The sequence below is a fragment of the Platalea leucorodia genome (assembly GCF_965183815.1).
Source record: "Platalea leucorodia genome assembly, contig: HAP1_HAP1_SCAFFOLD_293, whole genome shotgun sequence".
Lineage (NCBI taxonomy): Eukaryota > Metazoa > Chordata > Aves > Pelecaniformes > Threskiornithidae > Platalea > Platalea leucorodia.
In genome coordinates, this window is record NW_028121281.1 from 1 (window position 1) to 65,844 (window position 65,844).

Below are 65,844 nucleotides of genomic sequence, written 5' to 3' on the forward strand. Positions count from 1 at the left end.
CCCAGGGACCCCCCCCCGACACCCCTGGACCCCCCCAGCCCCGTTGGGACCCCCCCGACACCGCGGGGTGTCGTGTCCTGTCCCCCCCCCCCCGGGAGCCCCATTGCCCTCACTGGTGCCCCCTCCCTCGGGACCCCCGTGGGGGCGCCCCCCCCCCCCCCCCGGGAGCCCCATTGCCCTCACTGGTGCCCCCTCCCTCGGGACCCCCGTGGGCCCCCCCCCCCCCCCCCCCAGGCTCGGGCCGGCGGCAGCAGCAGCAGCAGCGGCGCCGGGAGCTGGAGGCCAAACGCCGGGGGGGGGGCCGCGGGGGGCCCCCCCCAGACCGGGACCCCCCAAACTGGGGGCGCGGAAACTCGACTGAGGGGGGGGAGGGGCGGGGGGGCGGGGCAATAAAAGCCTCGGAGGCGGCAGCGCCCGCGCGTGGTGGCGGCGGGCGGCGGGAGCGGTCACGTGGCGGGGCGGGCGCGTCACGTGGGAGGTCACGTGGCATCGCATGGCTGCCGGGAAGGGCGCGAGCGCCGCCCGGCGACGGAGGGAGGAGGTTGGGGGGGGGCGGGGGGGAACCGGAAACCCAAAGGGGGGGGAACCCAAGGGGGGGGGCGAGGAGCGGGGGGGGAACCCAAATGGGGGGGGACCCAGCGATCGTGGGGGGCACCCAAGGGGGGGGCGGGACCCAAGGAGGGGGGGGCACCTAAGGGGGGGAAGCCTGGGGGGGGGGGGAACACAAGGGGGGGGGGGAATCTAAGGGGGGACCCGAGGAGGGAGGGGGGAATCCAAGTGGGGGGGGACCCAAGGGCGGGGGGCACCCGGGGAGGGGGGACTCGGGCGAGGGGGGAGGCCGGGGGAGGAACACAAAGGGGGGGGGAACCTAAGGGAGGGGGCCGAGGAGGAAGGGGGAACCCAAGGGCAGGGGGGGCCGGACCCAAGTGGGGCCGGACCCAATGGGGGGGGGGGGTCCCAATGGGGGGGGGGGGGGTGTCCCAATGGGGGGGGACCCACGGGGGAGACCCAGCCCCCCCCCCCCCCCCCCCCCCCCCCCCAGGACCCGTCCGTGCGGCTGTCGAAGGCGCTGAGCTACGTCCTGCGCCACGGGGCCGCGGCCGTGGGGCTGCCCATGGGCCCGGGTGCGTGACCCCCCCCGGGACCCCCCCCAGACCCCCGGGGAGGGGCTCGGGGACCCCCCAAATTCCCCCCTTCCCCCCAGCTGCTCCCTGGGTCCCTCACGTGCCCCCCCCCCCCCCCCGACCCCCATGGCCTGGGACCCCCCCCAGCTGCCCCCTGCACCCCAAACCACCCCCGGGACCCCCCCCCCCCCCAATGCCCCTGGGACCCCCCAACTGCCCCCAGGACCCCCCCCCAACTGCCCCCTGGGACCCCCAACCACCCCCAGGACCCCCCCCCAATGCCCCTGGGACCCCCAGCCACCCCCGGGACCCCCCCCCCCCCCAATGCCCCTGGGACCCCCCCAATGCCCCTGGGACCCCCCAAATGCCTCCTGGGACCCCCAACCACCCCCGGGACCCCCCCCAATGCCCCTGGGACCCCCCAGCCACCCCGTGACCCCCCCCCCCAATGCCCCCGGGACCCCCCAACTGCCCCCTGGGCCCCCCCGCGGCCGGTGACGGGCTCGGGGGCGCAGACGGCTTTGCCGAGGGTGGGGGCCCTGCTGCGGCTGCCCGCGCTTCGCGGGGGGTCTCGGTGGAGGACGTGCGGCGGCTGGTGGCCGCGGACCCCAAGGGCCGCTTCGCCCTGCGCCCCCGACCCGCTGCGCATCCGCGCCAACCAGGGGCACTCCCTGCAGGTGGGGGGCCGGGGGGGGGCCCTGGGGGGGATTTGGGGGGCCCTGGGGGGGCTCTAGAGAGGGATCTGGGGGGATTTGGGGGGGCTCCAGAAGGGAGACTTGGAGGTTCCGGGGGATACGGGGGTCCCTGGGGGCTCCAGAGATGGATCCTGGGAGTCCCAAGGGGATTTGGGGTGCCTGGGGGGGCTCTAGAGAGGGATCTGGGGGTCCCAGGGGGAGCTGGGGGGGGGTCCCCCTGGAGGATTTGGGGGTCCCCAGAGTGCTCCTGAGAGGGGCTTGGGGGTCCCTGGGGTGCTCCAGGGGGGAATTTGGGGGGGTCCCAAAGGGGATTTGGGGTGCCTGGGGGGGGCTCGAGAGGGATCTTGGGGGTCCCGGGGGATCTGGGGGTCCCTAGGGGGCTCTAGAGGGGATCTGGGGCCCCTGGGGTCTCTAGAGAGGGGATCTTGGGGGGGGTCCCGGGGGGATTTGGAGTGCTCCGGGGGGATTCAGGGCCCCAGGGGGGCTCCGGAGAGGGAGCTGGGGGTCCCTGGGGGGCTCTAGAGATAGATCTTGGGGGTCCCACGGGGATCGCGAGGGATTTGGGGGGCTCCAGAGGGAGCTGGGGGTCGCGGGGGATTTGGGGTATCCACGGGGGGGCTCCAGAGGGGGATCTGGGCTGCCTGGGGGGGCTCCAGAGGGAGCTGGGGGTCGCAGGGGATCTGGGGGGGCTCCAGAGGGGGATCTGAGGGTCTCTAGAGATAGATCTTGGGGGTCCCACGGGGATTTGGGGGTCGCGGGGGATCTGGGGGGCTCCAGAGAGGGATCTGGGGGGATTTGGGGTGCCTGGGGGGCTCCAGAGGGGGATTTGGGGTGCCTGGGGGGCTCCAGAGGGGTAACTGGGGGGATTTGGGGTGCCTGGGGGGCTCCAGAGGGGGATCTGGGGTGCCTGGGGGGCTCCAGAGGGAGCTGGGGGTCGGGGGGTGTCTCCGGGCCCAGGTGCCGGCGCTGGAGCTGACGCCCCTGCGGACCCCCGCGGCGCTGCCCCCCACCCTGGCCCACGGCACCCGCCGCCGCCTCTGGGCCCCGATCCGCGCCGGGGGGCTGGCGCCCATGGGGCGCACCCACATCCACCTGGCGCCCGGCCTCCCCGGGGACCCCGCCGTGCGCAGCGGTGAGGACCCCGCCCCGCGCCCCGACCGGGGGTCCCGGCCTCCGGCCGCCCCTGACCCCCCCAAACCCGCAGGGATGAGGCCGGACTCGGAGATCGCCATCATCATCGACGGCCCCCGGGCGCTGGCGGGTGAGGGGGGACCCCGGGGGTCCCAGGGGTGCGGGACCCCGGCGTCGGGGTGACCCCCCCCCCCCGCAGAGGGGATCCCCTTTTTCCGCGCAGCCAACGGGGTGATCCTGACGCCGGGCGACGCCGCGGGGCGACTCCCCCCGAAATATTTCCTCCGCGTCCTCCAGCTGCGCCCGCACCGTGAGGACCCCGGAATTGGGGGGGCGGGGGCCGGGGTGGGGGGCACCCGGGCAGCCGAGACCCCACTGCCCCCCCCAAAAAAAGGGAGCCGGGCATCTGGGCCCCGTTGCCAAGGTAACAGCAAATTTATTGCCCCCCCCAGGGTGCCTGCTGCCACTGGAGGGGCCCTCGCACGAGGGTGAGGGGCCCTTGCACGAGGACGGGGGTGAGGGGCCCTCGCACGAGGACGGGGGTGAGGGGCCCTCGCACGAGAACGGAAGCCCCTCGCACGAGGGCCCTGGCGCCCGACGGAAGCCAATAAACCCTTCGCCGCCGTGACCGCTGTTCGCAAGCGTGGCACACGTGCCTTGCACGAGGGGAACGGTGCACAAGTGCTCGGGGCGGGGGGGGGGGAGAGCAGTGGGGGGGGGCCGAGGCGGGTGCTGACGTCACGGGGGGCCCCCCCGCCCCCGGAGCCCCCCCCCCGGCGGCCTCAGAGGGGCTCCTGCCCCCCCGTCAGCTTGTGGAAGAGGCGGAGGTCGAGGGGCTGCCCCGGCTGCCGCCCCCCCAGGCACAGGTACCCCCCCAGGAACTCGTGCAGCGCCTGGCACGGGGCCGACAGCACCCACAGCGCCAGCGTCACCTCCCCCTCCAGCTCCAGCGTCACCTGCGGGGACCCGGGGGGGACCCGGCGGCTCAGGGCGGGGGTCCGGGCCCCCCGCCGGGCCCCCAGCGCCTCCCAGTGCCCCCAGTACCTGCTGCGTGTCCCAGTTGATGTTCCACTGGCGCAGGGCGCTGTACCGCCAGGCGCGGGCGACGCTGCCGGTGCCGGGATCCAGCCGCAGCAGCCGGGAGGGGCCGACCCCCAGCACCTCGTCCCGGCGGCTGCCCTTGAACCTGCGCCGAGAACCGGCTCTCCCAGTGCCGCCCAGTAACACCCCCTCCCCTCCCAGTGCTGCCCACTAACACTCCCTCCCTTCCCTATGTTCCCCAGTCCCTCCCAGTGCTGCCCAGTAACATCCCCTCCCCTCCCAGTGCCTCCCAGTAACACTCCCTCCCCTCCCAGTGCCGCCCAGTAACACCCCAGTCTCTCCCAGTGCTGCCCAGTAACACCCCCTCCCTCCCTATGTTCCCCAGTGCTCCCCAACCCAGTCCCAGTGCCTCCCAGTAACCCCCCCATCCCCTCCCTGTGCTGCCCAGTGCCACCAGTCCCTCCCAGGTGCCTCCCAACCCAGTCCCCGTGCCTCCCAGTAACCCCCCATCCCCTCCCTGTGCTGCCCAGTGCCACCAGTCCCTCCCAGGTGCCTCCCAACCCAGTCCCCGTGCCTCCCAGTAACCCCCCATCCCCTCCCTGTGCTGCCCAGTGCCACCAGTCCCTCCCAGTCTCTCCCAGGTGCCTCCCAACCCAGTCCCAGTGCCTCCCAGTAACCCCCCCCCCCCCATCGCCTCCCAAAGCTGCCCAGTGCCACCAGTCCCTCCCAGTCTACGCCCAGCCCCTCCCAGTGACCCCCCAACCCTCCCTATGTTCCCCAGTCCCTCCCAGTGCTTCCCGACCCCTTCCCAGTGCCCCCAGTCCCTCCCAGCGCCCCCCGTACCGCACGAGGAAGTAGGCCAGGCCGAAGCCGGGCAGCGCCCGCCAGGCCTCCAGGAAGCGGAGCCGGGCCTGCGCCGGCGACAGCGCCCCCACGCGGTGGAGGACCTCCAGGATGCGGGGCACCAGCTGGGGCAGAGCGGGGGCAAAGCGTGGGGCGGGGGGCAAAGCGGGGGGCGGGGGCCCCCAGGATCCACAGGAGCAGCTGGGGGGAATGGGCTGGGAGGGGGCTATGGGGCAGGGGACCCCTGGGGCCGAAGGGGCTCCGTTACCTGCTTGGCCTTGACCTTGCGCTGGAAGCGGGGGGCCAGGAGCACGCGGGGGTCCGGGGGGGGGCGCTGGGGGGCCCCGGGGGCGCTGGCGGGCAGCGAGGGGCCCCCCCCGGGCTGCAGCCCCAGGACCCCCAGCACCCCCCGCGCCTCCGCCCCGAAGGAGGCGTCCGCCAGCGAGCGCCCGCGGGAGGCCAGGCGGCACCCGGCCACCCAGCGCGCGTACTGGGGGGCCTGGGGGGCACGGGGGGGGTCAGACCCCCGGGGACCCCCCAAACCCCCCGGGGATCCTCGAATCCCCCCGGGAACCCCTCAACCCACCCCCACCCCGGGACCCTCGAATCCCCCTGGGAGTCCTCAAAGCCCCAGGGACCCCCCCAAAACCCTTCTGGGACCCCCCCAAACCGCCCCGGGACCCTCAAATCCCCCTGGGAACCCCTCAACCCCCCCCCCCCCCCCGGGACCCTCGAATCCCCCTGGGACCCACCAAAACCCCTCTGGGACCCTCGAATCCCCCTGGGAACCCCCCAAAACCCCCCCTGGGACCCTCAAATCCCCCCTGGAACCCCTCAACCCCCCCCCGGGACCCTCGAATCCCCCTGGGACCCACCAAAACCCCCCCTGGGACCCTCGAATCCCCCTGGGAGTCCTCAAAGCCCCGGGGACCCCCCCAAAACCCTTCTGGGACCCCCCCAAACCGCCCCGGGACCCTCGAATCCCCCTGGGAGTCCTCAAAGCCCCGGGGACCCCCCAAAACCCTTCTGGGACCCCCCCAAGCCCCCCCTGAGACCCTCGAATCCCCCTGGGAACCCCCCAAAACCCCCCTGGGACCCTCAAATCCCCCCCGGAACCCCTCAACCCCCCCCCCCGGGACCCTCGAATCCCCCTGGGACCCACCAAAACCCCCCCTGGGACCCTCGAATCGCCCCGGGGACCCCCCAAAACCCCTCTGGGACCCTCAAATTACCCTGGGACCCCCCAAACCCCCTACCCCCCCCCGCCAGGACCCCCAAAACCCCTCCGGGGCCCTCAAATTACCCTGGGACCCCCCAAACCCCCTACCCCCCTGCCAGGACCCCCAAAACCCCTCTGGGACCCTCAAATTACCCTGGGACCCCTCAAACCCCCTGGGATCCCCCCCCAGGACCCCCCAAAACCCCTCTGGGACCCTCAAATTACCCTGGGACCCCCCAAACCCCCTACCCCCCCCCAGGACCCCAAAACCCCTCTGGGACCCTCAAATTACCCTGGGACCCCCCAAACCCCCTACCCCCCCGCCAGGACCCCCAAAACCCCTCTGGGGCCCTCAAATTACCCTGGGACCCCCCAAACCCCCTACCCCCCCGCCAGGACCCCCAAAACCCCTCTGGGACCCTCAAATTACCCTGGGACCCCTCAAACCCCCTGGGATCCCCCCCCAGGACCCCCCAAAACCCCTCTGGGACCCTCAAATTACCCTGGGACCCCCCAAACCCCCTACCCCCCCCCAGGACCCCAAAACCCCTCTGGGACCCTCAAATTACCCTGGGACCCCCCAAACCCCCTACCCCCCCGCCAGGACCCCCAAAACCCCTCTGGGACCCTCAAATTACCCTGGGACCCCCCAAACCCCCTACCCCCCCGCCAGGACCCCCAAAACCCCTCTGGGACCCTCAAATTACCCTGGGACCCCTCAAACCCCCTGGGATCCCCCCCCAGGACCCCCCAAAGTCCCAGGACACCCCTCCATCCCATTACCCCGTGGGTACTAGAGAGCCTGGGGGGTGAGGAGGGGGTGTCGGACCCCTTGGACCCCCCAGCCCCCCGTAGCCCCCCGCAGCCCCCCAGTTGCCCCGCTCACGTCGCGGCAGCGCAGCTGGATCTCGCTCATCCCCTCGGGTGCTGCCACCAGCAGTTTGATGCCAAACTTCTGCGCCCCCACGTCCACGTCGGGGGTCACCTCACAGCCTGGGGGCACCAGGAGGTCGGGGGGGACCCCAAAGGCACCCCCCCCCCGCCCCCCCCCCCCCCCCGATTTGGGGCCATGTGGAGATGGGTGGGGGCACCGAGGGGGGTCTTAGGGATGGGTTTTGGGGGTCTCAGGGGGATTTAGGAGTCCCAGGGGGGGTTCTTAGGTGTCCTGGGGGGTTTGGGGGGGTGTCCCAGGAGGGGTCTCGGGTCCCAGGAGGGGTTTGGGGGGGGTCTCAGGGGGATTTGGGGATCCTGGGGATCTTAGGTGTCCCAGGGGGGTTTGGGGGGGGTCCCAGGAGGGGTCTCAGGGGTCCAAGGAGGGGTTTGGGGGTCCCAGGGGGGTCTTAGGTGTTTCAGGAGAAGTTTGAGGAGGTCTCAGGGGGATTTGGGGATCCTGGGGGGTCTTAGGTGTCCTGGGGAGGTTTGGGGGAGTCCCAGGAGGGGTTTGGGGGAGTCTCAGGAGGGGTTTGGGGGTCCTGGGGGGGTCTTAGGTGTCCCAGGAGGGATTTGGGGGTCCCGGGGGGGGTCTTAGGTGTCTCAGGAGAAGTCTGGGGAGGTGTCAGGGGCATTTGGGGGTCCTGGGGGGTCTTAGGTGTCCCAGGAGACGGTTGGGGGGTCTCAGGGGGATTTGGGGATCCTGGGGGGTCTTAGGTTTGGGGCAAGTCTCAGGGGGATTTGGGGGTCCTGGGGGGACCTAGGTGTCCCGGGAGGGGATTTGGGTTCCCAGGGGGGTCTTAGGTGCCCCAGGAAGGGTTTGAGGGGGTCCTGGGGGGTCCTAGGTGTCCCGGGAGGGGTTTGGGGTTCCCAGGGGGGTCTTAGGTGCCCCAGGAAGGGTTTGAGGGGGTCCTGGGGGGTCCTAGGTGTCCCGGGAGGGGTTTGGGGTTCCCAGGGGGGTCTTAGGTGCCCTAGGAAGGGTTTGAGGGGGTCCTGGGGGGGTCTCAGGAGGGGTTTAGGGGGGGTTGGGGGGTCCCAGGGGGACCCAGAGGGTTTGGGGGTCTCACCCCGGAGGTTGACCTGCTGCAGGGGCTCCCCCGGGGTCGGGGGGCTGCGGCCGTACGACAGCGTCGTCTCCTTCAGCACGGCCCAGGTGGGGCGGAAGCCCCGCAGGGTCAGCTTGCGGGGCCTGGGGGGAGCCAGGCGTCGGGGGGGCCCCGGCGTGCGGCCCCCACCTCGCGGACCCCCGGGGACCCCGGCGTCGGGGGGGACCCCGGCGTGCGGCCCCCCCCGCCCCGCAGACCCCCGCGTTGGGGGGTACCTGTAGATCTCCAGCTCCTCTGCCAGCTCAGGGACGGTGGTGAGCTCCTCCTGGGACACCCGGCCCCAGTCACTCCCAGTACACTCCAGTATCTCCCAGTGGGGCCAGGGATTCCCCCCGTGCTCCCCAGTACCTCCCAACCCCCCCCCCCCCCCCCGTGGAGCCAAAGAGACCCCCACCCAGTTCTTCCCAGTGCTCTCCAGTCCCTCCCAGTCCCCCCATAGCTCCCAGTGCCTCTCAGTCCCCTGGTGTGGCCAGAGGAGCGCCCCCCCCCCAGTCCCTCCCAGTGCTCTCCAGTCCCTCCCAGTCACCCCAGTGTGGCCAGAGGACCCCCTTCCAGTCTCTCCCAGTCCCCCCTGGCGCGGCGAGTCCCCTCAGTCCTCCCCAGTTCCTCCCAGTGCTCTCCAGCCCTCCCAGTCCCCCCAGTCCCCCCCCAGAAAAGCCCCTCAGTGCCTCCCAGTCTCACCAGTGGGCTGGGGGTCTCGGCCTCCCCTCCCAGTTTCACCTCCAGGTTGCTGAGGGCGGCATCCAGGTCGTCCACCTCATCGCCCCCCCCGGCCTCGCCTGGCTCCCCGCTGCCCCCCACCTCGTCGATGTGGTACTGGGGGGCAATGGGGGGTCAGGGGGGCTGCGGGGGTCCAGATTGGGGTCCCCCAGGGCTGGGGGAGGGGGGGCAATTGGGGGTCCTGGAGAGGGATTTGGGGGTCCTGGGAGGAATTTAGGGACTGGGGCTGTCCTGGGGGCGTTTGGGGGTCCCAGGAGGCTTGGGGGGGACCTGTGGGTGTTTTGGGTGTCTGTGGGGGTCCAGGAAGGGTTGGTGGGGGGGTTCCAGGGGGTCTGAGGGGATGTTTGGAGGGGATGTGGGGGCCTGGGGGGGGGTCTACAGATGTTTTGGGGGGGTATGGAGAGGTCCAGGGGGGGCTCAAGGGTGTCTGCAGGGGTCTGGAAGGGGTACGTGGAGGTTTTGGGGGTCTGGGGGTTCCAGAGGGGATATGTAGGGGTTTGGGGGGATCCAGGGGTGTCTGTGGGGGATCCAAGGGGGTCTGTGGGGTTTTGGGGAGTCCGTGGGGATCCGGGGGGGGGTCTGGAGGGTCCCGGGGGGTGTTGGGGGGGCCCGTGGGTGTTTTGGGGTGCGGGGTGGGTACCTGCAGGGCAGCGAAGAGCATCATCTCCTCCTCGGTGCAGTCGATCTCCTCGGTCAGCAGAGCCCAGCGCGCCTGCTCGTACAGCAGGGCCAGGCGCAGCCTGTCCCGCTGGAGACGGGGGACAAGGGGGGATGTGGGGGGGACGTTGCGGGGGGTCGGGGGGTACCTGGGGGGTACTTAGGGACTTGGGGGGGTTGGGGTACCTGGGGGTCCCAGGGGGACACTTAGGGATGAGGGAGAGGGACCAGGGGGGACCTGGGGGCCCCGGGGGCCATCTGGGGGCCCCGGGGGGTATCTGGGGGCCCCGGGGGGCACTTGGGGTGTTTGGGGGGTGCTGCGGGGCAGTTCGGGGGGCCCGGGGGTACCTGGGGGTCGAGGTCGAGGAAGCAGTGGTACTTGAAGCGCAGCAGCAGCTCCTCGTCGTCGGCCACGTCCTGCTCCAGCAGCGAGCGCGAGGACTCCAGCCACCTGCAGCGGGTGCCTGATGCACTGCCCCACGGCTGCCCCCCATCTGCCCCACGGCCCCCCCCCATCTGCCCCACGCCCCCCCCCATCCGCCCCACGGCCCTGCCCTCCTCCTCCCCCCCCAACAGCCCCCCCTCTGCCCCACAGCCACCCCACGGCTGCCCCCCATCTGCCCCATGGCCCCCCCCCATCCGCCCCACGCCCCCCCCCATCCGCCCCACGGCCCTGCCCTCCTCCTCCCCCCCCCCAACAGCCCCCCCTCTGCCCCACAGCCACCCCATGGCTGCCCCCCCATCTGCCCCCCGGCCCCCCGTACCGTGCGTGCAGGCGGGTGCGGCGCAGCAGGGGGTTCCCGCGGGGGGGCCGGGGGGCGGCGATGGGGCCCAGCCCCCCCCGCGGGGCCACCAGCAGCCGGTAGCAGGCGGGGGGCAGGTGGGGGGGGGGCTCCGGCCACGGCCCCTCCTCTCCTGTTGGGGGGCACAAGCACGTGCACAGGATTTGCACGAGAGCCGGGGTGGGGCTTGCATGAGCATTGTGGGGATTTGCACGGGGGTTGTGCAAGGGCTCGCACAAGTGCCGGGGGGGCTTTGTGCAAGGGCATGCATGGGGCTTGCACGAGGGCCGCACTGGGGCCTCACACAAGGGAGCTCACAAGAGGACGGTGGGCTTGCACGCCTTGCACGGGGCTTGCAGGAGGCGGGCTCGCACAAGGGGAGGGGGGCCCAGCCGGCCCCTTGCACGCTCGCGCCCCTTCCCCTTGCACACTCACCGGGGGGCAGCCGGAGGTGGCTGAGATCAAAGTCTGGGGCCGGGGGGGCGGCGCTGCCCTTCCTCCTCTCCCCCCCCTCCTCCTCCTCCTCGGGCGGCCGCAGCAGCGACAGCTCCTCGGGGTGACGGATCCCTGCAACGCCCCCGTGTCACGCTGGGACCCCCACGGCCCCCAGCCCCCTCCGACGGCCTCAACCACCTCCAGACCCCCCCAGTGCTCCCCCAGCCCCTCCATGACCCTTTAGCCCCCTCCAATAGACCCCAAAGCCCCCCCCAGCCCCTCCAATGGACCCCAGACCCCTCCAATGGACCCCATTGCCCCCCAGACCCCCCCAGCCCCTCCAATGGACCCCATTGCCCCCCAGACCCCCCCAGCCCTTCCAATGGACCCCAATGCCCCCCAGACTCCCCCCCCCAGCCCCTCCAATGGACCCCACTGCCCCCCAGCCCCTCCCAATGGACCCCCAAAGCCCCCCCCAGCGCCTCCAATGCCCCCCAGACCCCTCCAATGACTCCCTCCAACCCCCCAATAGCCCTCAGACCCCTACAACAGACCCAAATCACCCCCCCAGCCCCTTCCAGTGCCCCCTCAGCCCCCTCCAATGGCCCCCCAGACCCCCCCCATCACCCCCAGCCCCCTCCAACGGACCCCTCCAACGGCCCCCCCAGCCCCCGGTCCCCACCGAGCAGGCGGCAGGCCTGGGCGACGCTGTGGGCCAGGGGCTGGGCGAAGGAGAGGCGCAGGCGCAGGCGGCGGCGGTTGGGCAGGCGCAGGCAGAGGGGTCGGTGTTGGGGGGTGAAGCGGAGCCGGGCGTCCCCCCCGACCCCCAGCGCGTCCAGGGTGCGCCCGGGGCGCAGGAGCCACTGCCGCCGCTGCGCCCACCACAGCGCGTGGTCCGACCAGTCCCGCCGCACCCCTGGGGGCAACCGGGGGGTTACGGGGGGATACGGGGTGCCACAGGTTGGCGAGGAGGCGCTGGAGCAGAGTTAGGGGTGCTGAAGAGGGTTATGGGGTGCTATAGGGTAGTTACAAGGCGCTAGAGTAGAGTCAGTGGGTGCTACAGGGGTTATGAGGCGCTAAGGGGGAGTTACAGGGTGCTAAGGGGGGATTTGGGGGAGTAAGGGGTGCTATAGGGGGCTACGGGGGTGCCAAGGGTGGATTAGGGGGTGATAAGGGAGGTTAAGGGGGGCTAAGGGGGGCTATAGGGTGCCAAGGGTGGATTAGGGGGTGATAAGGGAGGTTAAGGGGGGGCTATAGGGTGCTAAGGGTGGATTAGGGGGTGCTATACGGGGCTACGGGGGTGCCAAGGGTGGATTAGGGGGTGATAAGGGAGATTAAGGGGGGCTATAGGGTGCTAAGGGTGGATTAGGGGGTGCTATAGGGGGCTACGGGGGTGCCAAGGGTGGATTAGCGGGTGATAAGGGAGGTTAAGGGGGGCTAAGGGGGGCTGTAGGGTGCTAAGGGTGGATTAGGGGGTGCTATAGGGGGCTACGGGGGTGCCAAGGGTGGATTAGGGGGTGATAAGGGAGGTTAAGGGGGGCTATAGGGTGCTAAGGGTGGATTAGGGGGTGCTATAGGGGGCTACGGGGGTGCCAAGGGTGGATTAGGGGGTGATAAGGGAGGTTAAGGGGGGGCTATAGGGTGCCAAGGGTGGATTAGGGGGTGCTATAGGGGGCTACGGGGGTGCCAAGGGTGGATTAGGGGGTGATAAGGGAGGTTAAGGGGGTCTATAGGGTGCCAAGGGTGGATTAGGGGGTGCTATAGGGGGCTACGGGGGTGCCAAGGGTGGATTAGGGGGTGATAAAGGAGGTTAAGGGGGGCTATAGGGTGCCAAGGGTGGATTAGGGGGTGATAAGGGAGGTTAAGGGGGGCTATAGGGTGCTAAGGGTGGATTAGGGGGTGCTATAGGGTGCTATAGGGGTGCCAAGGGTGGATTAGGGGGTGATAAGGGAGGTTAAGGGGTGCTAAGGGGGGCTATAGGGTGCTAAGGGTGGATTAGGGGGTGCTATAGGGGGCTACGGGGGTGCCAAGGGTGGATTAGGGGGTGATAAGGGAGGTTAAGGGGGGCTAAGGGGGGCTGTAGGGTGCTAAGGGTGGATTAGGGGGTGCTATAGGGGGCTACGGGGGTGCCAAGGGTGGATTAGGGGGTGATAAAGGAGGTTAAGGGGGGCTAAGGGGTGCTATAGGGTGCTATAGGGGTGCCAAGGGTGGATTAGGGGGTGATAAGGGAGGTTAAGGGGTGCTAAGGGGGGCTATTGGGTGCTAAGGGGGGTTAGGGGGTGCTATAGGGGGTCCTGCTGTACCCCCAAACCAGAACGGGGGGGATCAGGGGGGACCCAGGCGTCCGAGCCCCGCAGCCGGGGCTATTTATATCCAGCGGTTCCCTTATCGCCCCGGCCAGGGGGTGACAGCGGGGTGACAGGGGCGGGGAGGGGTGGCACCGGGGGGTGACACGGAAGCAGGGGGACCCCCAGGACCAGCGATAAGCGCTGGGCCCCCCCGGGGCCGGATCCTGCCCCCGCCCGCCGCCACTCAGCACCGCGTGATGCCAGGACGCCTGGGTCCTTCCCTATGGGGCCGAGCGACGTGGGGCCCAGGTCCCTGGGTCCTTCCCCATGGGGCCCAGGGATGTGGGGCCCGGGTCCCTCCCTGTGGGGCTGAGGGATGTGGGGCCCGGGTCCCTGGGTCCCTCCCCGTGGGGCCGAGGGATGTGGGGCCCAGGCACCTGGGTCCCTCCCCATGGGGCCCAGGGATGTGGGGCCCAGGTCCCTCCCCGTAGGGCCGAGGGATGTGGGGCGCGCCGTGGGTCGCTCACCGACGGTCTCCACGATGAGGAGCATGAGGCCGCCGACATGCAGGTCCCCGGTGACGCGGAGAGCGAGGCTGCGGGGGGCCGCCGGGGGTCCGGGCGGCGCCGGGGGGCCGGCCTGCCCCACGGCGTCGCCCTCCTCCACCTCCACCTGCAGCTCGAAGGAGCCGTCGATGGCCTCCCCGCTTGCCGTCTTCAGCCCCGCCATCGCCCAACGCCCCAGTTCCCCGCCCGGACGCCCCGGTCCCTTCCCGCCCCGCCCCGCGGGGGGAAGGGGACCCCGCGCCACCCCGACCCCCCCACGGCCACCGCAAAGGAAGTCGAGGAGGGGAGGAGCCGCGGGGCCCGGACGCTGGGTGCCCTGCGCCATCGCGCCATGGCGCCCGCCGGCGCCTACGGGGCCCCGACGCCCAGGTCCCCGAGTGGGGAGACCCCCGCTCCCCTCCGGGCCGCGACCGGGTGCCCCCCAAGTAGCCCCCCACGACGCCGGGGGGGGGGGGGGCCCAGCGCCAGGGCTCCCCCTTTCCCACCCCCAGGGTGACCCAGGCGCCCGGGCCCCCGTTTCCCCCCCCCCGTAACCCCCACCCAGGGAGACCCAGGCATCCGGACCCCCCGTAACCCCCACAGAGGCCGGGCCTGGCAACTGCTCCGCTCTTTATTAGGGGTTGCGGCGCCCCACAACCGACACAAGACGGGGGGTGGGAGGGGCAGCACCCCCGGCCCCCCCGGGACCCCCCACAGCCGCGTCCCCGGGGGGTCGGGGGGTCCCCGGGGGGGACACGGGGGAGACGTCACCGGATGGCGATCAGCCCCACGTCCATCAGCTTCTGGATCTTCTGGGCGATGACGGGGTTCTTCAAGTGCCTGGTGGGGGACAGGGGGGTCAGCGGGGACGGGGACCCCCGCGGCTGCAGGGGGGGGGCGGCCCGAGGCAGCCCCTGCTACCCCCGACACAGCAGAGACACCCTGTCACACGTTGGTGTCACCCCGTGACACCTCTGATGTATGGGGGACAGGCTCCTCTGACACCCGATGAGGTGTTGGGGACACCCCGTGCCACGTCACGGACACCCGTGCCGGGGGATGTCACCTCCTGACTGCCCACGACAGTTCAGGGACACGCTCTGACATTTTTGGGAGACCCCGTGACATGTCGGGGACCCCCCGCCAGCTGCGGGAGGGCGCCGGGTGTCCCCGTGAAGACTCGGTGAGCGCTGTGGGGCAGCCGGTGCCACCCCGGGGAGGTGCTGGGGACCCCCCTGCCAGCTCCGGGTGTCCCCCTGAAGACTTGGCGAGTGCCACGGGGCGGCCAATAACACCCCGTAACACCTTGGGGACACTTCGTGACACCTCGGGGACAGTCGGTGGCACCTCAGGGACCCCTCACCAGCTCCAGGAGGGCTCCGGGTGTCCCCATAAAGGCTCTGAGCGCCGTGGGGTGGCCGATGACCCCCCTAACACCTCGGGGACACCTGGGGACCCCCAGTGACACCTCCGGGACAGCTGGTGACACCCTGAGGAGCCCCTGCTGGCTCCAGGAGGGGCCTGGGCGTCCCCTCGAAGACTCGGCGGGCGCCACAGAGCGGCGGATAACGCTCCGCGACGCCTCGGGGACCCCCAGGGACACCTCGGGGACACTCACTCGCTGAGGGCCTGGGGGTCCTTCTGCATCTGCTCGAGGATGAGGCGCATGGCGGGGTCGCTCATGATCTGCTGCACCTCGGGGTCAGCCATGGCGCGGCGCTTCACCTCCTCGGGGGTGTCCTGCCGGTTGTACTGCGCCAACAGGCAGCGCTGGTAGCCCTCCGCCGCCTCCTGGGGAGACAGGGCCGCAGGGGGTCAGCGGGGGCGGCGGGGGCCAGCGGGGGGGCGGGGGGGCTTCAGCCTCACCTTACAGGAGGCGTCGAGGTCAAGGGCGCGCTGGTAGACGTCCATGGCTTTGCTGTAATCCTTCATGGCCTCCAGCGCCGCCGCCTTCCGGGTGTAGCCCTTGACTGTGGGCAGAGGGACGGGCAGGGGAGGAGGAGAGGGGGTATGGAGGAGGAGGAAGGGGTACAGGCAGAGGAGGAGGAGGAAGGGGTACAGGCAGAGGAAGGGGGGGCCACCCCAAACCCAGCCCCGCGCACTCACTGAAGGAGGGCTCCAGGCGGATGCACTCCTCGCAGTCCTGGGGGGGAGAGCGGGGGGTCAGAGGCACCCCAGAACCCCCAAAGCAGCCCCCTGCACCCCCAAACCAGCCCCCCAGGACCCCCAGCCGACCCTGCACCCCCAAACCAGCCCCCCAGGACCCCCCCAAACCTTGAGGGCCAGAGGGAACTCGAGCAGCTTGGTGTAGCAGGCGGCGCGGTTGCTGTAGAGCCGAGCCTCGTTGGGGTTGCGGCGAATGGCCTCGCTGTAGTGCTTCATGGCCTGGGGGTAATCCCCTGGGGGGCCGCGACAGCGGGGGGTCACCGAGGATTTGGGGGGGCCCCTTCACCCCCCCCAAGACCCCCCCTTACCTCTCTGAAAACACTCGTTGCCTTTATTCTTCTCCTCCAGTGCCAGGTCGGGGTCGATGTACGCCAACCGCTCCTGCTCTTTTAAGATCTTCTCTGCCTGTAGCACCAAATTTGGGGTTCGGGGGGGTCCAGGGGGACTGCACCCCCTTTTTTGACCCCCCCCAAGCCCCCCCAAGTCACCTGCTGACACTTCTTGAGCACGTCAGGCGTGCGATGCTCAGCTAACGACTTATTGTAGAAGTTCACGGCGTCTTTGTACCGCTCCTCCCGCAGATACGAGTTCCCGATGCGAGCGTACGCCCTGTGGGGGTGAATTTTGGGGTATGGGGGGAGATTTGGGGGTGCTGGGGGGTGTACCCCCCTTTTTCAGCCCCCAAATCCCCCTGTACTCACTTAGCGATCTGCCTGTAGTCCTCCCGGTTCTCCCGCCCCACCTCAATGGCTTTTTCACACAGCTCTCTGCAGCGGTTGTAGTCGCCTGTCTCGAAGTAGACGGCTGTAGGGAAGGGGGAAACGGGGTTCAGGAGGATTTGGGGGGGCTCGGAGGATTTGGGGGGATCAGGGGATTTTGGGGGGCACTCGCCTGCCTGGTTGGTGACGTAGGTCATGTTGGTGGGGTCCAGCTCCTCGGCGCGGGTGTAGTGAGCCAGGGCAGTGGGGAACTCCTTCCGCTTGTAGGCAGCATTGCCCAGCTCCTTCTCCCGCTGCGCCTGGGGTTGGGGGGGGACGGGTCACCCCAAAATCCCCTCCGGCACTCCAAAACCTGCCCGGAACCCCCCCAGCACCCCAAAACCTGCCCTACGGAGTCACAGAAACACTTCCAGGGATGAGGCATCCGCAGCTTCTCCAGGCAGCCCCTTCCCGCACCTCACCACCCTCACAATGAAGGATTTCTTCCTTGTGTCCGATCTAAATCCGCCCTCTTCCCGTCTGCGGCCGTCCCCTGTCCCACTGCTCTGCTCCCTTGTAAAGTCCCCTCCCGCTTTCCCGCAGGCCCCCTCCGGACTGGAAGGCTGCCGTGAGGCCTCCCCGCCGTCTTCTCTTCCCCAGGCTGGACACCCCAGCGCTCAGCCTGCCCCCGCACAGAGGGGCTCCAGCCCCTCGGCGTCTTCGTGGCCTCTGGCCCCGCTCCGACAGGTCCGTGTCCCTACGCCGGGGGCCCCGGAGCTGGAGGCAGGGCTCCAGGTGGGGTCTCATGAGAAGGGAGCAGAGGGGGAGAATCCCCTCCCTCGCCCCGCTGGCCACGCCGCTTCTGACGCAGCCCAGGATTCGGGTGGCTTTCTGGGCTGGGAGCACGCATGCCCAGGTCACATCGAGCTTCTCATCAACCAAGGCCCCCAAGTCCTCCTCCTCCTCGGGGCTGCTCCAACCCGTTCTCGGCCCAGCCCGTGTTTGTGCGCGGGGTTGCCCCGGCCCGCGTGCAGCACCTCGCGCTCGGCCTTGTCGGGCTCCAGGAGGTTCGCAGGGGCTCACCCCTCCGGCCTGCCGAGGTCCCTCTGGGCGGCGGCCCTGCCCTCCCGCGCGTCGACCGCGCCACGCAGCTTGGCGTCGTCGGCAAACGTGCTCAATCCCGCCGTCTGCGTCGCCGACAGAGCTGTTAAACAGCGCCGGTCGCCGTACCAAGCCGAGGAACGCCGCTCCTCGCCGATCTCCACTTGGGCATCGAGCCACTGACCGCCAATCCCCGCCTGCGACCATCCAGCCGGTTCCTCGCCCACCGAGCAGCCCAGCTGTCGAATCCCTGTCTCCCCAGTTTAGAGACGAGGGTGTCGTGCGGGACAGTGTCCGATGCTTCGCGCAGCTCCGGGTAGAAGACATCAGTCGCTCTTTCCTTACCCACCAACGCTGTAGTCCCGTCGTAGGCGGCCACCAAATTTGTCAGGCCCAAGTTGCCCTTAGTGAAGCCACGCTGGCCGTCACCCATCGCCTCCTTGGTTTCCACGTGCCTCAGCACAGTTTCCAGGAGGATCTGCTCCGTGATCTTCCCGGCACAGAAGCGAGGCTGACTGGCCTGTACTTCCCCGGCTCCTCCTTTTTCCCCTTCTTAAAAATGGGGGTTACGTTTCCCCTTTTCCAGTCAGCGGGAGCTTCGCTGGTCCGCCACGACTTCTCAAATACGCCAGACAGTGGCTTAGCAGCTTTATCTGCCGCTTCCCTCGGGACCCACGGACGCGTGCACCTTCGGGGTCCTCCGATGGTCCTGAACCTGACCTCCTCCTGCAGCGGGCAGTTCTTTGCCCTCCCCGTCCCTGCCCTCACGCTCTGCGACCGGGACGCGGGGCCCCGAGCGCTCACCGGCGAAGAGCGAGGCAAACGCGTCCCCGAGTGCCCCGGCCCCCCGAGACCCCAGGCAGCCGGGCCACCACGCGCCCCCGTAACTCCTTCCCCTGGCAGGCAGCGCTGCCCAGCTCCTTCTCCCACTGCGCCCGGGGTTTGGGGGTCCGGTCACCCCAAAACGCCTCCCCAACCCCCCCTGGGTTCTGGGGGACCCCCCTCTCACCTCCTTCTTGTTTTCGGGGAGCTCCTCGGGCGGGGGGGGCTGGGCAGGGGGCTGGGGAGGGGGCGGGGGGGGTGGGGAAGGGGCCTCCTCCTCTTCTTCGGCCCCGCTCAGGTCCACCCCCAGCAGCACGCTCAGGGTCGTCATCACCCGGGGGTCCTGCAGCTTCCTGGGGGGACAGGCGGGGATTGGGGGGCTGCGCCCCAAAATCTGCACCCCAACCCCCCCCAGAGGGACTTGGTGTCCCCACACTCGCCCCAACATCCCCCAGCACCCCAAAACTGGCCCTAAGCCACCCCAGCACACAAAGAGTTGGGGTGAAGCCCCCCCAGCACCCCAAAAACTGCCCTGAACCCCCCCAGCCCTGCCTTATAGCCCTCCTAGCACCCCCAGATCCCCCACAGCACCTCAAAGCCCACCCCTAAACCCCCCAGCCCTGGCAATAATGCCCCCAGCACCCCAAAATGAGCCCTACCCCCCCCCACTCCTGTCCCAATGCCCCCCAGCACCCCAAAACCTGCCCCAAAGCCCCCACACTGACGTGCCCAGCTGGGCCGGGTGGCTGCGCAGCTGCTCCAGCAGCTGCCGGTACTCGGGGTCCCCCAGCAGCGCCCGGGTTCGGGGGTCTGCCTCCAGCCGCCCGTACAGGTCTGGCACGCTGAAGGGGTTCAGCAGCTTCCGCTCTGGGGGATAGGAGGCACGGGGGGGGCGTCAGGGACCCCCCCGAACCCCCTTGTACCCTCCTCAGGGACCCCAGACCCTCTCAGGAACCACCCCAGCCCCATTCTGGCACCCCAAAACCTCTCCGCACCCCCTCCCAGGGAGACCCCAAACCTCCTCGGAGCCCCCTAAAACCTCTCAGGGACCCGAAACCCCTTCCCTGGGACCCCAAAATCTGTCAGGCTCCCCCCCCGGTCCCCCCTGGGACCCCCAAGCACCCCCACCAGCTGGGCATCCACCCCACTCAGCCCTTCCAGCCCCCTCTTTCCCAGGCCCCCCCTCCCTGGCCCCGCAGCCCCCCAAATCCTGCCCCGTACCGGCCAGTCGTGCCTCCACCCCCCTCAGCCCCTCCTTCAGCTGCGCGTTGCCCGGTTCGTGCTTCAGCCCCTCCTCGTAAGCCGCCTTGGCCTCCTCGAAGCGATGCAGGAACTCCAGCGCCGCCGCCTTGCGCGAGTACCCCTGGGTTCGGGGGGACGCAAGGTGAGCCCCCCGCCGCCCACGCGGCACAGGGCGCCCGTGGGTGCTCCCCCACCCACCTTGGCCCAGTCGGGGCGCAGCTCCAGGGTGCGGCAGGCGTCGGCCAGGGCGCGGGCGTAGTCGCCCTGACGGGCGTAGGCAGCCGAGCGGTTGCTGAAGAGGACGTGGTTGTGGCCGTCCAGGGCGATGGCGGCCGTGTAATGGCGCAGGGCCCCCGCCACGTCCCCCGCCGCCAGCGCCCGGTTCCCCCGCTCCTTCAGCTCCTGTGCCTGTGGGGCGGGGAGGAGGAGGAGGAGAGGGCGAGGAAGGGGAGGGGGGAAAGGTGAGAGGAAGACGAAGGGCCACAAGGAGGAGGAAGGCGTGAAGAAGAGGAGGGGCGTGTGCATAAGGAAGGTGTGAGGGAGAGGAAGAGCCACGAGGAAGATGAAGGCGCACAAGGAGGAGAAAGGTGCGAGGAACGGGAGGCACGAGGAGGAGGACGGGGTGTGAGGAAGAGAAGGGGCATGAAGAAGGCAGGGGCGACGAGGTGGAGGAGAGGGGGTGAGGAAGAGGAAGGGAGAAAGGTGGGAAAAAGGAGACCACGAGGAGGAGGAAGGTGCAATGGAGAGGAGGAGAAGGCGGGGGGGCAAGAGGAGGAAAGAAGATGTGAGGAAGAGAGGAGGGATGCGTGGAAAACACGAAGGAGCATGAGGAAGAGGATGAAAAAGGTGGCAGGCCATGAGGAGGAGGGGCACGAGCATGGGAAGTCAGGAGGAGGGTGCGAGGAAGATGAGGAGCACGAGAGGCATGAGGAAGGCAAGAGGATGAGGGGATGCAAGGAGGGAAGGAGGCACAAGGAGAAGGAAAGTGAACGAGCACAAGAGGGAGGAAGGTGCGAAGAAAAGGAGGGTGGGGGGCACGGAGGGGGGTGAGGAAGAGGAGGGGCCAGAGAAGAAAAAAAGGGGGGGGGCAGGATGACGAGAAGGACGTGAGGAAAATGAAGGGGGCCCCAATCCCCCTCAAGGCCCCCCCAGCCCCGCTCCGGGACCCCAAACCCCCTCAGGGCTCCCCAAGACACCACTGGGCCCCCCGACCCCTCAGAGACTCCCAGGCCCCTCAAAACCACGCGGAACCCCTCAGGAAACCCTCCGATCCCCTCTCAGGGCCCCCCCGCCCCGCTCCGGGACCCCGACCCCCCTCAGGAACCCCCCGATCCCCTCTCAGGGCCCCCCCCCGCCCCGCTCCAGGACCCCCAACTCCCCTCAGGAGCCTCCCGATCCCCTCTCAGGGCCCCCCCGCCCCGCTCCAGGACTCCAACTCCCCTCAGGAACCCCCCGATCCCCTCTCAGGGCCCCCCCCGCCCCGCTCCGGGACCCCGACCCCCCTCAGGAACCCCCCGATCCCCTCTCAGGGTCCCCCCGCCCCGCTCCGGGACCCCAACTCCCCTCAGGAGCCTCCCGATCCCCTCTCAGGGTCCCCCCCGCCCCGCTCCGGGACCCCCAACTCCCCTCAGGAACCCCCCGATCCCCTCTCAGGGCCCCCCCGCCCCGCTCCGGGACCCCAACTCCCCTCAGGAGCCTCCCGATCCCCTCTCAGGGTCCCCCCCTCAGGGCCTCCCCGACCCCCCCCCAGCCCCGCTCCGAGATCCCGGGACCCCGAGCCCCCTCGGGGCCCCCCCGGCCCCTCTCCGCTTCCCCCCGGGACCCCCAGGCCCCCGCCCACCTCCTCCATGGCGGCCCGGTCCGGCCCCGCTCCGCTCCGCTCCCGCCGCTAACGCGCCGCCTTCTGGAAGCTGCTAGAAGCCTCGCGCCCCGCCCACCCGCGCCCCATTGGCCGCCGGCCCCGCCCGACCGCCCCCGCGCGCACTTCCATTGGTCGCCGGCTGCGGCGCCGCCTTTCCATTGGCCGACGGGATAAGCGGTGCCCGCCTCCCTCCAGCCCCGCCTCCCCGGCGGAAGCCGGCGGCAGAGCCCACCCCCGCGCGCCGATTGGCCGCCACGGCCGGCGCTGGCCGCCCATTGGCGGGGCCCCTCTCTCCCTTCTGGAATTTTCCACCTCTTCCATTGGCTGCGCACAGTGCCAATCACGGGGGGGGGGCGGACGGGGACGCGGGCGGGAGTGCGCCGCCTGGCGGCGCGGAGGCCTCGCTGCCACACGTGTCTGCCCGGTAGGCGAGGGGCGGGGCTTACGCTAAGGGGGCGGGGCTTGCATCGAAGGGGAGGGGCTTGCACCGAAGGGGCGGGGCGTGCACGGAGACCCCCAGGCCGCCCCGATGGAGGGAGGGGCCGGGGGGGGGGGGGGAAACGTGTGACCTCGGTGCGACCCCCGGTGCGACCCCTCCCCCTCCCCTGACCTTCCCGCGACCCCCATGTGACCCCCTCCGCCCCCCCCGCCCTCGTGCAGGCCTCGTGCACCCCCCGCGTGGCCCCCGCCCATCCCGTGGGGGTGCGGGGGAGGGGCCCAGCGCGGCAGGGCCCTCGCACACGCGTGTGCCCCCCGCCATTGCACACGCGTGTGCACCCCCCCCGTCGCTCACGCGTGCGGCCCCCCTTGCACACGCGTGTGTGCACCCCCCCCGTCGCTCACGCGTGCGGCCCCCCCTTGCACACGCGTGTGTGCACCCCCCCGTCGCTCACGCGTGCGGCCCCCCCTTGCACACGCGTGTGTGCACCCCCCCCGTCGCTCACGCGTGCGGCCCCCCTTGCACACGCGTGTGTGCACCCCCCCGTCGCTCACGCGTGCGGCCCCCCTTGCACACGCGTGTGCACCCCCCGTCGCTCACGCGTGCGGCCCCCCTTGCACACGCGTGTGCATCCCCCGTCGCTCACGCGTGCGGCCCCCCTTGCACACGCGTGTGCACCCCCCGTCGCTCACGCGTGCGGCCCCCCTTGCACACGCGTGTGCACCCCCCGTCGCTCACGCGTGCGGCCCCCCTTGCACACGCATGTGTGCACCCCCCCGTCGCTCACGCGTGCGGCCCCCCTTGCACACGCATGTGCACCCCCCGTCGCTCACGCGTGCGGCCCCCCCTTGCACATGCATGTGCACCCCCCGTCGCTCACGCGTGCGGCCCCCCCCTTGCACACGCGTGTGCACCCCCCATCGCTCACGCGTGCGGCCCCCCCTTGCACACACGCGTGTGCATCCCCCGTCGCTCACGCGTGCGGCCCCCCTTGCACACGCGTGTGTGCACCCCCCGTCGCTCACGCGTGCGGCCCCCCTTGCACACACGTGTGCACCCCCCTGTCGCTCACGCGTGCGGCCCCCCTTGCACACGCGTGTGCACGCGCAGGGGTCGCGGGCGGCCGGGAAGGAGGCGCCGGCAGGAAAAGGAGCCGCTGGGTTTATTGGGGGGAGGGCGCCCCTCGGCCCTTTGGGGTCGCTTTTTCCTGATTTTGGTCCTTTTCCCCCCATTCCCACGGCGGGGGGCGGGGGGAGGGGTGAAGGCACCTCGCGGGGGGAGGGGGGCACTTCGGTGGGCGCGGGGGGGGGGGCTGGGCCCCCCCAACGCCGGGGCCCCCCCCCCCCCAGGGTCCCTCGTCCAGGTCCGGGCGCCGGGGTCCTCCCGGGGGTCGCAGGCGTTGGGGGGGTCCTGGCGCCGGGCTCCTCGCCCCCAAACCCGCCGTTTCTCCCCCCAAAAAGCAGCGGCGCCGAAAAGACACCTTAAAAAAAGCCAGAATGCCCCAAAAAGGGAGGTGGGGGAGGGGCAGGGGGACCCCTCCTCCCCAAAACCCCAGGGGGAGCCCCCCAAATGTCCTCAAAGCGGGGGGGGTCCCCCCCGCCGTGTCCCCGGGGGTCGGTCCTCCGCACAGGGGGGGTCCCAGAAAGAGCCCCCCCGCCCTCAGGACCCCGCTCCCCCGCCGCGGGGCACCCGCCCCCCCCGGTACCCCCGGGCGCCGGGGGGGGGGCAGCGGGGGGGGGCGGGGGGGGCGGCAGCGGGGGCGGGGGGGGGGAAGACGGTGCGGATGCCGCCCTCCTCGGGGGGCCGCAGGGGCCGCAGGGGCAGCCCCCCCCCGCCAATCTTGGGGGGCGGGGGGGGAGCCCCCCCACCCCCCCGCCTCCTCCTCCGCCACCACCCCCCCAGGACCCCCAGGACCACCCCAGCCGCCGCCGCCGCCGCCCCCCCCGCCGCCGCCGCCGGGGGTAGCGCGGGGGGGGGCGTCCCTCGGCGGAGGGGGGTCCCGGCGACGCGGCGGGGGTCTCGCCGCCAGCACGGGCCTGGGCGCAGAGCGGGGGGCTGGCGGCGCCGGGGGGGTCGAGGGCAGACAGACAGACGCGGTACGCGGCGCGCGGCTGTAGGGCCGTCACCACGTACTCCCCCCGCTCCCCCCGCACCAGCGTCTCCGTCACCGCTCCCCCCCCCCGGCCGCAGCCAACTCAGCCGCAAGGATGCGCCGGCGGGGGCCGGGGGCCACCGGACCCTCAGAGACCCCCCCGGTGCCGCCTGCACCCACAGGCCGCCCGTCGACGCTGGGACCCCCGGTGCCGCCGCCGCCGCGGTGCCCGGTGCCGCCGCCATGATGCCGGGCGACGCCGCCATGACGCCCGGCGAGGCCGCCACAACGCCGGGCGAGGCCGCGGCGGCGCCCGGCGCGGCGGGGGGATCGCAAGCATCCATCTCCCCCCTCAGCTCCCCCACCGCCAGCCCCCGCAGCCGCGCCGGCGCCTGGCACAGCAGCCCCTTGACCTCCAGCCCCCGCGGCGCCCGCCGGCGCAGCCAGTCCCGCAGCCAGGCCAGGTTGCAGCCGCAGAACCAGGGGTTGTTCCGCAGCCCCAGGTGGCTCAGGCTCCCCAGGTCGTCGAACAGCCCCCGCGGCAGCGTCGTCAGGTTGTTGTCCGACAGATCCAGCCGCTCCAGCGACCGCATCCGCGCCAGGGCGCCGGCGGGGACGTGGCTGATGGCGTTGGCGGCCAGGGACAGGCGGCGAAGGCGGGCGCGGGGGAGGTTGGCCGGCGGCGCCGCTAACGCGTTCCGCCCTAACGAGAGCTCGCTGAGGTTGACCAAGCGGCTGAAGGTGTCGTCCGCCATCCGCTGGTTGGCCAACAGGTTCCCGTCCAGCACCAAGCGCCGAAGCGCCGGCAGACCCTCGAAGGCACGGAGGGGGATGGTGTGAATCCGGTTGTCGTCCAACCGCAGCTCCTCCAGCGCCGGCGGTAACCCCGGCGGGACGCTGCTGAGGTGGTTCCGGGATAGGAACAGTAACCGCAAGCGGCGATTTTCGGCAAAGGCGTCTTCTTCGATGCCGGCGGCCGAGACGGAGTTGTCGTCCAGGTGCAGGCGCTCCAGCAGCGGCGCTCGCGCCAGCGCCCGTCGGCAGAGCCCGCGGACGTTATTCTCCTGGAGGTGCAGCTCCCGCAGCGCCGGCGGCAAATACGCCGGCAACTGCTCCAAGGCGTTGGCGTAGAGATATAAAACTTTCAACGCCGATAAGTGGCCCAAACGTGCCGGGATGCCGGCGTCGCCGATCCGGTTGTTTTGGAGGAAGAGGGTGGTAGCGCCGGGGGGGAGACCCTCGGGAACGGCCGTCAGTCCCCGGTCATTGCAGTAGACGCGGCCCCCGGCGCAGCGGCAGACGGTGGGACAGGCGGCGGCGGTGACGGTGACGACGGCGATGGCGGTGACGGCGGTCAGGAGCGCGGAGGGGAAAGGGGGGGGGCTCCCCCCCCGCCGGGCGGCCAGGGCGAAGGCCGTCAGGGCCCAGGTGGGGGGAGGGAGGGGGAGGAGGAGGAGGAGGGGGAGGAGGGGGGGGAGGGGGGGGCCATGGGGGGAGGGGGGGTCCTGCTGGGGGGTGGGAGGGAAAGCGGGGGGGGCAGGGACTCAGGCGTCTGGGTGCTGCACCCCCCAGGGACCCCGTGCATGGGGCAGGGACCCCCCAGCACCCTCCAGCCTCCCCCCACTGTGGGGGACCCAGGGGTCTGGGCATGGTACCCCCCGCTATCTGTAGGGTAGGGACCCCCCCCCCCATCTATAGGGTAGGGGGACCCCCCACTATCTATAGGGTAGGGGACGCCCCCCACTATCTATAGGGTAGGGGGACCCCCCCCACTATCTGTAGGGTAGGGACCCCCCCCACTATCTATAGGGTAGGGACCCCCCAGCCCCCCCCCAGGGACCCGGGCGCCCGGGCGTGGTGGGGGCGGGGCCCTACCTGGGTCCTCCGCCCGCTGCGAGGGTCCCCGGTCCTTGTGCGAGAGGTCCTGGTGCGACGGGGTCCTGGTGCGAGGCCGCTGCTACCGGCTGCGGTGCTCCATGGCCCCCCCCCCGCCGGGGGGGCCGCTGTGGGGGGAGGGGGTGGTGAGCGGGGGGGGGTCCTCGTGTGGCGCACGCCCTCGTGCGACCCCCGTCCTCGTGTGACGCCCTCGTGCGACGCCCGCCAGGACCCAGGCGTCTGGGCCCCTGCCCTCCCCTCCCCTGGGTGCTGATTACCAGCGCTACTAACGAACCGCCCCTAATTAGCGGCAGCTCGTTAGGGGCCCCTCGTGCCCCAGGGTCGCCCTTGCATCAGCCCCGGCCTCGCACGAGGGCCTCGCACGAGGAGTCACGTGACCCGTCCCCAGGAGGGGACCCAGGCCTCCGGGTGATGCCCCCCCAGCTCAGCCCCCCCCATTTACCCCCCCCAGCTCAGCCCCCCCTATTTACCCACCCCAGCTCATTTACCCCCCCATTTACCCCCCCAGCTCAGCCCCCCCCATTTACCCCTCCATTTACCCCCCATTTGCCCCCCCCAGCTCAGCCCCCCCCCATTTGCCCCCCCCATTTACCCCCCCCCCCCATTTGCCCCCCCCATCGCCCCGACGCCCGGGCCCCTCCCCGGGCCGGAGCATCCCTGGGTGCTGGGGGGGGGTGGTGGTGGGAGGATTTGGGGGGCTCCGGGAGGGGCTGGGGGGGGCAGAGAGGTTTTGGGGGGCCCGGGAGGGGGTCTCATGGAGGGGGGGGTCGCTTCCCTGCACGCCTGGGTCCCCCCCGGCCGCCCGGGTCCCTCCCCCCGGCTGGAGCATCCCTGGGTACCGGGGGGGTTTGGGGGGCTGCGGGGCGGGGCGGGAGGGATTGGGGGGGCCAGGGGGGGTCTCATGGGGGGGTCAGGTCCCCGGACGCCTGGTTCCCTTCCCCTCCCCCCGTCCCGGACGCCTGGGCCCCTCCCCCCGGCTGGAGCATCCCGGTACGGGGGGGGGGGGGGGGGGGGGTTGAAGGCGGTTTCGGGGGGCTCCGGGGGGGTCAGGGGGATTTGGGGGGGGTCTCATGGAGGGGGGGGGTCGCTCCGGTGGCACCGGGAGGGGGGATGGGCCCAGCTCCCGGCCGTCCGGGTCCCTCCCGCGGGCTGGAGCATCCCTGGGTACCGGGGCGGCGGGGGGGGGGCGGGGACGGGGATGCGGGGGGGGGGGGGGGATGGGGGGGGCTTTTGCGGGGTGCCGGGGGGGCGGGGGTGGGCCGAGGGCGGAGGGGGGCCCTTACCGGGGTCGGTACCGGCGGCGCGGTCGGGCCCGGTGCTGGCGGCGGCGGCTGCGGGCGTGGGAAGGCGGCGGAGGGGGGGGGGGCAGCGCCGCCTCCCGGTGCGCGGGGCCCGGGGGGGCCGGGGGGGGGTAAATCCGGAGGGAGGCCGGGGCCGAGAGCCCCCTCCCCCCCGGCCGCCGGCCCCCCCCCCGAGCGCCTGGGCCCCCCCGGTCCCTGCGGGGGGTCGCACATGTGGCATCGCCGGGGCCTCGCACAAGAGCTCGCACGAGCGTTTGCACGAAGGCTGGCACAGGCCGCCGCGGGGGGCACGGGGCTGCTGCGGCACGGGGAGGTCGAGGGGCACGGGGGGACCCTGGTGCCCCACGGCGTGCTGCGCACAGGGGCGGCCTCTCACGGGGACAGGGCTTGCACGAGGACACCCCTTGCACAAGGACCCCCTCACACGAGGGGTCTCAGTCTGCCCCACCCACCCCTGCGGGTCCCTGCGAGTGACTTCAGCAAGGGGGGGGGGGGCAGGGGGAATTTGGGGGTCTCCAGGGCCGGTTTGGGGTCCTGGGGGGTCCGACAACGTGTCGCACGCGCGCGTGGCAGGAGTGGGTTGTGCTCCACAGTCTCTTGGGGCAGGATGAGGCCCTGGGCTGTTGCCCCCCTGTCCCCTGGGGGTGTCCCGAGTGACCCATGCCCCCCGGGTGCCCCCCCACCCCCATTTACCCCCCCAACTGCCCCTTGGGGGTCCCAAGTACCCTCCCCGGTCCCATACCGCCCCTCCCCAGGCCCCAACTGCCCCATGGGGGGGTCCCAACTGCCCCCCCCCCCCCCATACTGCCCCTCCTTGGGCCCCAACCACCCCTCAGGGGGTCCCAAGTGCCCCCCTGCCCCTCCCCGCCCCATCTCCCCCTCCCCGAGTCCCCCAAGACCCAAACGTCTGCATCCCCCCCACCCCCCCAAATAAACGCGCACAGGGAGTGGGGCCGCATCTTTATTGGGGGGGGCGGAGGGGGGGCTCGTGCGAGGCCGCACAAGGGCCCACAGGGTCCGTGTGAGGCCCGTGCCAGGGCTGCACGAGGCTGCGTGAGGCCACGCGAGGCTGCACGAGGCTGCGTGAGGCCCCGCGCGAAGCCCCGGCGCGACCTCGGGGAGCTGCACCGGGCCCGTGCGAGGCGCCGCCGGCCTCGTGCGAGGTCTCGTGCGAGGCGAGAGCTCACTTGTAGAGGATGTCGTAGTGGCCGGGACGGTAGAGGAGGCAGACGCGGGGCTGGGAGCCCTCGGGGAAGACGTGGGGGTTGGTGGCGCCGCCCTCCCCCCGGTCCATGTATTCCACCAGGATGGAGACGTGCAAGGCTCGTGCGAGGGCGATGATGTGGATGTGGTCGCTCTCCTTGCACATGGGTTCTACCTCCTGTAAGGGGAAACGGGAGTCAGGGGGGCTGCGCGAGGGGCACGAGAGGGCACCGGGGGCAGGCGAGGGCACTTGGAGGCCGTGCAAGGGCGCGCAAAGCCGTGCGAGGCTGGGCAAAGCTGCGGGAGGGACGTGCACGGAGGATCAGAGGGCATGCTAGGGCCGTGGGAGGCCGTGCAAAGCCGTGCAAGGCTGTAAAAGGCCACGCAAGGGCAGTGCGAAGCTGTGCAAGGCCGTGTAAATCTGCGGGATGGCTGCGCAAGGGCCGCTAGAGGCTGCGTGAAGCTGCGCAAAGGCCATCAGAAGCCGTACGAAGCCGTGCAAGGGCAGCGTGAGATCGTGCAAGACCACGCAAGGGCCATCGGAGGCCGTGCAAGGCTGCGTGGTGTCGCAGAAGGGCCGCAAGAGACCACGCGAGGACCACCTGAAGCTGCGTGAGCGCGCCGGGAGCTGGCCCGAGACCCACGCACGGGCAGCGCGAGTCTGCACGAGGCTCGTGTGAGGCCACGCAAAGCCACGCAAGGCTGCGTGATGCCATCCGGGGGCCCTGGGATGTGACGCGAGACCGTGCAAGGGCAGTTTGAGGCCGTGCAAGTTTGCACAAGGCTGCGAGACACCACGTAAAGGCCACAGGAGACCCCGCAAGGACCACACAGAGCTGCGCGAGGGTGCCGGGAGGTGGCACGAGGCCTGGGCGAGACCTGCGCGAGGCCGTGCAAATCCGTGCAAAGCCATACGAAGCTGCAAGACGCCACAAAAGAGACCCCGCCAGGACCACGGGAAGCCACGCAGGGGCCCCAGAAGCCGACGCGAGACCCGTGCGAGGCCGTGCAAGGCTGCACGATGCCACTCAAGGGCCACAAGAGACCAGGCGAGGACCGAGCGGAGCCGTGCGAGGCTGCTGGGAGGCGGTGCGTGGCCCGCGCAAGGCCCTGACCTGCTGGCAGAACTCCTTGATGCTGCGGCCGCCCTCCAGGAACTGCTCGAAGAAGCGGTGGTGGCGCTGGAGGCAGCCGGAGGTCAGCAGGCGCAGGTAGACCACCAGGTAGTCGGAGGTGCTGGGCTCGTTGAAGGCCGCCAGCAGCTCTGGCAGTGGCACGCGGCGCTCCACCCGCTCGATCAGCTCCATGAACTGCCGGGCACACGTGCGTCAGGGGGGCACACGTGCGTCAGGGGGGCACACGTGGGGTTACATGCACTGTCACGGAGGCACATGTGCCATCGGGGGGTCACAGACAGGGTCACATGCACCATCACAGGGGCACACATGAGGTCACACGTGCTGTCACGGGGCCATACACGGGGTTACACGCACCCTCATGGGGTCACAGGGACCCTCGTGGTCACACACGGGGTCGCAGGTGCCATGTCCCCCGGTGTCCCTGTGTCCCACGTCCCCCCCGTGTCCCCATGCCCCCCCCACGTCCCCGTGTCCGCACCGTGTTGTGGAAGTCCTCGATGGTGAACTCGGTGAAGCCCTGCGCCACCAGCTCCTCCTTGCTGCGGGCGGAGACCTCCTTGAACCTGGGGAGGGGACACCCAGGCGTCTGGGGGGGAACTCGGGCCTCCGGGGCGGGGAGGGGGCAAGGGCGACCCAGGGGGCTTGGGGACACACCCAGGGGGGACCCCAGCATCTGGAGGGGGACCCAGGCATCTGTGTAGGGGACCTGGGGGGGCCAAGAGAGACCCAGGGGGCTTGGGGGGGGACACCCGAGGGGACCCCAGCATCCCAGGGGGGACCCAGGCATCTGGGTGGGGGACCTGGAGGGGCCAAGAGGTACCCAGGGGGCTCAGGGGGGGGGACACCCAGGTGTCTGGGGGTGGGGGGGGACTTGGGCACCTGGGGTGGGGAGGGGGCAAGGGTGACCCAGGGGGCTTTAGGGGGCACACCCGGGGGGACCTCAGCATCCCAAGTGGGACCCAGGCATCTGGGTGGGGGACCTGGGGGGCCAAGAGGGACCCAGGGGGCTTGCGGGGGACCCCCTGGCATCTCGGGGGGGACCCAGGCATCTCAGGGGGGTCCCCGGCTGTGGCGCACCGCTGCAGCTCCTGGCCGTCCTCCAGCAGAGCCTCCAGGTGGGCGAAGCCGAAGGCTCGGTAGAAGCAGTTCCCGTCCGGCCGCGTCTTCCGGATGTAGGAATACTTCTGGAGCAGGTCCTGGGGGGGGGGGGACGGTCAGATGGGGGGGACATGGGGACAGCCCGGGGGACGTGGAGCCCATTAAAGCTCCCAGTCCCATACCGATACCCTTTAAAGGCTCCCAGCGCCACCCCAGAGGGGCTCCCAGTGCCAAACTAGTGATCTTTAAAGGCTCCCAGTCCCATACTGGTACCTTAAAGGTGCTCCCAGTCCCATACGGGCACCTACCTTGATCTTCTGCTGGTAGATGTGGTCGTCCTCGGCGTACTCCTTGTACAGCACTGCCAGCTCCAGCCGCTCTGACACCAGCGGGTTCTGCACCGCAATCTGCACCCCGGGGAGGGGGTCAGGATTGAGGGGACCCCCCCTAAGGGGGAGCGGAGCAGTTTGGGGACCCCCCCCCTAGGGAGGCCGGGGGGGGGGGCGTCGGGGGGTTTCTCACCTCTTGCTGGATCCGGTCCTGCTGCGCCATGATGGCCTCATCGTAGGCCAGGCAGTTCACGCCTTTGGGGGGGGATATTGGGGTTCGGGGGGGTCCCAATTTCATAGGGGCCCCCCCGGCCTCTTCACCGTCCCATGGGTTTGGGGGACTGGGGTGGGCACCCCCAAAATGGGTCCTGGGGAAGGGTGGCTGGTGGCAGGACCCTGGGGAGATGCCTCTTGGGGGGGTGACTGGGGTGCTATGGGGGGAGACTACAGGGGTCTTGGGGTGCTGTAGGGACCCTATGGGTGGTACTGGGGCCCTGGGGGGGCCTATGGTGGTATCAGAGCTCTATAGGGGGCCTATAGAGGGGTACTGGGGTGTATGGGGGGCCTGTGGGGGGGACTGGGGTGCTGCGGGGGGCTATAGAGGATATTGAGGTGCTGGGGGGGGCTATGGGGGTACCGGGGTGCTATAAGCGGCATTGGGGTGCTGTGGGAGCCCTATAGCGGTACGAGGGTGCTACGAAGCTGCCATGGGGTGACCATGGGGGTACTGGGGTGCTACGGGGGGGCTTTAGGGGAGCCCAGAGAGGTACCGGAGAACCGCGGGGGTGCCGGGGGGGGCTATAAGGGCATGGGGGGCCCCATGGGGGGGAACCGGGCCGCAGCGCAGGGTCCCCCGTCGGGCGCTGGGGAGTCCCGGTCCGGGGGTCCTTGGGGGGGTGCGGGAACGCAGGGGAGCAACCGGCGGAACGGCCGCAGGGGGGTCCCGGCCAGGGCCCGTCGGTACCGTCAGCGTCGCCGCCGAGCGACTCCGGCTTCTGCTGAGGCTCCTCCGCCGCCATCATCCGCCGCAGCCCCGACCCGCGCAGCGCTTCCGGGCCACCGGCTGCCGCCAGCAGCGCTTCCGGGTCAACCACCGCCCCGCCGGAAGGGCGCCCGGCCCCAGCAACCGCCTCCGCCAATCCCGGGGACTGGCCCGCCCCTAGCAACGGTCCGCGTGGGCGGGAGGCCCCGCCCCTGACGAGCCCCGCCCCCAGAGACCACCCGACAGGGGAATGGCCCCGCCCCTAGCGACAGGCCCCGCCCCTGGAGACGGCCGGGTACGGGAACGGCCCCGCCCCTAGCGACAGGCCCCGCCCCTGGAGACCGCCCAGCACGGGAACAGCCCCGCCCCTAGCGACAGGCCCCGCCCCTGGAGACGGCCCGGCACGGAAACGGCACCGCCCCTAGCGACAGTCCCCGCCCCTGGAGACGGCCCGCTACGGGAGCGGCACCGCCCCTAGCGACAGGCCCCGCCCCTGGAGACGGCCGGGTACGGGAGCGGCCCCGCCCCTAGCGACAGGCCCCGCCCCTGGAGACCGCCCAGCACGGGAACAGCCCCGCCCCTAGCGACAGGCCCCGCCCCTGGCGACGGCCCGGTACGGGAACGTCCCCGCCCCTACCGACAGGCCCCGCCCCTGGAGACGGCCCGCTACGGGAACGTCCCCGCCCCTACCGACAGGCCCCGCCCCTGGAGACGGCCGGGTACGGGAGCGGCACCGCCCCTACCGACAGGCCCCGCCCCTGGAGACGGCCCGCTACGGGAGCGGCCCCGCCCCTACCGACAGGCCCCGCCCCTGGAGGCCGCCCAGCACGGGAACGGCCCCGCCCCTAGCGACAGGCCCCGCCCCTGGAGACCGCCCAGCACGGGAACGGCCCCGCCCCTAGCGACAGGCCCCGCCCCTGGAGACGGCCCGGTACGGGAACGTCCCCGCCCCTACCGACAGGCCCCGCCCCTGGAGACGGCCGGGTACGGGAGCGGCCCCGCCCCTAGCGACAGGCCCCGCCCCTGGAGACGGCCCGCTACGGGAGCGGCCCCGTCCCTACCGACAGGCCCCGCCCCTGGAGACGGCCGGGTACGGGAGAGGCCCCGCCCCTAGCGACAGGCCCCGCCCCTGGAGACGGCCCGGTACGGGAGCGGCCCCGCCCCTAGCGACAGGCCCCGCCCCTGGAGACGGCCCGGTACGGGAGCGGCCCCGCCCCTAGCGACAGGCCCCGCCCCTGGAGACGGCCCGGTACGGGAACGGCACCGCCCCTACCGACAGGCCCCGCCCCTGGAGACGGCCCGGTACGGGAGCGGCCCCGCCCCTAGCGACAGGCCCCGCCCCTGGAGACGGCCCGCTACGGGAGCGGCGGTCGGGGCTGCCCGGAGCCGGGGCCGCGCCGGGCCGGGGCCGGCGGCGGGGGCTGCCCGTAGCTGCGGCAGGGGCTCCGCAGGGTTGCGGTGCGTCAGCGGGCGGGGGAACGGTGCCCCCGCAGGGTCAGAAAGGGGGGACGGCGCTCGGGGCTTCCGGTCGGCCATGTTGGCTCCGCGGGGCATGCCGGGAGCTGTAGTTTTAGCGGCCGCGGCTGGTCGCGCATGCGCGGTGGCGGCCGCCTCCTCGACGCTGCCGGTACCGGCGCTGCGGGACGATGCCGCTGCGCTCGGTGCTGCCGCCGGTAAGGGAACGCCGCTCCCAGCCCCACGGGCGCGCTCCCGGCGGGCGCCGGTGCCGCCGCTGGGCCCCGGGCGTTACCGCAGCGTGGCGGCGCGCCGGGCGCGGCTCCCGGGGGCGGGTGAGGGCCGGGAGCACCGGGGAGGGACCCAGAGCTGACGGAAGGGAGCAGGGGAAGGCGGCGGGCACCCCCGGGCGCTCCCCAACTCGCTCGAGCTCCCCCGAGCCTCCCCTGCCGCCTGCCCGGTAGCCCCAGGTGGCCCCGAGCCCTGCCGCGAAGGCCACAAACCGGCCCTCGAGCGGCGCCGGTGCCGTTACCAGCGGTGCGGGGAAGGAGCAGCCTCCCCCCAGGGCCCTGCGGAGGGATAACGGCCTGCGGTGATAACGGCCGCCGCCGGCGAGAGCGAGCCGGCCTCTGCGGGCGGGCGGGGGTCCCTCGTCTTTACGTGGCGGGGTTTGGTGGCAGGGGCTGCGGGTTCTGCGAGGAGACACCAGGAGCTGGCCCCGTGCCCGGCGCAGCCGCTTCCAGCTCCAAGACGGATCTGCCGCCGGTCCAAGCCGAGCCCCTCGGCGATGCTGGTTGTGCCGCTGGGACGGACGCTTAAGAAGGGGTAAAAGATGCTGCGCAGACGCTGTGATGGAGAAAACGTGAGTGTGAAACAGCCCTGCAGGCACTGAGGTCGGTGACGAAGGAGGGGGAGGAGGTGCTCCAGGCACTGGAGCAGAGATTCCCCTGCAGGCTGTGGTGAAGGCCATGGTGAGGCAGGTCGTCCTCCTGCAGCCCGTGGAGGTCCGCGGTGGAGCAGACATGCACTTGCAGCCCATGGAGGACCCCACGCCGCAACAGGTGGATGTGCCTGAAGGAAGCTGTGACCCCATGGAGAGCTTGTGCTGGAGCAGACTCCTGGCAGCACCTGTGGCCCCGTGGAGAGGAGCCCACGCTGGAGCAGAAGAAGAGCACGAGGAGGAAGGAGCGGCAGAGATGATGTGTGATGAACTGAGTGCGGCCCCTGCTCCCTGTCCCCCTGCGTTGCTCGGGGGTGGGATGTAGGGAGGTCAGGAGTCATGGAGATGAGCCCAGGAAAAAGGAGCAAGGCAGTTTTTCGATTTGTTCTTATCTGTTGATAAGATAAGAACAAATAAGATAAGAACAAATAAAACAAAATAAGATAAGAACAAATCTTGTCCTACTCTTGATTTTGATTGACAATAAATGGAATTAATTTCCCCAAGCTGAGTCTGTTTTGCCTGTGACAGTAATGGGTGAGTGACCTCTCTGTCCTGTTCTCGACCTACAAGTTTTTTTTGTTGTATTTTGTCCCCCTGTCTTGTTGAGGAGGGGGAGCGATAGAGCGGCTTGGTGAGTACCCGGTGGCCAGCCGAGGTCAACGCACCACAGTTGCCTTCTATCAGGCTCCCTGTCCCTATTTTTTAATTCTTGCCTATGTTTCTTGTACCCCGTCGCTTTTGAAACTTTCTTTCTACTTCTCCATCCTTATTTTTTTCATTCTTGCATAGGCTTCTCAAACCCAGTTGCTTTTTAAATTTTCTTGCTACCTTTCCCTCTCTCTGTCTCCCTGACCTAATTTTAATTTCTTGCCAGTGTTTCTTGTACCCCGTCGCTTTTCAAATTTTCTTCCTACTTCTCCCTCTCTGCAGCTCCGTGTACCTGTTTTTTTAATCGCGTGTATGATTCTTGTATACTGTTGCTTGTAAAATCTATTTATGTCTCCCTCTATCCATCTTCCTGTCTCTAATTGGTAATTCTTCCCTCTCTGTCCTCTACCCTGTCACTTTTTACACTTTCTACATCTCCCTCTTTCTAGCTCCCTGCCCCTATGTGTTCGTTCTTCCCTATGTTTCTTGTACCCTGTTGCTTTTAGAAAATTTTCTTTCTACGTCTACCTCTATCCCGCTGTTTCTATTTTTTTATTTCTTGCCTCTGTTTCCTTTCCCCTGTCACTTCAGAATTTTCCCTGTCCCTTGTCTTGTCTGTCTTGTTGTCCTGCTGGTCCCTTCTGCCTCTCTCTCCTGCTCCCTGTCTCTCTTATTTATTCCTCCATCTCTCTGTCCCTGTTCACCCCCGCAGTCTTTCTTCTGCTCTCCTCTCTCTACACAGTTGTCCTGCTCCCTGTCCCTCTCTTGTTCGCAGCATCCCATTTTCTGGCTCCCTGTCCCACATCTCTATGTCCCTCTGTCCTTCCTCCTGCTTTTCTCTCCCCTTTTCTCCCTCTGTCCTGCTGCATTTGGGCACTGAGCCTTGCAGCCAACTCACCGCCAAGATTTCTTATGTGCATTAATGAATAAACTTTTCCTGCCTCCTCTGTGCCCCTGGATGTGTTTGCAGCCCCTGGGTGCAGAGCATGTGGCTGTGGAGAGGTGCAGGGGAGGGGGTGATGTGCTGGGGGGCTTTGGCAATGGCCCCTGTTCCTGATGGGCTCCAGCTGGGTCTAGGGCAGCCCCAGGTGTGGCCAGTGAGGCTGAGGATGGGGCTGGCCCTGCTGGGTGAAGGGGCTCCAGCGGGGTCTAGGGCAGCCCCAGGTGTGGCCAGTGAGGCTGAGGATGGGGCTGGCCCTGCTGGGTGAAGGGGCTCCAGCTGGGTCTAGGGCAGCCCCAGGTGTGGCCAGTGAGGCTGAGGATGGGGCTGGCCCTGCTGGGTGAAGGGGCTGCAGCTGGGTCTAGGGCAGCCCCAGGTGTGGCCAGTGAGGCTGAGGATGGGGCTGGCCCTGCTGGGTGAAGGGGCTCCAGCGGGGTCTAGGGCAGCCCCAGGTGTGGCCAGTGAGGCTGAGGATGGGGCTGGCCCTGCTGGGCGAAGGGGCTCCAGCTGTAAAAGGGGCTGCCTGGGCATGCCTGGGGCTCTGTGGGCGAGCCACCAGGTATTGAGGAAGCCTTGCGGATGAGGAGCATAGAGGTGTCCGCTGCATGCTGCTGAATGGGCGAGGGTCCGGCATGCAGCACTGCAGAGGAGGAAGGGGCAGAGGCAGAGAGAGAAGCGTCGAGGCGATGAAGGTCTCCTGCGGGCACCAGGAGCTGTGGTGAGTCACGCGTCCTCTCCTCTGCATCCTGGCCCATCTCTGCCACCCTTCTCCAGATGTCTGCCTGCCTCCCTTCCTCGGTCTCCCTCTCTGCCCACCTACCTGTGTGGCTCCCCAAAACTTGTTATTCTTCTGCCAACTCTGGAGAATACCCCGTTGCATTTTAAATTTTTTCTATGTGTCTCTCTAGCCAGCTCCCTCTCCCTATTTTTTAGTTTTTCTGCACTGCCTTGTAGCCTATTACTTTTAAATTTTAATTTCTATATCTCCCCCATATCCAGCTCCCTGACCCTATGTTTTTTTAATACCTCCCTCTGCTCTGTACCCCATTGCTTTTCAAACTTTCTTTCTATGCCTCCCTCTATTTGGCTCCATTCCCCTATTTTTTATTTCTTCTCACTCTTTCCTTCACCCCATTTGTTTTAAAATTTCTTCATGTGTATGTATCTCTCTCGTCATCTCCCTGGCCTTATTTTTTAATTCTCACCTGTGCGAATTGTACCCCATTGCTTCTTGAATTTTCTTTCCATTTGTCCCTCTGTCTTCCACCCTGTCCCTGTTTTAAAATTCTTTCCTGTGTTTCCTGTACCCCACCACTTTCTCTTTCTGTGTATCCCCTTTTTTGTCTCCCTGTCGTTATTTCTTAATGTTTTCCTATTTGTCCTGTACCCCATTGCTTTTTAAGTTTTATTTCTGTGTCTCCCACTACGCGGCTCACTGACAGAAAAGCGTCAGGGCAGTGAAGGTCTCTTGCCGGTGCCAGGAGCTGCGTTGAGTCGCGTGTTCTCTCGCGTGCATCCTGGTCCATCTCTGCTGCCCTTCCCCAGATCTCTGCCTGCCTCCCTGCCTGTCCCTGCTCCTGCCTCCCTCTCTGCTGGCCCACCTACCTGTCTGGCTCCCCAACGCTTGTTACTCTGCTATGAACTCTGCCCTGTACCACTTCACCTATTAATTTTTTTGTTTCCCTCTTTGCGGCTCCCTCCCCCTATTTTTTAATGCTTTCCTGTATTTTTTGTACCCCATTGGATTTTAATTTCTCTCTCTGCATTTCCCTCTCTCCAGTGCCTTGTCCCTATTTTTTAATTCCTCCCTGTCCTGCACCCCATAGCTTTTAAAATTTTCTTTCTATGGTTCCTTCTATCCATCTCCCTGTCCCTGCTTTTCTAAGATTCCCATTTCTTGTACCTGATCGCTGTCTAAAGTTTCTTTCTACGTTGCCCTTTATCCATCTCCCTGTCCCTATGTTTTAATTCTTCTCTATGTTTCTGGTACTCAGTTGCTTTTTAAAACTCCTTCTAGGTCTCTCTCTATCAGGCTTCCTTTCTTGATTTTTAAAATTCTTCCCTCTGTTTCTTGTACCCCATTGCTATTTGATGTCTCTTTCAAGAAGTCCTTTTATCTGGCTCCCTTTCCCTGAACTTTAATTCCTCCCTTTCATCTGCATACCCTCTCGCTTTTAAGATTTCCTTTCAATATTTCCTTCTATTCTCATCCCTGTTCCTATTTTTTAATTCTTTCCTGTATTTCTTGTAGCCTGTTGCTTTTTAAAATTTCTTTCTATGTCTCCCACTATCTGATTCCTTGTCCCTATTTTTTAATTCCTCCCTCTCTGTCCTGTACCCAGTTGCTGTAAAAAATTTCTTTCTATGTCTCCATTTATTTAGTTTCCTGGTCTTCTTTTTATTTTTTTTCTGTCGATACTATACTCCGTCAATTTAAAATTTTGTTTCTATGGCTGCTTTTAGCCAGTTCACTGTCTTTATTTTCTAATTCTCTCCTGTCCGTCCTGTACCCTGTTGCTTCTTCAATTTTCTTTCTATGTCTGCTTTTATCAAGCTCCCTATCCATAGTTTTTAATTCTTTCCTGTGTTGTGTACCCTGTTGACTTTAAAATTTACTTTTATGTGTGTGTCTATTTTTTTCCCCATTCTTATTTTTTGATTTATTCCTGTCTTTCCTTAAAGCCATCATATTTTACATTTTCTTTCTACGCCAAAGTTTATCTACTTTGCTGTCCCTATTTTTTGTTTTCCTGTCTATCCTGTACCCTGTAGCTTTTAAAATTTTTTTTCTGTGTCTCCTTTAACCAATTCACTGTCTTTTGCATTTGTTTCTCGTCTGTCTTGTACCTAATTGCTTTTGAAATTTTCTTCCTATGCATCTCTGTATTTTTCTCCCGATTCTTATTTTTGTAACTTTTCCCTTGTCTTTCCTTAATGCCTCCGCTTTTATAATTTTCTTCCTATATCTATCACCCTACCCTTATTTTATTTTTTCCCCCGTCTTAATGCTTTTGCTTTTAAAATTTTCTATGTCAACTTTTAACCAGCTTTCTGTTTTTTTAATTTTCTAAAAAATTTTTAAATTTTTTTCCTGCTTGTCCTTTACCCAGTTGCTTTTAAAATTTTCTTTCTGTGTCTACTTTAACCATTTTACTGTCTTTATTTTTAAATTTTTCCCTGTCTGTCCTGAACCCTGTTGCTTTTTCAATTTTCATTCTAAGTCTACTTTTATAAAGATCCCTATCCAGATTTTTTTATTTATTCCCGTGTGTTGTGTACCCTGTCACTTTTTAAGTTACATTTCCATGCGTGTTTTAACTTAAGCAAAATTTCAGATTTTCTTTCTCCATCTCTTTTAATTTGCTATTTTTAAATTTTTCCCTTCATTTCCCTAATCCTCATTGCTTTAAAAATGTTCTTTCTATGCCTATATTTTTCCCTTCGATGTCTTTACTTTTAATTATTTCTTCTCTTTCCTTAGTGCCCTCACTCTTAAAATTTTATTTCTACATCTCTGGTTTAGTTTGCTGTCACTTTTTCTTAATTTTTCCTTATTTCTTTAATCACCATTGCTTTTAAATCTTTCTGCCTGCTTTTATTCCAGTCGCTGTCTTTATATTTAATTATTTCTTGTCTTTCCTTAGTGCCCTCTCTTTTAAAATTCTATTTCTACATCTCTGTTTAGTGTGCTGTCCCTAATGCTCATTGCTTTTTAAGTTTTCTTTCTATGCCTACTTTTATCCCATTCACAGTCTTTATTTTTAACGATTTCTTGTCTTTCCTTAGCGCTGTCGCTTTTAAAAATTTCTGTCTATGTCTGCATTGTAGTTCAATGTTGCTACTTTGTACTGCTTTCCTCTCCTAATCCTTTGGCTTTTAAAATTTCTACTTGTATCTTGTTTGGTGGCATTAATTTTTAATTATTCTTTCTTGTTTTTCCTTACTGCCATTGTTTTTTAAATCTTCTTTTCCATCTCCATTTTAGTTCACCGATGTGATTTTCAAATTTTTTCCTTATTTCCTTAATCACCATTGCTTTTACAAGTTTCTGTCTGTTTTTATACCATTTCCTGTCTTTATTTTGATGTATTTATCTTTAATTATTTCTTGTCTTTCCTTAGTGCCCTCCCTTTTTAAATTTTCTTTCTACATCTCTCTTTTAGTTCTCTTTCTTTTTCTTTTAGTTTTCTTTCTATGCCTACTTTTATCCTGTTCACTGTCCTTAGTTTTTAATGATTTCTTGTCTTTCCTTAGTGCCTTTGCTTTTTAAAATTTCTATTTATGTCTGCGTGGCAGTTAGCTGTCCCTATTTTTTAGTGCTTTCCTTTCTTGATCTTAATCTTTGTGTTTTTCTTTTTTCCTTTCTTAATCTTTGTGTTTTTCTTTTTTCCTTTCTTAATCTTTGTGTTTTTCTTTTTTCCTTTCTTAATCTTTGGGTTTTAAAATTTTCTACTTTTATCTCCTTTGATGTCATTAGGTGTTAATTATTTTTTCTTGTTTCTTCTTACTGCCATTGCTTTTACAATTTTATAATTTTAATTCTACATATCTCTTTTAGTTCACCATTTTGATTAATTTATTCCTTATTTCCTAAATCCTATTTGTTCCTAAAATTTTCTGCTTTTATTCCATTCGCTGTCTTTATTTTTAAATTGTATCTTGTCTTTATTAGTGCTTTGGCTTTTAAATTTTCTTTCTATAACTCTGTTTTAGTTTGTTGCCCCTGTTTCATAGTTTTTCTCTTTATTGCCCTAATTCCCATAACTATTTAAGTTTTTTATTTCTGTTGTGTTCCCTGTCTTTTCTGTTTTTATTTTTTCAATTGTATCTTGTCTTTCCTTTGCACCCTCGCTTTTAACATTTCATTTTCTATACCTCCGTTTTAGTTTGTCATCACTAATTCTTAATTTATTCAATATTGCTTTAATCACTATTGCTTTTAAAGTGTTCTGTCTGCTTTTATCCCATTCATTATCTTTATCTCACTGTATTTGTTTTAATTATTTTATTAATGATTTTTTGTCCTTCCTTAGTGTGGTCACCTTTTAAAATTGCCGTTTAAGCCTGTGTTGTAGTTCACCGTGGGTTGGTTCCTTCTTCTCTCAGTCCTTTGGCTTTTAAAATGCTCTACTTTTATCTCGGTGGCTGTCATTAGTTTTGAATCGTCCTTCCTTGTCTTTCCTCGGTGCCACCGCTTTTGAAATTTTCTTTTCTCTCTCCGTTTCAGTTCACCAATGCTATTTTTTAGTTTCTTCCTTAGTTCCTTCATCGCCGTTCCCTTTAACATTTTTCCATCTCTGACCAATGTCAGCATGAAGTTATTTTAAAACTACAGATGTTTTTAAAAAAGTACATAAAGTACATTCCCATTTTTGGCTTAGGCTTTTAGGTGTTTTTTGTTTTTGGTTTTTTTTTTTTTTAACCTGGTCTTTTCACCTGATTTTCTAGCTAAAGTTCTGATCCCCTCCAGATGTCTTCCTTGTTTCCTGAGCCGCCTTTGGTCTCTCTGGCCCATTCGGGACCCCTCTAACGGCATCGCGATGCCTATCTACGCCTTCGAGGTCGCCCTTAGCGCGCCTTTAGCTTTGTAGCGGACCTCGTGCCCCTCTTGTTCCCTCAGAAGACTTCCCGAGTCCAGATCTGTGACTGGCCCGGTTATCCCGGCCTCTCTTCCCTCTAGCTGTGCCTCTATTCATTCCCTGGTCGTCCAATGACGAGTTTAGTCGGTTCAGATCCCCTCCGGATTTAATCGTCGTGTCCCCAGTCCTTTTTCTTTTTCTCTGCCTCCCTCGGGACGTTTTTTTCTCCCACTCATGATGCCTCCAGGGACCTTTCCTTGTGCTCCACCTCGTTCTCGTAGCACTTTGAGCCATACAGCCCTCATTCGTTCCTCTACGCAAAGATTCCCGTGTTCGGTCCCCGGCTGCCCGAGACCATCTGTACTCCGCTCCCGAGGCTCTCCCTGTGTCTCCAAGCCATTTTTTCTTACCCTGCCCCCTCATAATTCCTCTAATCTATATAACGATGCCTCTCGAGTCCTTTCTCGTACTCCCCAGCAGTCTCGTAGCACTTTAGCTGCAGTTCAATTTTTTTGTTTTGTGCACTTCAGAGTGCTCTTATCTTCCTCTTTGGTATTTAGGATGCCTTCGTTCAGCCCCCGCCCCCCTGACAACATCTGTACTTGTTGAAATCCCCCTCAGAGTTCCTCATTGATACCTCTGAGGCTGCTTTGGTCTCTCAGGCCCCCTCGGGACTCCTCCGCTCCCGTTGCCGAGCTCTCGTGAGACATCTCCTACGCCCTAGAGCCCCGTTTTAGCTCGGCAGGGCGCTTTGCGCACCTCTTTTCCCCTCCAAACCCTTCCTGAGTCCACCTCCATTCCCTCGGTCGGTCCTTCCGTCCTCTCCCTTGTTCGGCGCACCTCCGTTCGGTCCCCGAGGACACCAGTCCTTTGTTCAACTCCCTTTTGAACTCATTGCGTCCTCAAGACTTCTTTGGTCTCTCTGGCCCCTTTGGGGCCTCTCTGATCCCTGCGACGATGCCTCTCATTCTGTCAGAACTTTTTCTAAAGCCATCTTTGTGCTCCGCAGCAGTCCCTTAGGTTTTTTGTCTTACGGTACGTTTCTATTTGGCGGCTGGTACCCCAAAGACATCTATTGTCGGCCCCTGACTTTTTCAGAGAAGGCGATAGCCTTCCTCTATTTTTATCGACAGATCTCCTGTGGGTTTTTTGGTTGTGTTTTGCAATTTATGTTTGTTCTAGCTACTTAGGCGTTCATTCAGCTGCTTCATACGGCCTCTGAGATATTTTTTTGTATTTCTATAGGGTTTTTGTGGTTTTTGTCTCTTGGGACTCATCTAGCTCCGTTAAGGGAGTCTGTCGGAGAGACCGTCGAGGGGACTCTGAACTGTCAGCGATTTACAGTAAGTGATTTACTTTGCAACTGGAGGAACTTTTGAGAAAGGATTTTTATGGGATCTAATTGTGCTTTGTCATTCAGTCCTATCCAGAACATACTTCCAGTAGAAGTTAGGTAGCACGCGTGGTCTTGCTAGAAATGAAGTGTAACCCCATAGCATCTTGGTTTTTTTTAATTTTTGATAATAACAGTGCTAATGAGTTTAACGAGCTTCTTTCCTACACAGCTTAGCAGGATGTCGACCTCATTCAATCCACACCCTAGAAAAAATACATTTAATTCCTTACCCGGTTGCGTTGCTGATGCAACAGATGTAGTTGGTGTAAAGAGCAGGTCTTGTCGTTTCTAGTAAGGGTCGCTTTCCCCATTTAAGTGATGTGTGGAAACAGACTCCACAACCTGTAAGGCTGTAAAGTAGGTATGTTTATTCAGCGCTGGGCAGCACGGGGGGTCATCCCGCCAAAGTCGTGCGCACACACGTGGTGGCTTGTCGTGGATTTATACAATAAAGTGTTACATATACATAAGGTTTCCCAATACGCCTATACATATGCATGACCTGTCCCCGCTTCGTATTAAAATTAGCCCCCAGAGGTCATTTCCATAAACCCCTCCCAACTGCGCTTGCGTGATGCCTCCTGGTGGTGGTCGCAGGGGGTCATGGGGATGAAGGCTGATGACTCTTCTTCGTCACCGCTGGTAACCCCTTGTTCTTGCGCAGACTCAGTTGCTCCTTGACTCTTGTCCAAACTGCAGGGTCGGTTTCAGCTGGTTTTTAGGACAAGTTTCTGTTCTTATCAGGAACTGTCCTTCGCTGAGCGATTGCAAGACTCCTTATTTCAATAGTTTTTTGTATAATAGTTACAACTTTTATGGTTACACTCTAAAGCCCCTTTTCACAGAGCCTGGAGTCTTTGCGAAGATGAAAGATGAGAGGTGCTCACAGAACATGGGGCACAGCTCAGAAGAGCAGCTCCCAAGGAGCAGCTGACATGGGGGGTTCAGGGGTGCAAATACAGGGCAGGAGCTGTCGGGAAGGAGCAACCTTCCTTCCCTGCCACGTCAGGAGAAGAGTAGGTGTTTCTCAAGTTTTCGGAGCAGGGGATGGTTGGGAAAGGGAGGCAGGTTCACCAGCCTTTCTCAGATGGGTTGTGCAGTTTTGTTTAGATTTTGATCGGGTCTGTTCTGTTTTTGTCTCTCCATGGTCAACAGGAGAAACAACGGAGTCATGAGAGACGCAGCGTAAACTATCTGGACCTGTGCATCTCAACGTGCGGGGACAAACATCAGACAAGTCTCAACTCGGAAAGCGCTGGGTGCGTTAAGGTACATGAAAATGTACCCTCTGGAATTCTCGGGTCTCCACTCCTCTGTGCTGCTTTCTCATTTCACTCCCTGAGCTAATTTTTGCATCTGTCCATCAGGATGTCACAGAAACTGTTACTTAGAGGCATTGACTGGACACTTATTTCCAGCGCAGGCTTGTGTTGCTGTCTTCCCTTCCCTTCTCCTCTTCTGGAGAAGAGGATGTGTATTATTTGTGCCCTTAGAAACCTCTAGGGAGGGCTGTGTCTCTTGTCGGTGTCTTTTATTGCAGTCCTGGGCACGCAAGCTTTTTCTACTTTTCTTTTTGCCCTTTGCCTTGAGCGCCCAAGGAGGCTTGCTCTAGTGTTGGTCGTGATAATGATGTTCTTGTTTATAGTGTTTTTAGCACCAGTTTCTGTAGTCATCAGGTGCCCATTTCAGATCTCCGAGTTGCCGTGTTAAGCCATTGCGGTTTCTCCATCGGTAGACTGCCGGTGTAATTCCCTAAGGGGCTTTGTAGGTCATTGGGCTCAAGGGTCTCGAGCCGTTCTTGAGGCAGACCTCTCGTCCTTGTGGTGGCATCTGTCAGGCAGTCTCGGTTGCCACATGGTACAATGTTCTGAGCTTTTTTTGAGGTTCCTGGGTTTTTCATATTTTCTGGGTTTTGGTTAGAACTTTTTTTGCAGGATTTCTGTTGTTTATTCCTGCAGGTAAGGTCAGGCTGTCTTTTGACATCCAGGTCCCTGTGGCTTCTCTTTCCTCTCTTTTTTTGTTTTTTTCTTTTGTACTTATCCTCACCAGCATTTTCCCATGATGAGAGCGGAGCTCTGGGGGCATCTGGGGAGGCAGTGTCAGGATTCCTCCTGTCTCTGCAGGTCTGACCCTGAGGAAGTCTGGTATGCGGGTCGATAGTGTGAGTATGTATTATGTGGGTGCACTAGTCCCTTTCAGAGCGTGTCAGAGGGTAAGGATTTTGTTGTGTTTGGTGTCGTGTTGCTCTGTTTTGTGTATTTGTTGAAGATGTGAGTTTTGTGTAGGAGGAAGCCAGCTATCTGACTGTTTTGGGATCAGGTGGAGTACACGTGTTTTTAGGTTGTATCTTATTTGCCAGGTGTTTTGAACTAATTATATTGGATTTTCCTAGGGAGTCACAAATGGGTTTGGGGCACCCTGATGGTGGGTGCTGGTGCCACAAGGCAAAGCAGGGTCGTAGCAGAGTTTTCCGTTTATGGGGAGGGGCTCAGCCATCTCCTGCACAGACTCCTGTTGTGTAGTGGTCAGGGATGGTAGCTTTCTTTTGATTTCTTGAACAAGAGGAGGATGGAGCGTAATCATTTTCTCTTCCTTCAGCAGTAGAGGCATCCGAGGGCCAGCCTGCATTCAAGGAACAGCACCAGGATAGCAGTGTTGACTGTCAGCAGAGGAAGGAAGCTTCTTTAGGAGGCCAAGGTGATCAAGTAGAGTCCTTATTTGTTCTGTTTGATTTTCATCACGGGGGTGGCCAGGGGCTGGGACATGCACAACACGGTCCCAGATGGGGGAGCTGTCTGTGACATGGGAGGCCGTGAGAAATATCACGGACACCGCTGGACACGCATTAGAACCCAGTGCTTGGGTTTGACTGACCTGGCAGGACTGTCCCGCCATCTGAAGTAATGCATGCTTCTGTATGGAGATTTTAATAGCTCGCTGCGCATCACCTTTGGCTTTTCCTTATTGAGCTTGTATTTTGGCAAGAAGCATCTCTCATCAAGCATTTGGGGGGTCTGAGGGGCCTCCATGAGATTTTTGGCACCCGTCTCCATGAGATTCTGTGACCATCAAGTCATGTTCAGCATCTGTCTGCTGTCAGGTCTCCTGTAACTACTATGCAGTTCTGGCTTAAGACTTTATAGTGCTGTGTTGTCTAACGGTAGCATTGTGTATGCAAGCAGCTTCTGGCAGCCCACTGTCCTGTCCCGTATATGTCAGCGCTCTCATGGGAGCGTGCTGTCCACCGAGGGGTTCTCCATGCTGCAGTTCATGGAGTCATTTAGGAGTTACTTATCCGTAAAGGAAGAGTCTGTCATTACACCAGCCATGGTCATTTGCTACTTGTAGCTCTTTTGGTGTTTGGCCTGTTGGTCTTTGCCTATATTTGAGTCATCTGGCAGTAACTAATTATTGTGTGTCGGTGAGTGGTTTGACCTATTCTTGCAGTTTAAGTAATAGGTCTGGGCAAAGCAGCACAGTCGAGCAAGGAATGACAGCAAAGGTGAGCAGGCGGCATCATGGGCCATGATGGAGGTTGAGGTCAATCATTTTGGGATTTGTGGTTTTGGGGTCTCTGTGTTGCCTGAGTACGTAAGTCAGTCCAAGGGATTTGCATGGTGAGCTCTCTTTTGGAAAGCAGTATATAACATCTGTGTGTGTCTCCGCAATCTCCCAAGGCGGGCTCGGCATCGAAGGTTATGGTTCTCGAGTCATTGGAGATGGGCTATACGAGCGTGTACCTGACATCGATGCTGACCCCGGAGGTGTGGCACGGGAGGCCAGTGGAGGAATGTCTGCCCTGAGCTTGTCAGGCAAGGTGAGCAATGAACAGCAAACCATAGCAGCAGTTATTTTTGAGGTGTGTAGAATAGTTTGTGAGCAGGGACCGCTTCCAGGCGCGATGGGCGCTTTGCATCACTGGTTTTCTAGGTGCCACGGGTGATGCCGGCGGCAACATCTGGCGTTAGACCGGGACTGAGTGGCATGCCACGGTGCTTCTGAGGAGGGTGTCCTTGCGGAAGAGGTCAGCGTTGACTGGTGTGATGCTGAGTGATGGCACTCTGTGTTTGCAGATGATGAAGAGGATCTGGGTGATTGCAGTGACATCCTAGGTAGCCGATGGGGTCTTTTTAGAAGATGGTTTCTGAGCCCCAGCCCTCTGAAAGGCAAGTTGAGGGGCCGACCCTATCTTTGTGCAGGTGGTCGGTTGGGTGGGGGAAGTGCAGGTGGGGCGGGCAGGGGTTATAAAATCAGTGTAGCGGAGAAGGCGGTTTGAGATCAGGCACGTTTGGGCACGGAGAGGACGCGGGGTCCTTTCCGTAAAACAAGAACATCTACCAGGCAGGGCAGGTCCAGCCTGTGTCTGTGTTACTGTGTAGTCTGTCTTCTGTGTCTCATACCATACCTTACTCAGGTCTTGATGTCTTCAGTCTTCTCTGTGTCCAGTGGGAACATCGAAATACCCAGGGTCTTGCAAGCCTCGGCTTGTCAACATAATACTAACTGAGCGCTTCCTTTATCACACTTTAAGTCTAAGGCACGTATCTTTCTTGTGTGTCTTGTGTATCAGATGATTATCGATGGCAATTTATTGTGCTGGTGATTAAGGCAGCGTTAGCATCGTCGCTCAAGAGTGGTCGCTTTTCCCAGAGCACTTTTCTGGGATTTCTTCCCTGTGTCTTAACGTTCTTGGGTCTTTAAGCCTGGCTTCTCATGCATCTGCCGTCACAGTTCGGACATATGTTTATACATATCTTTCTACCATTGGCGATGGCATTTGACTTTTCAGGGGCTGCCATAGATTCTTCCTTGCGGCCCCGTCGATCTTCTTGACTGACAGCATCTCTGGGCTGGGACTCGTTCCTCTTGCTGAGAGTTTTCTTAGGTCTCTGGGTCGTGTCGTTTGTAGCGTTTGAGTGCAGCGTCGGTCTGTGCGTGTCTGTGTGTGGGTTGGAGCTGATCCGCCTGGGGGTGTAGCAATGGTAGAGTCAGGGGAAGATTAGCACTAAGAGCATCTGGTTAATGTTAATATGCCTAGACTGCTTTGGCCAAGGCTGTACAGCCCATCTCAGAGCAAGCAGCCATCGGCAGCAGGCGAGGACAGTAATTTCCGTAGCATTTTGTGGGTGCTGAGGGGATGACCAGAGCTGTTTGGGAGTGGCACTAGGGCGCTGCTAGTTGAGCAGATTGAATCTGAAAGGTGTTAAGGCTTGTATGGGCGGGGCTTCATGTTTGAGTTACACATTTCTTTTAATGGCAGGCTGTAGTTGGGCTCTAGATGGTATTCCTAATGGGAACAAGACCTCTGGAATTGTTAAGCTGTCGCTCTGCATCTGTGTGACTTCTTTGATATTACTGTTTTGCAGATGCGGAAGGACGAGCTGTGCAGGGTGACAGAGTTAAGGTGAGTCGGTGTGTGGTGTTAGAGAGATGTGACTGGCGGGTATACCACTAGGTTACGGTTTGGGTTTTTGGCTTTATTTTGAAGATGTGAAGCCATGTGGGATATGGGCACCAGAGCTGACTCAGGCATGATGAGCAATGACTAGCGGGCTAGTGTAGCAGTTAGTTTTCAGGTGTCATATTGTGGGTGAAGCTTTAAGGATCCTTTCTTGTTTGGGTTTTACAGGTGGTACCCGCACCTCAACATGACAACCTGAAAACAACAGAGGCAGTGCAGGCACCTGGCCAAGGTAAAGGAGCAGGAGATGGGAATCAGTGTGGGTGGGCTCTTGTTTTGGGTAGTATCTCAGCATGTGTTTGCTTTGATTGTTGTAGATTATGCATGTAGCGTCAGAGGAGCGAAGCAGCAACTTGCTGAGAGGTCTGAGAAGGTGAGGTGGTTGCAGGCCTGTTGGCGCCCGAGAGTCAAGTATCCTGCGGCAACTCGGTGAAGCTTTTCTCTTTGGTTTTGCAGGTTCTGTGCGGGCCGTCTTTGGAATTGGATGAGCATTAGAGGCGAGGTGGGAAGTAGAGAGGAGGAGTGTGGGACTTGTGACTTTTCACGAGCGCAAAGGTAATTTTGTGTCTCTTAGCATCTTGGGCACCACAAGGAACGACGGCCGCAGCCTCCGGCCTCCGACTCTGGAATGGGCGTGGAGGAGGCGAGCGGAATGCCGCGGCGCTTACGAGGGTGAAGGTGGCGCAGAAGAGGTTGGTTTTCACAGTCGCGATGCTTACTGCTGGTGCCGTGGGGTTTTGTTTTGCAGGTGAGGAAGAGGAACCTGGGGAGTGCAGGAAAATATCAGCTAGCCGATGTGTGGGTGGTCAAGGATGGATGCGGACCCCCCAGCCCTCTGAAAGATTAAGTTGAGGGGCTGGCACCGGGAAGGGGGTGAGGAGACGGGGCTGGCCATTGCAGGAAGGGGTTTTGAAAGGTAGGGCAGGGGAGAGGGCTGTCTGGGAATGGTCCCCTCTGGGCAGGTAAAGGGAGCAGGTTAGTCTTCAGCAGGATGGCAGCGTGTGCCGGGCAGGGCGGTTCCAGGCTGTGTCTGTAGTTGTGCAGTTTGTGTGGTGTCTTCTGTGTCTTAGGCCTTCGCCAGGTCTTGATGCCCTCTTTGCGCCCAAAGAGGGCGGCACGTGCCTCGGGTGTCATCCCTACCGTCTCAAATGCTTGTGCTTGTTGGCATAGCGCTGATAGGGTGCTGCTTTTCTGGTGTCGCAAGAGTATGGTGCGGATCGGCATGGTGTCTCAGAGGTTTCTGGGCAGTCCTCTTGTGCGGTGGTGTTTTCGGCTGTGTCAGCAGCTCTGCTCCCTTGCCGTCAGTTTTTGCGAAATGGGCTTTCTTGCCTACATCCTTATGTTCTTAGGTCTTGAAGCCGGGATTGCTGTGTCTATGTCCTCTCAGTTTTGAGAGTAACTTCTTCTCAGGGGCCGTCATGTTCCACTCTCTCTCTGGGGCTGCTGTGGAACCTCATCACATTACCGTCATGGTCCCGCAGGTCGTCTTGCTGGACCGCGTATTCTGTCCAAGCGAGGAGCAATGTGGGATATGGGCCCTGGAGCTGACTCGGGGATGGGTGGGCTGAAGGAGGGGTTATTTTTCAGGTGCTGCGTGTGGCTGGTGCGGTTCTAAGCCACCCCCGTTGTTTGCATCTCTAGAGGTGGTGCGTCAGCCTCCAAGCGGGAACCCAAAGTGACGGAGGCGGGGGAGGCAAGCTGTTGAAGGTAAAGGAGGGGGAGAAGGGGATAGGTGTGGGCAGGCTGTGGTTTTGGGCAGTGTTTCAGGAAGTGCCTTTTGGCTTTGGTTTCTGTAGGTGCCGTTTGGAGGGGCAATGCCGCCCGCTGAGGAGCGTTCCTGGAAGGTGAGGTGGTTGTGGTTTGGGTTGGTGTCTCATAGCCAAGTCTTGCATGGCCATGGAGTTGCAGTGTTTCTCTTTGGTTTTGCAGGCTCTGTGCGGGTCGCATTTGGAAGCGGAGGAGCGTTTGAGGTGAGCTGAGGAGTAGGGAGCATGGGGCTGGTGTGTTTTTGGCAAGCGCATAGGTCATTTTGTGTCTCTTTGTATCCTAGGTGCTGGAAGCGACCAGAGCCACGGCGTCGGACTCTGGCGTAGGTACGGAGCGGTTCAGCGGCACGCCTTGGCACGTCTGAGGCGGCGGATGTTGTGTGATAGCTCCGTGATGACTGCTGCGATGCCGACTGACGGCGTTGTTCTTGTTTTGCAGACGGTGGAGCGGAACCTGGTGACGGCAGGCTGAATGCAGCGGGCCGAGTGTGGTTTTCCTTGTCCAGGATGGATTTGGACTCGTGGCTGTCTGCAAGCTAAGTTGAGGCTCCGGTGCCGGAGAGGGGTCGGGGGAGGGAGGGTGCGAGGTTGGCCGTTGCGGGGTGGGGTTTCGAAGTGTAGCGCAGCGGAGAGGGCTGCCTGGGAACGGTGCCCTCTGGTCGGGGAAAGGGAGCAGGTTAGTCTTCAGCAGGATGGCAGCGTGTGCCGGGCAGGGCGGTTCCAGGCTGTGTCTGTTGTTGTGCAGTTTGCGTGGTGCGTCTTGTGTGTCTTTGGACTTTGTTGGGTCTGGATGTTGCCTTTGTGCCCAAGGAGGGCGCCGTGCGCCTCAGGTGTTGTGAGTTGGGCATCATCCCTAGCATCTCGAACGCGTGTATCCGTCGACTCGGTGCCCATCGGGCACTTCTTTTCTGGCGTTACGAACGTGCGGTGTGGATCGGTCTGGCATCTGGGAGGTTTCCAGGCGGTCCTTTTTTGCGGCGTCGTTCTCGGCTGCGTCAGCAGCTCTGCTCTCTTGCGGTCCGTTTTTGTGGACTGGGCTTTCTTGCCTGCGTCCTTACGTTCTTAGGTCTTGAAGCCGGGATTGTTGCGCCTGTGTCCTCTCGGTTTTCAGAATAACCCCTTGTCGGGGGCCGTGACGTTCCTCTCTTTTTCTGGGGCTGCCGTAGAACCTCATCACATGGCCGTCACGGTCCCGCAGGTCTTCTCGCCGGACGGCGTCTTCCGTCCGGGTGTCGTTCTTCTTACCGAGAGTTCTCTCTCTCGTCTTTTAAGGCACGTTGTTTGTAGTGCGCTGTGGATCGTCGGGGTGTGCGAGTGTGCGTGTGGCCTGGAGCCGCCCTGCCCGGGGGGTGTAGAGTCAGGGGGTAGGTGGAGTAGTGCGAAGGGTCTGTGGCTAATGCATTGCTCTGCCTAGACTGTTGAGGCAAAGGTGGTTCAGTCGGGTTGGACGGAGTAGCTGAGGGGTTAGAGGGAAGGTGTGACTGGTGGTTCTTTGACTACTTTATGGTGTTTCTGACTTTTTTTTTTTTTTTTTTGTTTTATAACGTGAAGGTTCCAAGCGAGGAGCAATGTGGGGTATGGGCCCTGGAGCTGACTCGGGGATGGGTGGGCTGAAGGAGGGGTTATTTTTCAGGTGCTGCGTGTGGCTGGTGCGGTTCTAAGCCACCCCCGTTGTTTGCATCTCTAGAGGTGGTGCGTCAGCCTCCAAGCGGGAACCCAAAGTGACGGAGGCGGGGGAGGCAAGCTGTTGAAGGTAAAGGAGGGGGAGAAGGGGATAGGTGTGGGCAGGCTGTGGTTTTGGGCAGTGTTTCAGGAAGTGCCTTTTGGCTTTGGTTTCTGTAGGTGCCGTTTGGAGGGGCAATGCCGCCCGCTGAGGAGCGTTCCTGGAAGGTGAGGTGGTTGTGGTTTGGGTTGGTGTCTCATAGCCAAGTCTTGCATGGCCATGGAGTTGCAGTGTTTCTCTTTGGTTTTGCAGGCTCTGTGCGGGTCGCATTTGGAAGCGGAGGAGCGTTTGAGGTGAGCTGGGGAGTAGGGAGCGTGGGGCTGGTGTGTTTTTGGCAAGCGCATAGGTCATTTTGTGTCTCTTTGTATCTTAGGTGCTGGAAGCGACCAGAGCCACGGCGTCGGACTCTGGCGTAGGTACGGAGCGGTTCAGCGGCACGCCTTGGCACGTCTGAGGCGGCGGATGTTGTGCGATAGCTCCGTGATGACTGCTGCGATGCCGACTGACGGCGTTGTTCTTGTTTTGCAGACGGTGGAGCGGAACCTGGTGACGGCAGGCTGAATGCAGCGGGCCGAGTGTGGTTTTCCTTGTCCAGGATGGATTTGGACTCGTGGCTGTCTGCAAGCTAAGTTGAGGCTCCGGTGCCGGAGAGGGGTCGGGGGAGGGAGGGTGCGAGGTTGGCCGTTGCGGGGTGGGGTTTCGAAGTGTAGCGCAGCGGAGAGGGCTGCCTGGGAACGGTGCCCTCTGGTCGGGGAAAGGGAGCAGGTTAGTCTTCAGCAGGATGGCAGCGTGTGCCGGGCAGGGCGGTTCCAGGCTGTGTCTGTTGTTGTGCAGTTTGCGTGGTGCGTCTTGTGTGTCTTTGGACTTTGTTGGGTCTGGATGTTGCCTTTGTGCCCAAGGAGGGCGCCGTGCGCCTCAGGTGTTGAGTTGGGCATCATCCCTAGCATCTCGAACGCGTGTATCCGTCGACTCGGTGCCGATCGGGCACTTCTTTTCTGGCGTTACAGACGTGCGGTGTGGATCGGTCTGGCATCTGGGAGGTTTCCAGGCGGTCCTTTTTTGCGGCGTCGTTCTCGGCTGCGTCAGCAGCTCTGCTCTCTTGCGGTCCGTTTTTGTGGACTGGGCTTTCTTGCCTGCGTCCTTACGTTCTTAGGTCTTGAAGCCGGGATTGTTGCGCCTGCGTCCTCTCGGTTTTCAGAATAACCCCTTGTCGGGGGCCGTGACGTTCCTCTCTTTTTCTGGGGCTGCCGTAGAACCTCATCACATGGCCGTCACGGTCCCGCAGGTCTTCTCGCCGGACGGCGTCTTCCGTCCGGGTGTCGTTCTTCTTACCGAGAGTTCTCTCTCTCGTCTTTTAAGGCACGTTGTTTGTAGTGCGCTGTGGATCGTCGGGGTGTGCGAGTGTGCGTGTGGCCTGGAGCCGCTCTGCCCGGGGGGTGTAGAGTCAGGGGGTAGGTGGAGTAGCGCGAAGGGTCTGTGGCTAATGCATTGCTCTGCCTAGACTGTTGAGGCAAAGGTGGTTCAGTCGGGTTGGACGGAGTAGCTGAGGGGTTAGAGGGAAGGTGTGACTGGTGGTTCTTTGACTACTTTATGGTGTTTCTGACTTTTTTTTTTTTTTTGTTTTATAATGTGAAGGTTCCAAGCGAGGAGCAATGTGGGGTATGGGCCCTGGAGCTGACTCGGGGATGGGTGGGCTGAAGGAGGGGTTATTTTTCAGGTGCTGCGTGTGGCTGGTGCGGTTCTAAGCCACCCCCGTTGTTTGCATCTCTAGAGGTGGTGCGGGAACCCAAAGTGACGGAGGCGGGGGAGGCAAGCTGTTGAAGGTAAAGGAGGGGGAGAAGGGGATAGGTGTGGGCAGGCTGTGGTTTTGGGCAGTGTTTCAGGAAGTGCCTTTTGGCTTTGGTTTCTGTAGGTGCCGTTTGGAGGGGCAATGCCGCCCGCTGAGGAGCGTTCCTGGAAGGTGAGGTGGTTGTGGTTTGGGTTGGTGTCTCATAGCCAAGTCTTGTATGGCCATGGAGTTGCAGTGTTTCTCTTTGGTTTTGCAGGCTCTGTGCGGGTCGCATTTGGAAGCGGAGGAGCGTTTGAGGTGAGCTGGGGAGTAGGGAGCGTGGGGCTGGTGTGTTTTTGGCAAGCGCATAGGTCATTTTGTGTCTCTTTGTATCCTAGGTGCTGGAAGCGACCAGAGCCGCGGCGTCGGACGGTTCAGCGGCACGCCTTGGCACGTCTGAGGCGGCGGATGTTGTGTGATAGCTCCGTGATGACTGCTGCGATGCCGACTGACAGCGTTGTTCTTGTTTTGCAGACGGTGGAGCAGAACCTGGTGACGGCAGGCTGAATGCAGCGGGCCGAGTGTGGTTTTCCTTGTCCAGGATGGATTTGGACTCGTGGCTGTCTGCAAGCTAAGTTGAGGCTCCGGTGCCGGAGAGGGGTCGGGGGAGGGAGGGTGCGAGGTTGGCCGTTGCGGGGTGGGGTTTCGAAGTGTAGCGCAGCGGAGAGGGCTGCCTGGGAACGGTGCCCTCTGGTCGGGGAAAGGGAGCAGGTTAGTCTTCAGCAGGATGGCAGCGTGTGCCGGGCAGGGCGGTTCCAGGCTGTGTCTGTTGTTGTGCAGTTTGCGTGGTGCGTCTTGTGTGTCTTAGGACTTTGTTGGGTCTGGATGTTGCCTTTGTGCCCAAGGAGGGCGCCGTGCGCCTCAGGTGTTGTGAGTTGGGCATCATCCCTAGCATCTCGAACGCGTGTATCCGTCGACTCGGTGCCCATCGGGCACTTCTTTTCTGGCGTTACAAACGTGCGGTGTGGATCGGTCTGGCATCTGGGAGGTTTCCAGGCGGTCCTTTTTTGCGGCGTCGTTCTCGGCTGCGTCAGCAGCTCTGCTCTCTTGCGGTCCGTTTTTGTGGACTGGGCTTTCTTGCCTGCGTCCTTACGTTCTTAGGTCTTGAAGCCGGGATTGTTGCGCCTGCGTCCTCTCGGTTTTCAGAATAACCCCTTGTCGGGGGCCGTGACGTTCCTCTCTTTTTCTGGGGCTGCTGTAGAACCTCATCACATGGCCGTCACGGTCCCGCAGGTCTTCTCGCCGGACGGCGTCTTCCGTCCGGGTGTCGTTCTTCTTACCGAGAGTTCTCTCTCTCGTCTTTTAAGGCACGTTGTTTGTAGTGCGCTGTGGATCGTCGGGGTGTGCGAGTGTGCGTGTGGCCTGGAGCCGCCCTGCCCGGGGGGTGTAGAGTCAGGGGGTAGGTGGAGTAGTGCGAAGGGTCTGTGGCTAATGCATTGCTCTGCCTAGACTGTTGAGGCAAAGGTGGTTCAGTCGGGTTGGACGGAGTAGCTGAGGGGTTAGAGGGAAGGTGTGACTGGTGGTTCTTTGACTACTTTATGGTGTTTCTGACTTTTTTTTTTTTTTTGTTTTATAATGTGAAGGTTCCAAGCGAGGAGCAATGTGGGGTATGGGCCCTGGAGCTGACTCGGGGATGGGTGGGCTGAAGGAGGGGTTATTTTTCAGGTGCTGCGTGTGGCTGGTGCGGTTCTAAGCCACCCCCGTTGTTTGCATCTCTAGAGGTGGTGCGGGAACCCAAAGTGACGGAGGCGGGGGAGGCAAGCTGTTGAAGGTAAAGGAGGGGGAGAAGGGGATAGGTGTGGGCAGGCTGTGGTTTTGGGCAGTGTTTCAGGAAGTGCCTTTTGGCTTTGGTTTCTGTAGGTGCCGTTTGGAGGGGCAATGCCGCCCGCTGAGGAGCGTTCCTGGAAGGTGAGGTGGTTGTGGTTTGGGTTGGTGTCTCATAGCCAAGTCTTGCATGGCCATGGAGTTGCAGTGTTTCTCTTTGGTTTTGCAGGCTCTGTGCGGGTCGCATTTGGAAGCGGAGGAGCGTTTGAGGTGAGCTGGGGAGTAGGGAGCGTGGGGCTGGTGTGTTTTTGGCAAGCGCATAGGTCATTTTGTGTCTCTTTGTATCCTAGGTGCTGGAAGCGACCAGAGCCACGGCGTCGGACTCTGGCGTAGGTACGGAGCGGTTCAGCGGCACGCCTTGGCACGTCTGAGGCGGCGGATGTTGTGCGATAGCTCCGTGATGACTGCTGCGATGCCGACTGACGGCGTTGTTCTTGTTTTGCAGACGGTGGAGCGGAACCTGGTGACGGCAGGCTGAATGCAGCGGGCCGAGTGTGGTTTTCCTTGTCCAGGATGGATTTGGACTCGTGGCTGTCTGCAAGCTAAGTTGAGGCTCCGGTGCCGGAGAGGGGTCGGGGGAGGGAGGGTGCGAGGTTGGCCGTTGCGGGGTGGGGTTTCGAAGTGTAGCGCAGCGGAGAGGGCTGCCTGGGAACGGTGCCCTCTGGTCGGGGAAAGGGAGCAGGTTAGTCTTCAGCAGGATGGCAGCGTGTGCCGGGCAGGGCGGTGCCAGGCTGTGTCTGTTGTTGTGCAGTTTGCGTGGTGCGTCTTGTGTGTCTTAGGACTTTGTTGGGTCTGGATGTTGCCTTTGTGCCCAAGGAGGGCGCCGTGCGCCTCAGGTGTTGTGAGTTGGGCATCATCCCTAGCATCTCGAACGCGTGTATCCGTCGACTCGGTGCCGATCGGGCACTTCTTTTCTGGCGTTACAAACGTGCGGTGTGGATCGGTCTGGCATCTGGGAGGTTTCCAGGCGGTCCTTTTTTGCGGCGTCGTTCTCGGCTGCGTCAGCAGCTCTGCTCTCTTGCGGTCCGTTTTTGTGGACTGGGCTTTCTTGCCTGCGTCCTTACGTTCTTAGGTCTTGAAGCCGGGATTGTTGCGCCTGCGTCCTCTCGGTTTTCAGAATAACCCCTTGTCGGGGGCCGTGACGTTCCTCTCTTTTTCTGGGGCTGCCGTAGAACCTCATCACATGGCCGTCACGGTCCCGCAGGTCTTCTCGCCGGACGGCGTCTTCCGTCCGGGTGTCGTTCTTCTTACCGAGAGTTCTCTCTCTCGTCTTTTAAGGCACGTTGTTTGTAGTGCGCTGTGGATCGTCGGGGTGTGCGAGTGTGCGTGTGGCCTGGAGCCGCCCTGCCCGGGGGGTGTAGAGTCAGGGGGTAGGTGGAGTAGCGCGAAGGGTCTGTGGCTAATGCATTGCTCTGCCTAGACTGTTGAGGCAAAGGTGGTTCAGTCGGGTTGGACGGAGTAGCTGAGGGGTTAGAGGGAAGGTGTGACTGGTGGTTCTTTGACTACTTTATGGTGTTTCTGACTTTTTTTTTTTTTTTTTTGTTTTATAACGTGAAGGTTCCAAGCGAGGAGCAATGTGGGGTATGGGCCCTGGAGCTGACTCGGGGATGGGTGGGCTGAAGGAGGGGTTATTTTTCAGGTGCTGCGTGTGGCTGGTGCGGTTCTAAGCCACCCCCGTTGTTTGCATCTCTAGAGGTGGTGCGTCAGCCTCCAAGCGGGAACCCAAAGTGACGGAGGCGGGGGAGGCAAGCTGTTGAAGGTAAAGGAGGGGGAGAAGGGGATAGGTGTGGGCAGGCTGTGGTTTTGGGCAGTGTTTCAGGAAGTGCCTTTTGGCTTTGGTTTCTGTAGGTGCCGTTTGGAGGGGCAATGCCGCCCGCTGAGGAGCGTTCCTGGAAGGTGAGGTGGTTGTGGTTTGGGTTGGTGTCTCATAGCCAAGTCTTGCATGGCCATGGAGTTGCAGTGTTTCTCTTTGGTTTTGCAGGCTCTGTGCGGGTCGCATTTGGAAGCGGAGGAGCGTTTGAGGTGAGCTGGGGAGTAGGGAGCGTGGGGCTGGTGTGTTTTTGGCAAGCGCATAGGTCATTTTGTGTCTCTTTGTATCCTAGGTGCTGGAAGCGACCAGAGCCACGGCGTCGGACTCTGGCGTAGGTACGGAGCGGTTCAGCGGCACGCCTTGGCACGTCTGAGGCGGCGGATGTTGTGCGATAGCTCCGTGATGACTGCTGCGATGCCGACTGACGGCGTTGTTCTTGTTTTGCAGACGGTGGAGCGGAACCTGGTGACGGCAGGCTGAATGCAGCGGGCCGAGTGTGGTTTTCCTTGTCCAGGATGGATTTGGACTCGTGGCTGTCTGCAAGCTAAGTTGAGGCTCCGGTGCCGGAGAGGGGTCGGGGGAGGGAGGGTGCGAGGTTGGCCGTTGCGGGGTGGGGTTTCGAAGTGTAGCGCAGCGGAGAGGGCTGCCTGGGAACGGTGCCCTCTGGTCGGGGAAAGGGAGCAGGTTAGTCTTCAGCAGGATGGCAGCGTGTGCCGGGCAGGGCGGTGCCAGGCTGTGTCTGTTGTTGTGCAGTTTGCGTGGTGCGTCTTGTGTGTCTTAGGACTTTGTTGGGTCTGGATGTTGCCTTTGTGCCCAAGGAGGGCGCCGTGCGCCTCAGGTGTTGTGAGTTGGGCATCATCCCTAGCATCTCGAACGCGTGTATCCGTCGACTCGGTGCCGATCGGGCACTTCTTTTCTGGCGTTACGAACGTGCGGTGTGGATCGGTCTGGCATCTGGGAGGTTTCCAGGCGGTCCTTTTTTGCGGCGTCGTTCTCGGCTGCGTCAGCAGCTCCGCTCTCTTGCGGTCCGTTTTTGTGGACTGGGCTTTCTTGCCTGCGTCCTTACGTTCTTAGGTCTTGAAGCCGGGATTGTTGCGCCTGCGTCCTCTCGGTTTTCAGAATAACCCCTTGTCGGGGGCCGTGACGTTCCTCTCTTTTTCTGGGGCTGCCGTAGAACCTCATCACATGGCCGTCACGGTCCCGCAGGTCTTCTCGCCGGACGGCGTCTTCCGTCCGGGTGTCGTTCTTCTTACCGAGAGTTCCCTCTCTCGTCTTTTAAGGCACGTTGTTTGTAGTGCGCTGTGGATCGTCGGGGTGTGCGAGTGTGCGTGTGGCCTGGAGCCGCCCTGCCCGGGGGGTGTAGAGTCAGGGGGTAGGTGGAGTAGTGCGAAGGGTCTGTGGCTAATGCATTGCTCTGCCTAGACTGTTGAGGCAAAGGTGGTTCAGTCGGGTTGGACGGAGTAGCTGAGGGGTTAGAGGGAAGATGTGACTGGTGGTTCTTTGACTACTTTATGGTGTTTCTGACTTTTTTTTTTTTTTTTGTTTTATAATGTGAAGGTTCCAAGCGAGGAGCAATGTGGGGTATGGGCCCTGGAGCTGACTCGGGGATGGGTGGGCTGAAGGAGGGGTTATTTTTCAGGTGCTGCGTGTGGCTGGTGCGGTTCTAAGCCACCCCCGTTGTTTGCATCTCTAGAGGTGGTGCGGGAACCCAAAGTGACGGAGGCGGGGGAGGCAAGCTGTTGAAGGCAAAGGAGGGGGAGAAGGGGATAGGTGTGGGCAGGCTGTGGTTTTGGGCAGTGTTTCAGGAAGTGCCTTTTGGCTTTGGTTTCTGTAGGTGCTGTTTGGAGGGGCAATGCCGCCCGCTGAGGAGCGTTCCTGGAAGGTGAGGTGGTTGTGGTTTGGGTTGGTGTCTCATAGCCAAGTCTTGCATGGCCATGGAGTTGCAGTGTTTCTCTTTGGTTTTGCAGGCTCTGTGCGGGTCGCATTTGGAAGCGGAGGAGCGTTTGAGGTGAGCTGGGGAGTAGGGAGCGTGGGGCTGGTGTGTTTTTGGCAAGCGCATAGGTCATTTTGTGTCTCTTTGTATCCTAGGTGCTGGAAGCGACCAGAGCCGCGGCGTCGGACTCTGGCGTAGGTACGGAGCGGTTCAGCGGCACGCCTTGGCACGTCTGAGGCGGCGGATGTTGTGCGATAGCTCCGTGATGACTGCTGCGATGCCGACTGACGGCGTTGTTCTTGTTTTGCAGACGGTGGAGCGGAACCTGGTGACGGCAGGCTGAATGCAGCGGGCCGAGTGTGGTTTTCCTTGTCCAGGATGGATTTGGACTCGTGGCTGTCTGCAAGCTAAGTTGAGGCTCTGGTGCCGGAGAGGGGTCGGGGGAGGGAGGGTTCGAGGTTGGCCGTTGCGGGGTGGGGTTTCGAAGTGTAGCGCAGCGGAGAGGGCTGCCTGGGAACGGTGCCCTCTGGTCGGGGAAAGGGAGCAGGTTAGTCTTCAGCAGGATGGCAGCGTGTGCCGGGCAGGGCGGTGCCAGGCTGTGTCTGTTGTTGTGCAGTTTGCGTGGTGCGTCTTGTGTGTCTTAGGACTTTGTTGGGTCTGGATGTTGCCTTTGTGCCCAAGGAGGGCGCCGTGCGCCTCAGGTGTTGTGAGTTGGGCATCATCCCTAGCATCTCGAACGCGTGTATCCGTCGACTCGGTGCCGATCGGGCACTTCTTTTCTGGCGTTACAAACGTGCGGTGTGGATCGGTCTGGCATCTGGGAGGTTTCCAGGCGGTCCTTTTTTGCGGCGTCGTTCTCGGCTGCGTCAGCAGCTCTGCTCTCTTGCGGTCCGTTTTTGTGGACTGGGCTTTCTTGCCTGCGTCCTTACGTTCTTAGGTCTTGAAGCCGGGATTGTTGCGCCTGCGTCCTCTCGGTTTTCAGAATAACCCCTTGTCGGGGGCCGTGACGTTCCTCTCTTTTTCTGGGGCTGCCGTAGAACCTCATCACATGGCCGTCACGGTCCCGCAGGTCTTCTCGCCGGACGGCGTCTTCCGTCCGGGTGTCGTTCTTCTTACCGAGAGTTCTCTCTCTCGTCTTTTAAGGCACGTTGTTTGTAGTGCGCTGTGGATCGTCGGGGTGTGCGAGTGTGCGTGTGGCCTGGAGCCGCCCTGCCCGGGGGGTGTAGAGTCAGGGGGTAGGTGGAGTAGCGCGAAGGGTCTGTGGCTAATGCATTGCTCTGCCTAGACTGTTGAGGCAAAGGTGGTTCAGTCGGGTTGGACGGAGTAGCTGAGGGGTTAGAGGGAAGGTGTGACTGGTGGTTCTTTGACTACTTTATGGTGTTTCTGACTTTTTTTTTTTTTTTTGTTTTATAACGTGAAGGTTCCAAGCGAGGAGCAATGTGGGGTATGGGCCCTGGAGCTGACTCGGGGATGGGTGGGCTGAAGGAGGGGTTATTTTTCAGGTGCTGCGTGTGGCTGGTGCGGTTCTAAGCCACCCCCGTTGTTTGCATCTCTAGAGGTGGTGCGTCAGCCTCCAAGCGGGAACCCAAAGTGACGGAGGCGGGGGAGGCAAGCTGTTGAAGGTAAAGGAGGGGGAGAAGGGGATAGGTGTGGGCAGGCTGTGGTTTTGGGCAGTGTTTCAGGAAGTGCCTTTTGGCTTTGGTTTCTGTAGGTGCCGTTTGGAGGGGCAATGCCGCCCGCTGAGGAGCGTTCCTGGAAGGTGAGGTGGTTGTGGTTTGGGTTGGTGTCTCATAGCCAAGTCTTGCATGGCCATGGAGTTGCAGTGTTTCTCTTTGGTTTTGCAGGCTCTGTGCGGGTCGCATTTGGAAGCGGAGGAGCGTTTGAGGTGAGCTGGGGAGTAGGGAGCGTGGGGCTGGTGTGTTTTTGGCAAGCGCATAGGTCATTTTGTGTCTCTTTGTATCCTAGGTGCTGGAAGCGACCAGAGCCACGGCGTCGGACTCTGGCGTAGGTACGGAGCGGTTCAGCGGCACGCCTTGGCACGTCTGAGGCGGCGGATGTTGTGCGATAGCTCCGTGATGACTGCTGCGATGCCGACTGACGGCGTTGTTCTTGTTTTGCAGACGGTGGAGCGGAACCTGGTGACGGCAGGCTGAATGCAGCGGGCCGAGTGTGGTTTTCCTTGTCCAGGATGGATTTGGACTCGTGGCTGTCTGCAAGCTAAGTTGAGGCTCCGGTGCCGGAGAGGGGTCGGGGGAGGGAGGGTGCGAGGTTGGCCGTTGCGGGGTGGGGTTTCGAAGTGTAGCGCAGTGGAGAGGGCTGCCTGGGAACGGTGCCCTCTGGTCCGGGAAAGGGAGCAGGTTAGTCTTCAGCAGGATGGCAGCGTGTGCGGGCAGGGCGGTGCCAGGCTGTGTCTGTTGTTGTGCAGTTTGCGTGGTGCGTCTTGTGTGTCTTAGGACTTTGTTGGGTCTGGATGTTGCCTTTGTGCCCAAGGAGGGCGCCGTGCGCCTCAGGTGTTGTGAGTTGGGCATCATCCCTAGCATCTCGAACGCGTGTATCCGTCGACTCGGTGCCGATCGGGCACTTCTTTTCTGGCGTTACAAACGTGCGGTGTGGATCGGTCTGGCATCTGGGAGGTTTCCAGGCGGTCCTTTTTTGCGGCGTCGTTCTCGGCTGCGTCAGCAGCTCTGCTCTCTTGCGGTCCGTTTTTGTGGACTGGGCTTTCTTGCCTGCGTCCTTACGTTCTTAGGTCTTGAAGCCGGGATTGTTGCGCCTGCGTCCTCTCGGTTTTCAGAATAACCCCTTGTCGGGGGCCGTGACGTTCCTCTCTTTTTCTGGGGCTGCCGTAGAACCTCATCACATGGCCGTCACGGTCCCGCAGGTCTTCTCGCCGGACGGCGTCTTCCGTCCGGGTGTCGTTCTTCTTACTGAGAGTTCTCTCTCTCGTCTTTTAAGGCACGTTGTTTGTAGTGCGCTGTGGATCGTCGGGGTGTGCGAGTGTGCGTGTGGCCTGGAGCCGCCCTGCCCGGGGGGTGTAGAGTCAGGGGGTAGGTGGAGTAGTGCGAAGGGTCTGTGGCTAATGCATTGCTCTGCCTAGACTGTTGAGGCAAAGGTGGTTCAGTCGGGTTGGACGGAGTAGCTGAGGGGTTAGAGGGAAGGTGTGACTGGTGGTTCTTTGACTACTTTATGGTGTTTCTGACTTTTTTTTTTTTGTTTTTGTTTTATAATGTGAAGGTTCCAAGCGAGGAGCAATGTGGGGTATGGGCCCTGGAGCTGACTCGGGGATGGGTGGGCTGAAGGAGGGGTTATTTTTCAGGTGCTGCGTGTGGCTGGTGCGGTTCTAAGCCACCCCCGTTGTTTGCATCTCTAGAGGTGGTGCGGGAACCCAAAGTGACGGAGGCGGGGGAGGCAAGCTGTTGAAGGCAAAGGAGGGGGAGAAGGGGATAGGTGTGGGCAGGCTGTGGTTTTGGGCAGTGTTTCAGGAAGTGCCTTTTGGCTTTGGTTTCTGTAGGTGCCGTTTGGAGGGGCAATGCCGCCCGCTGAGGAGCGTTCCTGGAAGGTGAGGTGGTTGTGGTTTGGGTTGGTGTCTCATAGCCAAGTCTTGCATGGCCATGGAGTTGCAGTGTTTCTCTTTGGTTTTGCAGGCTCTGTGCGGGTCGCATTTGGAAGCGGAGGAGCGTTTGAGGTGAGCTGGGGAGTAGGGAGCGTGGGGCTGGTGTGTTTTTGGCAAGCGCATAGGTCATTTTGTGTCTCTTTGTTATCCTAGGTGCTGGAAGCGACCAGAGCCGCGGCGTCGGACTCTGGTGTAGGTACGGAGCGGTTCAGCGGCACGCCTTGGCACGTCTGAGGCGGCGGATGTTGTGCGATAGCTCCGTGATGACTGCTGCGATGCCGACTGACGGCGTTGTTCTTGTTTTGCAGACGGTGGAGCGGAACCTGGTGACGGCAGGCTGAATGCAGCGGGCCGAGTGTGGTTTTCCTTGTCCAGGATGGATTTGGACTCGTGGCTGTCTGCAAGCTAAGTTGAGGCTCTGGTGCCGGAGAGGGGTCGGGGGAGGGAGGGTGCGAGGTTGGCCGTTGCGGGGTGGGGTTTCGAAGTGTAGCGCAGCGGAGAGGGCTGCCTGGGAACGGTGCCCTCTGGTCGGGGAAAGGGAGCAGGTTAGTCTTCAGCAGGATGGCAGCGTGTGCCGGGCAGGGCGGTGCCAGGCTGTGTCTGTTGTTGTGCAGTTTGCGTGGTGCGTCTTGTGTGTCTTAGGACTTTGTTGGGTCTGGATGTTGCCTTTGTGCCCAAGGAGGGCGCCGTGCGCCTCAGGTGTTGTGAGTTGGGCATCATCCCTAGCATCTCGAACGCGTGTATCCGTCGACTCGGTGCCGATCGGGCACTTCTTTTCTGGCGTTACAAACGTGCGGTGTGGATCGGTCTGGCATCTGGGAGGTTTCCAGGCGGTCCTTTTTTGCGGCGTCGTTCTCGGCTGCGTCAGCAGCTCTGCTCTCTTGCGGTCCGTTTTTGTGGACTGGGCTTTCTTGCCTGCGTCCTTACGTTCTTAGGTCTTGAAGCCGGGATTGTTGCGCCTGCGTCCTCTCGGTTTTCAGGATAACCCCTTGTCGGGGGCCGTGACGTTCCTCTCTTTTTCTGGGGCTGCCGTAGAACCTCATCCCATGGCCGTCACGGTCCCGCAGGTCTTCTCGCCGGACGGCGTCTTCCGTCCGGGTGTCGTTCTTCTTACCGAGAGTTCTCTCTCTCGTCTTTTAAGGCACGTTGTTTGTAGTGCGCTGTGGATCGTCGGGGTGTGCGAGTGTGCGTGTGGCCTGGAGCCGCCCTGCCCGGGGGGTGTAGAGTCAGGGGGTAGGTGGAGTAGCGCGAAGGGTCTGTGGCTAATGCATTGCTCTGCCTAGACTGTTGAGGCAAAGGTGGTTCAGTCGGGTTGGACGGAGTAGCTGAGGGGTTAGAGGGAAGGTGTGACTGGTGGTTCTTTGACTACTTTATGGTGTTTCTGACTTTTTTTTTTTTTTTTTTGTTTTATAACGTGAAGGTTCCAAGCGAGGAGCAATGTGGGGTATGGGCCCTGGAGCTGACTCGGGGATGGGTGGGCTGAAGGAGGGGTTATTTTTCAGGTGCTGCGTGTGGCTGGTGCGGTTCTAAGCCACCCCCGTTGTTTGCATCTCTAGAGGTGGTGCGTCAGCCTCCAAGCGGGAACCCAAAGTGACGGAGGCGGGGGAGGCAAGCTGTTGAAGGTAAAGGAGGGGGAGAAGGGGATAGGTGTGGGCAGGCTGTGGTTTTGGGCAGTGTTTCAGGAAGTGCCTTTTGGCTTTGGTTTCTGTAGGTGCCGTTTGGAGGGGCAATGCCGCCCGCTGAGGAGCGTTCCTGGAAGGTGAGGTGGTTGTGGTTTGGGTTGGTGTCTCATAGCCAAGTCTTGCATGGCCATGGAGTTGCAGTGTTTCTCTTTGGTTTTGCAGGCTCTGTGCGGGTCGCATTTGGAAGCGGAGGAGCGTTTGAGGTGAGCTGGGGAGTAGGGAGCGTGGGGCTGGTGTGTTTTTGGCAAGCGCATAGGTCATTTTGTGTCTCTTTGTATCCTAGGTGCTGGAAGCGACCAGAGCCACGGCGTCGGACTCTGGCGTAGGTACGGAGCGGTTCAGCGGCACGCCTTGGCACGTCTGAGGCGGCGGATGTTGTGCGATAGCTCCGTGATGACTGCTGCGATGCCGACTGACGGCGTTGTTCTTGTTTTGCAGACGGTGGAGCGGAACCTGGTGACGGCAGGCTGAATGCAGCGGGCCGAGTGTGGTTTTCCTTGTCCAGGATGGATTTGGACTCGTGGCTGTCTGCAAGCTAAGTTGAGGCTCCGGTGCCGGAGAGGGGTCGGGGGAGGGAGGGTGCGAGGTTGGCCGTTGCGGGGTGGGGTTTCGAAGTGTAGCACAGCGGAGAGGGCTGCCTGGGAACGGTGCCCTCTGGTCGGGGAAAGGGAGCAGGTTAGTCTTCAGCAGGATGGCAGCGTGTGCCGGGCAGGGCGGTGCCAGGCTGTGTCTGTTGTTGTGCAGTTTGCGTGGTGCGTCTTGTGTGTCTTAGGACTTTGTTGGGTCTGGATGTTGCCTTTGTGCCCAAGGAGGGCGCCGTGCGCCTCAGGTGTTGTGAGTTGGGCATCATCCCTAGCATCTCGAACGCGTGTATCTGTCGACTCGGTGCCGATCGGGCACTTCTTTTCTGGCGTTACAAACGTGCGGTGTGGATCGGTCTGGCATCTGGGAGGTTTCCAGGCGGTCCTTTTTTGCGGCGTCGTTCTCGGCTGCGTCAGCAGCTCTGCTCTCTTGCGGTCCGTTTTTGTGGACTGGGCTTTCTTGCCTGCGTCCTTACGTTCTTAGGTCTTGAAGCCGGGATTGTTGCGCCTGCGTCCTCTCGGTTTTCAGAATAACCCCTTGTCGGAGGCCGTGACGTTCCTCTCTTTTTCTGGGGCTGCCGTAGAACCTCATCACATGGCCGTCACGGTCCCGCAGGTCTTCTCGCCGGACGGCGTCTTCCGTCCGGGTATCGTTCTTCTTACTGAGAGTTCTCTCTCTCGTCTTTTAAGGCACGTTGTTTGTAGTGCGCTGTGGGTCGTCGGGGTGTGCGAGTGTGCGTGTGGCCTGGAGCCGCCCTGCCCGGGGGGTGTAGAGTCAGG

The 65,844-nt window shown here is 62.4% G+C and overlaps 5 protein-coding genes across 5 annotated transcripts; 1 reads left to right on the forward strand and 4 right to left on the reverse strand.

Moving 5' to 3' along the window:
* Nucleotides 1-472: 472 nt before the first annotated feature.
* Nucleotides 473-3,590, forward strand: TRPT1 (tRNA phosphotransferase 1). Its single transcript, XM_082338863.1, is given in 10 exon segments — nucleotides 473-541; nucleotides 1,043-1,124; nucleotides 1,640-1,653; nucleotides 1,655-1,684; nucleotides 1,687-1,755; nucleotides 1,757-1,801; nucleotides 2,777-2,951; nucleotides 3,024-3,080; nucleotides 3,150-3,260; nucleotides 3,403-3,590. Coding segments are annotated over 10 exon segments (807 nt in total). The 5' UTR covers nucleotides 473-493; the 3' UTR covers nucleotides 3,579-3,590.
* A 2-nt stretch (nucleotides 3,591-3,592) lies between these two features.
* Nucleotides 3,593-14,054, reverse strand: LOC309603996 (fermitin family homolog 3-like). Its single transcript, XM_082338861.1, has 14 exons — nucleotides 13,499-14,054; nucleotides 11,366-11,599; nucleotides 10,684-10,815; nucleotides 10,231-10,381; nucleotides 9,815-9,917; nucleotides 9,450-9,557; nucleotides 8,771-8,905; nucleotides 8,305-8,354; nucleotides 8,051-8,172; nucleotides 6,940-7,046; nucleotides 5,103-5,333; nucleotides 4,835-4,959; nucleotides 3,995-4,136; nucleotides 3,593-3,906 (listed from the first exon to the last, which is right to left on the reverse strand). The coding sequence occupies exons 1-14, from the start codon at nucleotides 13,860-13,862 to the stop codon at nucleotides 3,733-3,735; spliced, it is 2,178 nt and encodes a 725-aa protein (XP_082194987.1). The 5' UTR covers nucleotides 13,863-14,054; the 3' UTR covers nucleotides 3,593-3,732.
* Nucleotides 14,055-14,133: 79 nt separating this feature from the next.
* On the reverse strand, nucleotides 14,134-21,471 carry STIP1 (stress induced phosphoprotein 1). Its single transcript, XM_082338862.1, has 14 exons — nucleotides 21,386-21,471; nucleotides 19,744-19,953; nucleotides 19,525-19,666; nucleotides 19,029-19,170; nucleotides 18,491-18,656; nucleotides 16,574-16,700; nucleotides 16,384-16,486; nucleotides 16,171-16,291; nucleotides 15,991-16,087; nucleotides 15,791-15,915; nucleotides 15,623-15,659; nucleotides 15,383-15,486; nucleotides 15,135-15,307; nucleotides 14,134-14,356 (listed from the first exon to the last, which is right to left on the reverse strand). The coding sequence occupies exons 1-14, from the start codon at nucleotides 21,392-21,394 to the stop codon at nucleotides 14,284-14,286; spliced, it is 1,629 nt and encodes a 542-aa protein (XP_082194988.1). The 5' UTR covers nucleotides 21,395-21,471; the 3' UTR covers nucleotides 14,134-14,283.
* On the reverse strand, nucleotides 21,459-25,915 carry FLRT1 (fibronectin leucine rich transmembrane protein 1; the record flags this gene model as incomplete). Its single annotated transcript, XM_082338864.1, has 3 exons — nucleotides 21,459-21,730; nucleotides 23,999-25,320; nucleotides 25,899-25,915. The coding sequence occupies 3 exons, from the start codon at nucleotides 25,913-25,915 to the stop codon at nucleotides 21,459-21,461; spliced, it is 1,611 nt and encodes a 536-aa protein (XP_082194990.1).
* A 2,174-nt stretch (nucleotides 25,916-28,089) lies between these two features.
* OTUB1 (OTU deubiquitinase, ubiquitin aldehyde binding 1) lies at nucleotides 28,090-32,050 on the reverse strand. Its single transcript, XM_082338860.1, has 7 exons — nucleotides 31,868-32,050; nucleotides 31,097-31,158; nucleotides 30,883-30,981; nucleotides 30,554-30,672; nucleotides 29,955-30,039; nucleotides 29,453-29,647; nucleotides 28,090-28,515 (listed from the first exon to the last, which is right to left on the reverse strand). The coding sequence occupies exons 1-7, from the start codon at nucleotides 31,923-31,925 to the stop codon at nucleotides 28,318-28,320; spliced, it is 816 nt and encodes a 271-aa protein (XP_082194986.1). The 5' UTR covers nucleotides 31,926-32,050; the 3' UTR covers nucleotides 28,090-28,317.
* Between the last annotated feature and the right edge of the window lie 33,794 nt (nucleotides 32,051-65,844).

Excerpts from the sequence above, each read along its gene's own strand:
- LOC309603996 (XM_082338861.1), bottom strand. The coding sequence starts at position 13,862 with ATGGCGCAGGGCACCCAGCGTCCGGGCCCCGCGGCTCCTCCCCTCCTC. Across the intron at positions 9,918-10,230 it reads CGCACCCGCCTGCACGCACG|GTGGCTGGAGTCCTCGCGCT; the intron begins GTACGGGGGGCC and ends CACCCGCTGCAG. Across the intron at positions 8,173-8,304 it reads GAGGAGCTGGAGATCTACAG|GCCCCGCAAGCTGACCCTGC; the intron begins GTACCCCCCAAC and ends GGCTCCCCCCAG.
- STIP1 (XM_082338862.1), bottom strand. Across the intron at positions 15,916-15,990 it reads CAACGAGTGTTTTCAGAGAG|GGGATTACCCCCAGGCCATG; the intron begins GTAAGGGGGGGT and ends GCGGCCCCCCAG. Across the intron at positions 15,308-15,382 it reads ACCTCGACGCCTCCTGTAAG|GAGGCGGCGGAGGGCTACCA; the intron begins GTGAGGCTGAAG and ends CTGTCTCCCCAG.
- OTUB1 (XM_082338860.1), bottom strand. The coding sequence starts at position 31,925 with ATGATGGCGGCGGAGGAGCCTCAGCAGAAGCCGGAGTCGCTCGGCGGC. Across the intron at positions 31,159-31,867 it reads GCTCGGCGGCGACGCTGACG|GCGTGAACTGCCTGGCCTAC; the intron begins GTACCGACGGGC and ends CCCCCCCCAAAG. Across the intron at positions 30,673-30,882 it reads TCTACCAGCAGAAGATCAAG|GACCTGCTCCAGAAGTATTC; the intron begins GTAGGTGCCCGT and ends CCCCCCCCCCAG.